General features: G+C 38.4%; 4 protein-coding genes across 4 annotated transcripts in view; 1 reads left to right on the plus strand and 3 right to left on the minus strand.

The window, feature by feature from the left end:
• Positions 1 to 134, plus strand: part of LOC149812276 (F-box protein FBW2-like) — a 2,722-nt gene extending 2,588 nt beyond the window's left edge. The window contains exon 4 of the transcript XR_016428521.1: positions 74 to 134. The gene's annotated coding sequence lies outside the window, so the exon portion shown is untranslated. The remainder of the gene's footprint in view (positions 1 to 73) is intronic.
• On the minus strand, positions 55 to 1,863 carry LOC149812277 (pentatricopeptide repeat-containing protein At3g57430, chloroplastic-like). Its single transcript, XM_089993017.1, has one exon. It carries the CDS (start codon positions 1,861 to 1,863, stop codon positions 55 to 57), a length of 1,809 nt encoding a protein of 602 aa, XP_089849143.1.
• A 5,873-nt stretch (positions 1,864 to 7,736) lies between these two features.
• LOC149812278 (ATP synthase subunit B) lies at positions 7,737 to 26,064 on the minus strand. The gene is made up of 14 exons (XM_089993018.1): positions 25,941 to 26,064; positions 25,730 to 25,846; positions 25,649 to 25,691; positions 25,426 to 25,556; positions 24,663 to 24,764; positions 24,520 to 24,576; positions 24,319 to 24,428; positions 24,150 to 24,231; positions 23,745 to 23,837; positions 16,824 to 16,888; positions 10,365 to 10,377; positions 10,143 to 10,223; positions 8,200 to 8,308; positions 7,737 to 8,090 (listed from the first exon to the last, which is right to left on the minus strand). The coding sequence occupies exons 1-14, from the start codon at positions 26,061 to 26,063 to the stop codon at positions 7,996 to 7,998; spliced, it is 1,221 nt and encodes a 406-aa protein (XP_089849144.1). The 5' UTR covers position 26,064; the 3' UTR covers positions 7,737 to 7,995.
• A 42,702-nt stretch (positions 26,065 to 68,766) lies between these two features.
• On the minus strand, positions 68,767 to 70,047 carry LOC149812279 (uncharacterized). Its single transcript, XM_089993648.1, has one exon. The coding sequence runs from the start codon at positions 69,953 to 69,955 to the stop codon at positions 68,978 to 68,980; it is 978 nt and encodes a 325-aa protein (XP_089849774.1). The 5' UTR covers positions 69,956 to 70,047; the 3' UTR covers positions 68,767 to 68,977.
• Between the last annotated feature and the right edge of the window lie 2,042 nt (positions 70,048 to 72,089).

Raw genomic sequence — 72,089 nt, forward strand, 5'->3', positions numbered from 1 at the left:
CATGATGGTTTCGGCTCACAAGTAATCAAAGTTCATTCTTTCAACTGCCACTTTTTACCAAATTCCTTCATAGGAGGACCTGTTCAAGATCTTCAACATTGAGTGGATCTCTTCTATGCTTGGATGAACCTTGTGGGCCGCTGTGAATTTGTGCATTTGACCATTGATCTCAATCCAACTACAACCAGGTTCTTTCCTTATGCCTCGATCATTCATCATTTCTCTTACTTCTGTTGAATCAGCCAAGTGGCCATCACTTGAAAGGATGGTGGCGAGAGCAATATATGAACCAGAGCTTTCTGGTTCCAACTCAAATAGCTTCTGAGCTGCAATTTCTCCAATTTCAGTATGTCCCCATATGCTACAAGCCCCCAACAGCGCCCCCCAAACGGAAGGTCCTGCTAAAAGTGGCATCTCAAGTATGAACTCGTATGCTCGCTCCACTAATCCTAAACGGCCCAAAAGATCAACCATGCAACTGTAGTGCTCATTCTCTGGTACCAATCCATAAGCCTCGACCATGGATTTGAACAACTCCCACCCTTCTCTTATCAAACCAGAGTGACTGCATGCTGAGAGTATGCAAACAAATGTAATACAATCTGGTTTCATCTGTTCTCTCATAGCATGAAAGGCATCAAGAGCTTCCTTACCCTGGCCATGCTTGCCATATCCATTGATCATAGAATTCCATGTGACTCTGGTTTTCTCAGTTGCTTGGTCAAAAGCATTACGAGCATCCAACAGACTCCCACATTTAGCATACATGTCAACGATGGCACCATTCATAACTGCATCTTGTCTGAACCCACTTACGAAAACATGGGCATGGAGCTGCCTGGCTAAACAGATTGATCCCAGGTTTGCACATCCACTAAGAGTAGCAACATACGTAGACCCATTGGGCTTCAAACCCAACAATCCCATCTCCAGAAATATGGCAACAGCACTCCTTCCACTACCATTTCTTCCATAACCTGATATCATGGTATTGAAGGAAACAACATCCTTTTCAGGCATTACGTCAAAGACCAACCTTGCACTTTCTGGATCTCCATTTTTCATGTACATATCCATAAGACAGCTACCAACATGAGTTTCTAAATCCCATTGCCCTTTAGCAATCATGCCATGTATCTGTTTTCCTAAATCTAGAGAGGCACATTTCAGAACAGTAGTAAAAGTGTGTTGGCTAGGCTCAATGCCACTATCGCACATTTCTATAAAGAGGCTTAGTGCTTCTTTTCCATGATTATGTTTCAAATAACCATTGATCATTATGGTCCACGATATCACATCCCATCTCCTCATCCTAACAAATACCTTCCTAGCTTCACGTAGAAACCCACACTTTACATAGAAATCAACCAGAGAACTCTCCAAACAAGCATCCTCCTCACCAATATTCCTGACTGCATATGCATGTATTTGTTTGCCATAGTCCACCTCTCCCAAAGCAGCACATGAATTCAAAACAGTTGCTAGAGAATAAGAATTGGGTCTCAAACCTGCACCCTGCATCTGTCTGAACAACTCCAGGGCCTCCAAGAAACAGCCATGGCGGCCGTAGGCTCCAACCAGAATGGTCCATGCCACTAAGTTTGTGTAAGACATTCCATCAAACAAGTAGCGTGCATGAGATAGGGAGCCAAATTTAGCATAAAAGAGGACCAATTTGGTGCTCAAATATGGATCTTCCCTGGGCAATGACTTGATTGCAAGGGCATGAATTGCCCTGCCCGTCAACCACAAACCTCTATCAATACAAGTTTGGAGAGGAGAAACTAGGCTTCCCACCACCCTCTTCTCCTCGGGAGAAGGCAAAATTGGTGAAATGAATCTAGTTGTTGAAGCTGCAGACATACTTTTGACTGGTTAAAGACTATCTGGTATACTATCCCAAATAAAGGACTTTAGCATGGACTTTTTATCATGATTGAATATGGGGCCCAAAATTCAGTAGGCTTGTTTGTGGGTTTTAACTTTTTGTTGCAAAGATGCTAAAAAGCAATGTTGTCAGTAGGGGGTGTCAACCTGTCGGGTTTACCTGAACCCGACCCGGACCAAACCCTATAGGGTCCGAGTATGGTGATAAAGACCCGGGTTCAAACCTGAAGGTCCGATTAATACATGAATCTGTGTATAGTTTGTGAAATTTTATACCAGACCTGGGTCCAACCCGAGTTCCAATTAAGACCCGAAAATTTCAATGTAAAAATGATAAAAAATATTATTTTACCGGTTTTGGTTCAGGTTTAGTTCTTATTGGTTCTGGGTATGGTTTCTCTTATAGTAAACCCAATTAGACCTGGGCCTGGACCCGATACCATACTCAAAAATTGGGTCCAAGTCTGGTTCTACCTAAGTCTGAACCAAACCCGACCAGTTGACACCCCTAGTTGTCAGCACGGGCATGTATCAGCCAATACGTATTGTATCGGCAGAAAATCGATATGATACTAACGTGAATTGGGTACTTTTAAATAAATATAAAAAATACTTAAAATTTAAAAAATTTAAATATTATTTTAATGGTTCTAACACGTGTCATGTTCTGTTTGATACAAAATATTTTTTAAATTATTTTTTAGCCGATTCAGAACACTTGAGAATCAGTATCGGCCGATTCACCTGAATCGTTGGCGAAACAGATACCGCTACTGACAACATTGCTAAAAAGAATAAATGGATTTGGTACAACCTTTTTCCTCACAAAATATGATGAATATAAAATGTGCATGTGCATGTGTGTGTGTGTGTGTGTGTGGGTGGGGGGGGGGAGTAGTGTTTTAACAGCCGTCGATATTTCTCAAGGACGGTTGGGACTCAGCACGTGGACGGCAGTTGGTGTAGGGTGGGGCCCAAAGCAAGGAATTTTGTTTGTAGTTTGCAAAAATTTTGAACCATTGATGTGGTACAGTATCTCTGAGTGAACTTCACAGTAGCAATATGTACTAGGGGTGACAACGGGTTGGACCCTGAATGTTGGGTTTGAGTCTGATTGGACCTACCAATGGAAAAACCATACCTGGGTCCCATAAAATTAATGTAAACCAGATCCGATAAACTAGAATTTTTTTCCTACATTTTTACATTGAAAAATGTGAATATTGATCTCGAGTTGGACCCAACTTGGGTATAAAATTTCATAAAACCATACCTGCTCCATATGCTAATTAGATCTCACAGGTCTAGGCATGATAGTTAGTCAGACCCTTTTTCTTTGTTATCAAACCTTCAACCTACCAGATCCAGTATGGGTCAGGATTGGGTCATACCCGAACCGTTGACACCCTACTTCAAGAACTACCCTTTCCCTTTGAAGTTTAAAAGGAGAACATATATGTTGGTTGGGAACTAATACAAGCCGCTAGTGACTTAGCTCATAAAAAGCTCCTTCGAACTCAAAAGTTCTGCACCTCAGCTTTGCTTGGTAGTAATAAATATTGGTAATAATAAGGTGCTCCCTGAGTACGTACTCCCACCAAATAGAAGCTTTAGATTTTCAAATTTCTTAATTTTTTCTTTTGTTGATCAGACCCTATAAACATGGTCCATAAGCATTATTTAGTAGAAAACAAGTTTGAATCATGTGATTATAGCATACATGTATGTTTTTTAAGATCTTTAAAAATCAACGGCTCATAATGTATAAAAATTTTATGACTTAAAAAAAACATATTTTTATGTCCAAAAAACATGATCCAAAGCATGATTCCTATCAAATAAACTATGTTGAGTGAATTCATAAGGTTTAATTGAGAAGATACAACCTACAATTATGATTTCTAGTATGTGGAAGTAGGTAGCATTACTCAATAAATATATCTTAGATATATTTTACAACACAGTGTAATATTTGGCTTGCAAGCAATAATAGGTTTAGAGTAAATTCCTATTGCTTTCAGCTTTGAAACCATGTTAACATTTTTTTTTTCGGTAGGGACGCTAAACAAACCAGCTCGAGCTCTGTTTAATAGGTTTAAAGTTCAAATTCTATAACTTTCAGTAAAAAAAAAAATCCTTGGTAAACAAGCAAGTTCAGGCTCAGCTCATCAACTCTGGTTCATCATGAGCTCAAGCTTGGCACAGGTTGCCACAAGCACGAGCCGAGCTTCAACACCACAAGCTCAGATTGTTGGGATTGTTTACTAACCCTACATATATGCAGCTCTGCCAACGATTCAGATCAATCAGCCTGTAAGCCTTATCCGGTAGATTCGGGTCAAGTCGATCCTGACCCTTAAAAACCAGTTACGACATCACAAAGAATGTGATCCTAAGGTTCTGATCCCCACAAGATTGGATCAAATCAAGGGTTTATCCTTTCAGTAGAGTGCATCACCCAATCAATGCATCCAATAAAGAGGTTTAAGAAAAGGTCATTCAATGGAAATTACAGCAAACATCTTAAGCTGTTTGCATCCATATAGTCTGATAAGCCTTACCCGCCTGCAAGGCCATGCAAACGGTTTGTATCCACAACAGCTAAATTCATAAAGATTTGGATCAAAATTGAATCAGGTCCGACCCATTTGCATCCCTAGAGCCAAGGCACTCATGAACTACGATCTGACCAAGGCAGACATGTATCTGGTCTGCATCACTGGTCTTGGTCATACAACTCTGCTGGCAATCTGATTATACTAAGATGTTCAAACAAGTTCCAATAAAACGCGCTGAATGATACTAATAGATACATTCTTACGTTAATTTGACTATTCTTTTCTGATTCTAGCAATCTTTCATATTTATTTCATATTTAGAGAGAGAGAGAGAGAGGATGTTGGTAGTTGGCCGAAGAATGAGAAAGGTGATACAGTAGAAACATGGAATCATAACATGGTATGAATTGTAATACTGACAGGACCATAATAATGACATCTTGAGCATTTATTAGGGCCAACTAGCATCTTACAAGTGGTTAAAGGCTTAGTTAAGTTTTTTAAAACCAAACCTCATGACATGGAATTCATTTTGCTGCACTCTTGCCTTGGGATCCTCCTGCAGTGGGAGAGCAGATCAAGGGATCTGACAAATCACTTTTAGACATGTGATTGGCATCCTCACCGTCCACAATGTACACAAGGACCATGAGGTCCTTTGTGGGATGAAGCAAGGGACAGTGAGGATGCGATTTGACAGATCACCTGATCTGCTCTCGGCAGTAGACTGCCCATAAGAGGTTGTCTTAAAGATTTTTAGTCATGGCATCAACAATTGAGCTTGAAGAACCATACCGACTTGACCAAAGCTCGCAGTTTAAAACCCCGATGCTTGGATCAAGTTTCAAGTTGGTCAAAGCCTTGGTGGGTGTGTCTTGGACTTTCAAACCAAGAAGGCCTAGGGATCAAAAGTAAGAGATGGGGATGGCTTCCTGACGCCCTTAGTGTATGTTTGGAATCTCGGCGCTGGGATGGGCGTTTATGTATTTGGTGGTGCCGAGGTAAAATCTTGATCAAACTACCTTGGTGGTCCTGTTTGGAATCTCGTCGCTGGGATGGGCGTTTATGCTTTTGGTGGTGCTGAGGTAAAATCTTGATCAAACTACCTTGGTGGTCCTGTTTGGAATCTCGACGCTGGGATGGGCGTTTATGCTTTTGGTGGTGCCGAGGTAAAATATTGATCAAACTACCTTGGTGGTCCTGTTTGGAATCTCGGCGCTAGGATGGGCGTTTATGCATTTGATGGTGCCGAGGTAAAATCTTGATCAAACTACCTTGGTGGTCCTGTTTGGAATCTCGGCGCTAGGATGGGCGTTTAAGCATTTGGGATGAGAAGTGAGGCCCTTTCTCCTTCGTATTTACACTAAATCATGGATTTGGCAGCCAGCTAGCTGCCAAATCTAGAATTTAGCAGCTGCCACTTCTTCAAATAAATAAACTCCATAAACGCCCATCCCAGCTACAGATTCCAAACAGGTCCTTAGATCAACACCCATCAAACCAGTGAATACCCTCACTGTCAGCCGTTCATTTTAAACCATTCTGATGCTGTCCATCCGAATTATGAACATCAGAAAAAAGAGTGGGGCCCATCCAAGTGATGGGCATCCCATTTGTACAGGTTTTGGATGCTGTTCATCTTGAGATCATCAGCATCCAGAGGTGCTCCCAAAGAATACCGTCATACCACTCTGACCTGATCCATCTCTTAAAACTTTCTATAGCCATTATGAGAATTTCAGCCGGCCAAACATTCCATTAGGTGTGGATATCGGATTCGGCCCAGCCCGATAGGCCCGACCCTGATCCTGGCTCAAGCACGACCCAAATCAATTATAATTGGGCTCATGTTGAACCCCTTAGACCCGGCCCATTTAATAGGACTAAGCCTGTTGGACCCATTTATTTTGTAAATGGGCCGGCCCTTTTCTAGCCCGATTATGCTATCTGACCGGGCCCGGCCCTAGTTTACTTGGGCCCAGGCTGCAAAATGCAGCCCGAGCCCAACTCATAATGGGCTGGGTACCCGAGAGCCCACGGGATGCCAGGCCTGGTGTCCACCTTTACAGTACACTTATCGTTGTTGGGTATTCCTTTTTAAATAACCACGATATACATAAATTTGTGTTAAAAATAAAAAAAACGTTCGAGGATTCCATTATTTACCTTCTTTTTTCCATTATTCTTCAATGCCTTGAATAATCTCAGGTTTAGCAAATCAATCGAGTCAATTTTCTTCTTAAAATATCATTTTTTTTCTTTTTTTTCAAGAATGGAGCTAAGGACAAGCAAATCCGTTTTTTTTTTCTAAGGCAAGCTGGGGTTAGGCAGACCCCTACCAGAACAACAGCCGCCCCATGTAGCAGAGGGATTCGACCCTGGGCCTTCGGCTTGACACAGGACCCCGCTTACCACATGGGATACCACCTCGGTGGTACAAGCAAATCCTTTTTCGTTTTTTTGAAAGGCAAGCTGGGTTTTAGGCAGACTCCTACCAGATATCTCTTAAGCCCCATCTGGCAGACGGACTCGAACCTGGGCGTTCAGCGTGGCACAGGATCCCACTTACCACGTGGGATACCACCTCGGTGGTTCAAGCAAATCTGTTTTAGTCTTATAAAAAATCAGTAAACATGCATGTTTTTAATCTTTAACAAGGAAAACCTGACGAACCATCTAGCAGGGCGACTTGTAAACATCACCAAGTTGAAGGAACGTCATCAGTTCAAAACCCATGGATGCACATCCCTTGCCACGAGGCTGAAATTGTGTGTATACTCACCAACGAGCAAAGAAGACAGGGTTATTACACCAATGAGCTAACGAGTGAAAGAATTGGTTTCCTTCGGTTATTGAAAAAAAAAGGGAAAATCCAGCTCAAGTGATTGGGCACGGGAGAGAATGACGTTCATCTATTAGGTAGTGCAAATTGGATCCAGTGTCTTGATCTTAAACAACAACAAAAAAACTATCAACCATCAAAGTCATTGTCCCGACTTTATCTGATGAATCTGACCCTTTTTTTCTGAGGAAAAATCTGACTCCAAAAATGTGTTTGGCACAGTTAGTTTATTAGGAACCACATATCAGATCAAGCGCTTGCAACACAAAAGCATGAACTTTTCGTGGTGACATTTTGGTGCAGTTAGGGCAATTGATTTTTTCCATTCTTAAAAATCCTGTCTACATAACATAAAATCGGAAGATAGAAAGCATCATTTTTTAATAAGCAAAGAAAACATGTTTTTGACTAAATAAATCACGTAAAAAACATTTCCACACAAAAAACTGAAGAAAGCAGTTTCAATTAGAGAGCATTACTTCTCTCAAAAAAGAAAATAGAGAGCATTACAGTCATATATTTATGTATTTTGATGTTTAGTTGAAGCCCCTGAGAATCCTCTCTTAAAACTGGGGACTCCAACATAATAGTAAATAGCTGAGCCTCAAAAGTGGATGGAGAAGCTTGTGACAAAAAGCAATGGCATCAACTGAAATGATTGAACTACAACACCAATCTGTCATAAACTCAAACATTCAATCGCCTTTTTCAGTCTTTCAAAAAGTTCAAGCGAAATGATTCTTCATCAGCAATTACTCTTGGTATGTTCCATGCTCCTAAAGCATGACCAGAAATTTTTCCACCTGCACAGTGAACAGTTTTTCACGTCACTCGGAGTGGAGGTCAGTAGGTACTGAGGCTGTAAGCCCAGAAGAAAAGAATCCCAATTGGGTATCTGTTGTAGGAAATAACCTTCTTTAGTTGCCTCCTCACATCGTCTCTGGTAATTTGAGGCCAAGTGAGGATCTAATTTCTTTAGCAGAATTTCATACTGCTCTTCCGCATCCCCTATGCACTTTGCCTGGTTATTACCATATCAACCAAATTTTGCACTTATTAGAAAAAATACTCATGTCACAACCACCAACATGCATGAAGTCACGCAGAAGTAATCATTTTGATATCTATAGGACTACTGGAATCATGTGAGGTCAACCACGGTTAAACCAAAGGAGTCTGAGTAGCCAAGCAAGTAGAATAATGACATTAGCTTATGACTAGGACTGTGGATGGAAGCATTCCTTTCCATGGTAGGTACAGCCATTTACCTTAAGCGGAGATGTTAGGAGCCTCTGCTTTCAATATAACTAAAATAGGCTTTGTTTATGCAAGATGGTACATCAAGCTGCTGAACATCGGGTAATGTTACTATTCATGAAGAAGAGCATTTCGACGATTTAGAATGTGGAAGAAAAGAACATACAGCTTGACATATGAAGATTTTGCCATTCTCAAGATGTTCAAGTGCGGATGTTATGTTTCTGTTTGTTTCTTTCATATTTTTGCATGGAAAACCTTATATTTCCTCGTACTTGGACAATTTTCCCATTTACTGTAAATTTGTGCACCACAGAAAAAGCTGCTGGTCCCACAGAGGCCAACACAAATGGCAGAGCATGTTGCACAAGGAAAGTGCCCCCTGCCTCATTTGTTTTCTTAGTTCTCCACTCTTTTTCAGTGGAAATAAAGTCCAATGGGAGTGGGTTCGGACTTTGTTTTTGCAGTAACACAGCGCAGCTTTCTGCATGGAAGTGTTACTGTGACATGCAAATGCCACCTTGACACCCAATTACCCACACAAGTTTCACACAGCAACAAGAAAGGAGATCGAAAGGGGTGGATATGAATGGCACAATTATGCCAACATTAAAGAAATACAACTTTTATCGGAAAAAAAAAGAACCATGTGAGACAAACCATACGAACCAACCACATCATTGAAAAAAATAAAGCAATATGATATAAGAAAATCTAGCCTGCAAAAGTTCATGTAAACCATCAAAAGTGTAAGAGGGATTAGTAAAAGCTATTCAATTTATGTACATGCCTAATTAGTCATTCTTAACTTCCAAGAGTATCTCAGCCTTGACCCATAAAGGCAAGCTCAACATGAAACCTCAGTTAACACTTGATATACTTCCTTGTATCTGGGAAGATTGCCAATACAATCTAGAGAGATGGTGCATTGAGAAAGTAAAGACATTTTATCTTTCATTCAATAGTCGTTACCAACCACTAAATCACAAAACCCAAGATGAAAATATTCAGGCAGGAAATATAAATGTTTCAGAAAAACAGTTGAAAAGGAAAATTTTAAAGCTAAAGAAAGTTGAATAGGTATAGGATATATAAAGATAACTAGCTGTAGTCCAGTTTCTATCACAACTTCAGAAAATAATGAATTGCCAGCCATGCCATGAATTTATATTATAGTACATGGAGAGAATAAGCTGAGGAAACTGCATCACAGTGCAACGAGCATCTTGTGTATCTTCTTGCCTTCTTTCCCAGTGGTTTGCTTATTGTCATATTCTTCTTGTTCTTTTGTTACATATTCATCTGCAAGAATGATTCATGTGAACACCCTAAAAGATGTTCCTTTCTCTCATATTTCGACTTATGCTTACATGGTTCCATAGAGAACTTTAAGTCTACAATTATGTGCCTTTGACAAAACATTTCATCTGATCTATTCTCTAGAAAATAAATTTGTTAAGTGATGTAATCACATACACCATGCAGTTCTTGATGCCACTGTTGATGTCATTCATCAAAAGGTTCCCAACATTAGAATGTCTAATGTAACATAATGGATTATGTTCAAATGATTGTTTGACAGGTTTAGGTTGACTCACCAACATGCTTGGGGCGAGTGCAGCTCCATATAATCTAGTGAACATACGCAATATATTGAAATTATTATGCACTATGTCATCCTGCAGGAGCGCAAAGATCGTATAGGAAAGATTATTCAAGCAAATTATACAGCAAATACAAATATGAAGCTAAACAACCAACAATGAATCTGCCACTCAGTAGGACAGTGAGGAGGCATATGAAAGATTTATTGAACCTACCTCATAATCAAACCTGAAGAATCAACCAGCCACTCTCTTAATGATGATCAATGCACTTGTCAAGAAAACATAATATAAGCTAACCATTAATAAATGAGGGATCAACTATAGATTCATAAACAATAGGATGAAAAACAAACAAGGAAAGGAGCAGAAAGAAACAGCTTCCTCTACTGAAGTAAAGCTGATTGACTCAAAGGGTTCATGGTCATCATTTATGTTACATGGGTGCAGGTGCGGGTGCGGGGATGCGGCACTTCCAAAAAACCCGGGTGCGGGGGTGCGGCAAAATATATATATATATATGACTTATAACCAGTTTTTTTTTGCTGGTGTGTTTGTTTGAAGACTTGTTACCCACGTTCTGCTTGTTGTGTACTTTGATGCAACGGGACAAAATTGATGAACCGAAAGGATTGGCGATCTGATCGACCCAGCCTGCTGTGTTCTGCTGACTGTAATGATTCAATCATGTCTGAAACTCCCTGGTCTTCACGAAAAAAAATATAAGCGAAAGGTTTGATGTGGTTTGTTGGAGAGAGAGTCTTCACGAGGCCTACGGCTCCACCGCCACTGCCTAGGGTTCTTCAAATTTCATTTTATATACAGTTGCACACAGATCTCCGGTCTGGACTCTGGATGACAGCTAAAAGAAATTTATTGGATTTGACATGTGGAAAAGAGAGGTCTACACAAGGCTACGGCTAGAGCACCCATCTCGTCAGGAGAAAAGTGAATACTAATAGCCACCAAGGCTACCACCACCATTATCATTTATTATGGAGAGAGAAAATCCTGACGAAGAAAGATCGGGATGCCAACAAAGCTTGTCAGATGTTGTGGACACAAGTGCCCCTTTATAAAACAAGAGCAGCAGCAGCAAGCAGGCATCCACGCTTCGGTTGTTCCGTCCTTTCATTCTCTGCAGGGATCCAGCAAGGGGTGGGGAGAGGTGAAGAATCTGGAAGTCCTCGTCAGGGAATAGGCAAACTCTAAAGAAACTGAAGCTATCAAGGCCAAAATCAAAATCCAGCAAGGGGCAGGTTCCGCTGCGTGGTCAGCTGTCAGCAGAATTTTTTTTAAAAATTCCGCAGCACATTTCACAGGACAAAATTTAAAAAAAAAAATCAAAAAATTGGACCAAAATGACCCTGGGACCGCACCCAGGGTCGGGTTGACCGCACGCGCACCCACATCGTGTCGCATCGACGCGGGTGCGGCACCTGTCTGGCCAAATCCCTGTGACATACATCAAGCATGGCTCAGAATGGAGGAATGCTTAGAAAAAGGGATTGTTTGAAAAATATGAATCTTTTTTGCTAACTACCATTTCCAGAAGAAAATCCATAACAAGAATCACATGGCAACCATAAATGTCTTTATTTTCTTGTATTTAATTCACTATTTCCTCCATAATGACTAGGTTAGTACATAATCTGGTTTCCTACAAAAAATCTACAGTTTTTAAGCATTATTTGTAATGAAATCAAGCAGAAAGGCAAACCACAATGTGCACAAGTACAATTCCTACAAGGGGTAATACAAATGCGGCAATACAAAAGCACATAAGTGCATACAATGGCTACAAAAAGCCTAAGTGTGCATAAGCACAAGTTCACAAAGGGACAAAACACAAGTCAATCAATGGCAAATACATAAGATTACAAGAAGCATCAATGTGCATACACAAAAGAACACAAAAGAAAAAAATAATAATCATTTTATTGAGGTAAAATGATTAGAAAAAGTATTAAGAACAAGAGACGGGAGAAGCCCCAATTTATACATAATAGAGAGGACTTGAGAAGCTCCCAAGAGACGTTGGGAGCATCCCAACAACTCTATGGTCATTTGATCATTGTGCCCTTACACAATATGCAAAAGACAAAAAATAAAAATAAATGCAGAAAGAATAAATATCCATATTGGACAGTCCCTATTATAATTGGTAAAATTACCAAAGTACCCCTGGTGGGCCAAAACAAGAAATATTAATAAATATAGTTATATATACATACATACATACATATATATATATGTATATATAACTATATATGCATACATTTTAATACTCCTCAAACTTACGGTGTGATATACCGAAAGTTTGAAAATACAAAAAGAAACAAAGGGAATGATCAAATTCTCTAATGATAATCTTCACCAAATGCTTGCATCGGCTACCTCCATCGTTATGATGTATCAACAATAGAATTTTTGTATCTATTGATAATCTTCACCGAATGCTTGCATTGGCTACCTCCATCTTCATGATATATTAACAATAGAATCTCTTTCTTAACCTTGCAGAGAGACCAAAACAAAGGTCCCAACTAGATAGGAGAAGGTATTCTAACTAAATAATTATGAAGTTTCAAAACAAATATATATATATATATATATATATATATATATATAGATATAGATATATATATATATATTGAACAAGAACAATACTAAAGTAAAAAATTTCAAACAAAGTGGCAATAATTTTTAGAAACATTAGACAATCATTAAGAAAGATAAGAGGGGCACACCTCAAAGAGAAATTTTTATGAAATCAAATTTAGACAATCATAAACCCCAAATCAACATATTTTTCAAGAAAACATAAATATTGATCATAAAGAAATTTAATCACTAAAAAACATATCAATTATCAAGAAGAGATAAACAATCATGTATTAATAATATCCTAAATTTTTAGAAAAAATCTTCAAATAAAACAAATCATCAATTTATAATAAAAACAACATAATATAAAGTATAACACTTAAAAAAGGAACCCTCAAGAAAAGAGTTAATTAAATTTATGCATACAACAATGTGAACAAGATAATCAATTTGAAATATATATATATATATATATATATATATATATATATGCAATATACTTAATTGACATAATAACGAATGAGAGCAATCTCATAAATCACAACCCATTAGAATTCACTTACACAACTTAGAATGAGTAAGTACAGAGGACCAAATAACAATTTTAAAACATATATATATATATACTATCAATGAAATGCATGAAATTTTATTAATAAACAATTTTCATTAAAAAAAAGTAGAAAAAGTTTAGAAATTTCATGGAGAGATTTTAAAAATCTCACATAACAAAAACAATGATATTTGCAAATCAACACCAATTTGCTAAAAATATTAAGAGATTCTCACAAATATCAAGAAGTGATATTTTGCAAATCTCAACAATATTTTGACCATCACAAGCAATCACCTCACTAGACCTTCAAGCCTCAAAATTCAAGTGTATCAGTTACTAGAACAAGAGTACAATCACAAAGCCACTAATGGGTTATAAAACACACACAAATAGTGTGAATAACCAACATCTCTTATCTACATAAAATGACACTTAAAAAACAAGTGTATCAACAACTAAAAGAAGAGCATAATCACAATGCTACTAATGAGTTAAAAAACACAAAAAGTATGAATAACCATCTCTTGTCTACATAAAATGACACTTAAAACAAATATATTAACAATTAAAACAATAGCATAATCACAATGCCATTAATGGGCTAAACAAAACACACAAAAAGTATGAATAACCAACATCTTTTGTCTACATAAAATGGCACTCAAATAAGAGGCATAATAGGAGAAAACACACGAGGTAAGAGAGCTTGTAATGAAATCAAACTAATGTCATCAAGAATAAAATGACATTTTTTACAAATTAAGGTAGAGATATATGACATTTTTTACAAATTAAGGCAGAGATATTTAAAATTTTAAAAGCTTTCAAAATACCATGGCTTCAAAAATAGATAGTCCAGATGAACATAATTATAAGCATCCATAATAACAATGGCCAAATATACAAATACTCACATAACCAGAGATCATACAACCGTCAGTTAGAGCCAAACTATAAGCATACAATCTAAACTGACAAAACCAAAGTGCACACAACTCACCCCAAAAAACAACTTTGGTTCAAAAAACAACAAAGCCTAAAAGAAATTATGCATCATATAAAATTTTGTGATGGACACAACAAATGCCATATCACTGAAATCATTTTCCAAATAAGTGAGTTCATATATACGAACTGATTTGAAATAACAAAGTTTCAAATCAAATCCAATAAAGGTAGATGAAAACTTAGAATGAATATAATGCAATCATATGCACAACAAGATGTCAATTGATGCAATCATATGCATGGTCAATACAAGCAAGCTATATAGAGATTCTCAAAGAACCATATAAGAAACCAAGAGCATATATAAGAATAACTAATCATGGATACTCACAAAGATATAAAAAAAATCATGTACATGCAATAATCTTAATAACTTAAAGTCACCAAAAAGTCAACAAACATCAACAAGAAACCCACTATGGGATTCACTCACAAAGGGAATATGCATAAAAAGGCACAATACAAAAGTAGTATTTCATTCAATATCACAAGTGTGCAAAATAATCTTAACACTTAAAAACTCATGTGAGGTATCATGGTGCAAATTCAATCATATGACAAGAGAAAATGTCTACCAATGAGAGTCTTCAATTATGAACAAGCATGTCCATCAATAGAAAAATTGGCATGTACTAAAGTGAACCATGGAGGAAACACTTATAACACCTATAAAGGGCATACATAAAAAATACCCTCATAATTCTCAAATTAATATTTTATTAATACCATGTATGCAAAAAACACAATCCTTAAACCCCATGCAAAAACATATAATATAATATTCATTAAAGAGCCATGAGACTAGGAAATAACATACAAGGGCCACAAAAAAACATCGACAAGATAAACTCACAATAACAGCTATTTTTAATCATTTTAAAATGTATTCATAAAAGTGAATAATTCCCATAAAAAGAAATCATGTTCAATATCTTATGCACGAATAGACAATCTCATTCATCAATGTGTATATAAGACAATCACAAGTGCACAAGGAACATATATCAAAAATAAAAATCATTTATTCAAATTTCAAAAATAACAAGGTGTCCATGATCACTAAGATCCTAACTACATATACTATTCAATGCTTCACAAAATATTTTGTGTTTCACATAAGAATACATCAAAAAAAATAAAAATCACACTTGTGAATGACACACAAAACCATTTAAAAATAAATATTTCAAATAATTTTAAGTATTTGACAATTTTTCAAAAATAAATATATGAACATGATTTGACATTTATAATCATGAAGTGTTCGAATAAAGCATCTACATGCCAAGCTCAAGAATACTACATTATATGCATACACATTAAATAAGTCAAGTTCAAAAATTTAAGATTCAAGCTAGATCTCACAAAAGCATACACATATATCATTTCACAAGGTTAAACAAATTTTGTCAACCTTATAAAACATTTTAATAAAAAAATAAACCCAACCATAATTTGAAAAGCTTTTAAAGATTTTATTTTTTAACAAAAATAACAAATAACTTTTTAAAAGATAAGAAAAATGAGTGTTTTCTCATACATAATACATGAGATAGCTAACTCAAGTAGCATTAAAGATTTAAAATACATACCGGGTCAAGATTTTCCTTGAATCCAAGCCACACAACGATCACGAAGTACGAACTTGAACCAAAGAATCTCAAGACCCAAAAAAGGCAAAAAAACAAAGATTTCTTAGCTCTAATACCATGTAATGAAATCAAGCAAAAAATAAACCACAATGTGCACAAGCACAAATACAATTCCTACAAGGGACAATACAAATGCCAAAGGCAATATAAAAGCACATAAGTGTATACAATGGCTACAAATAGCCTAAATGTGCATATGCACAAGTCCACAAAGGGACAAAACACAAGCCAAACAATGGCAAATACATAAGATTACAAGAGGCATCAATGTGCATACACAAAAGAACACAAAAGTAAAAAATAATAATCATTTTATTGAGGTAGAATGCTTAGGAAAACAAGAGAGGGGAGAAGCCCTAATTTATACACAAGAGAGATGTCTTGGGAAGCTCCCAAGAGACATTGGGAGCTCCCAACGGCTCTATGGTCATTTGACCATTGTGCCCTTACACAATATGCAAAAGACACAAAAAATAAAAATAAATACAGAAAATTAATAAAAACTATCCCTATCGGACAATCCCTATTATAATTGGTAAAATTACCAAAATGGACTTGTTGGGCCAAAACAAGAAATATTAATAAATATAGTTATATATACATATATATATATGTATATTAACAGTATTCCCCTCATTAAAGGATACAAATCTGATATATAGATAGATAGATAGATAGATAGATAGATAGATAGATAGATAGATAGATAGATAGATAGATAGATATAGAGAGAGAGAGAGATCACTCTTTTTCTTTTCAAGATTGTGATTTCATTACCTTAAAATGAACAACTCGTGAAATTTTATTCCAAATTGAACAAGGCTAAATTGTTATAAAATAGCAAAGTCTTACAAGTCATCTGCTACTTCAACCAAAAATTCTGAAACTGAAAGGAACTCCATATGGGTTTCATTGACCTTGAAATAAGACATTAAAAAACAAAAATAACAATGTTAAGATGGGCAAAAACCAAGGAAACAATGCATTTATGTCATGTATAGTTAAACTTAATTGCAGAAGCACACCCAAACAGATACGAGCACAAGAGTATGAATGCATGCACATACAATCTTATAGATACAAGCAAGTCACAATTGAACAAGGAGGAGAACCCAGGGTTATTTTGATTATATCTACAAAGAAAGTAAAACTGCAAGGGAAAGATAAAAATATCCTATGTGCCAAGAAATAAGGGAAAAACAAATATTTCTGTGTACCGAGAAATATTTTAGACAATAAGTGGCTCAACATACATGACAAACTGAGGGCAAACTGTGCTAGGATAAATATTAGAAAAACAAACAAATACTAAGAAAACTAAGAAAAACTAGTATTATATGACACAAAAGCTACTAAAAAACAAACTACAGGATAAGAAACAAAAAAGAATTGAAAAGATAGTCTGATCATTTCTGTGGAATAGGGAAGGCAGCCCTAAAGGAGGAGGCTTGGTGGCATAGAAGATAATTATTGGTTAATTTATGGGTCTGGGGATTAGAGGAAAGCATCAGATGGATAAACCGCTGCTTTTTAAGTGGCAATGGAGTCTTTCATTTTGATGAAGGAGAATGGGAGAAGATTAATAGATCCAAGCAAGGCTTGTTGAGCTGGCCTTTGGCAATAGAGAGAAACAGCTAGATGAAAAAGATGTTCAGGAATTTGGAAGGTTGGCTCAAATTCTTTAACTCATTGAAAGAGAGAACTGCTCCTATTTTGGGGAATGATCTAAGTCTTTCTTTTTGGCAAGACCCTTGGAGAGGACTGGAACCAACGTTTACACAAGTTTTTTCCAGATTTATATAGAATTGCTAGAGAATGGACTGTAAAGTGTGAAAGTGATGACACAATCAAGGAGCTAGAACATGGCATTTCGTAGACATATTTTGAATGATGATTTTAATCGAGGGAATCTTTTCTCAAATTACAAGTCCCATACCTAAAAAGGAAGATATAAGAGCGGCTGGTAAGCTCCACACAGGTACATTATTTCGTTAAATCTTGCAATCTTTCTTTTTTAGAACTTTTGGTCCTGCCTTGCCCTAAAAAGGTGATTTAGGGTGATGCTTTTATTATCGTGTTACTCCTTGTCACCTCTTACTTGTCAGTTGTTCTTAGTAAAGGTTCATTTTCTTTTCCACCAAAAAAGTATAAAAATACAACCACCAGGGTTTGGACTGAGTTGACAAGGCTGTACATGCATACACACATACACAGTCACCATGTTTATCTTATTATTACTTGGATTTGAGAGGAAGATGTTGGGTTAATCTTGTGGAATGCAAAGATTTGCAATTGTACATATTTCTTAGTTTTTTTTGTGTGATATTCCTGATTAGTTTGTGACTAAAACCTTCTATCCTTTAGAATGCTACTTTGAAAAATGATTTCTTTTTCATAAATGATATCTATTAGGCCCGCTTTACTATATGGTACGGAATGTTGGGCTGCCAAGAGACATCATATTCAAAAAATGAGTGTAGCTGAGATGCGTATGCTGAGATGGATGTGTGGAAATACAATAAAAGATAAGATTCGGAACGAGGAGATACGTAAGAAGGTAGGCGTTGCACCCATTGAAAATAAGGTGAGAGAGAATCGTTTACGGTGGTTTGGACATATTCGGCGAAGGCCTAATGATGCTCCAGTTAGAAGGATGGAGAAATGGGAAAATATATTAGTTAAAAGAGGTCGGGGTAGGCCTAGGAAGACATGGATGGAGGTGATAGGAAAGGATATGAATGCTTTGAACCTCACCGAGGACATGGCATTGGATAGAAATGATTGGAGGAGAAGGATTCACGTGGAAGACCCAGAATGATTTTCTTTTTGGGTTCATATTGTTAAAATGTAAAACTGTACATATATGTATATATAATAATATTATATTATTATATATATATATATAAATACATTTTTAATTTCTTTCTTTTCTGTATTTTTTTCCTTTATTTTTATTTTTTGTTTTTATGTCATCTAGTTCAGTTTGAACTAGAATGACTGTTGCTAGTCAAGTCCTGTCCAGACTTGACTAGCAATAGAGCTGTTGGACTGACACAGTCCAACAGCTCTTAATAGAGCTGTTGGACTGACACATTCCAACAGCTCTAAATAGAGCTGTTGGACTGTGCCCAACAGCTCTATTGAGTCCTCTTTCAGCTGTGTATATAAAGGGGTGCAGCCCCTCTTGTATTTTACTCCAATGCTTCTTAAGCAATTGGTTTTTCATATCAATAAAGAATACATTTTTTATTTTTATTTTGTTTCCAGTTATACCCTTTTTAAGGGTTATGCTTTAGTGTCATTTTTGACACTTGCTCTTGTTAATCAAAGCTCGTGTTTCGAAGATCCCCATTTCATTTCATGGTATCAGAGCCGCGGAAGTACTAAATCTTGAGGAAAAGCTGCCTCGGTTTCCGTGCCCGTTTGCAAAAGTGTTCGCCACTTGAAGAGAAGTGTTTTATCACTTCATTGGAGAAGATTTCACATCTTGTTGTATTGTTTTTTTTTTTTTTCTTTCTTTCTCATTTTTCTTCTTGTTTCTCTTCTATCCCTATTCTTTCTCTCCTTGTAATCGATGGATGACAATGATAAAGTCACCATCATGCCTATGAAACTAAGCGATACGAACTATGTAACATGGGCTTCAATCATGAAGCACCATATATGGGGAAAAGGCTTATGGGGGATTGTGGATGGTTCCGATTCGGAACCTAAGCTATCTCTTACTAAAAATGAGGGAGATAAAGAGGTCCCTCTATCGGAAGAAGAGAAAATCAAGGCTATTGCCTCATACGAGAAGAAATGGAAAGAATGGAGAATATCTCATGCGAAGATAATGTCATGGCTTATCAATAGCGTTGACATTAAAAAATGCTCAAGTCTTGCCAAATTTGATCATGCCGATAAGGCATGGGAATACCTTAAGAATATGTATTCCCTTAAAGATATTGCACACGTGTGCAACCTCCAAGAAAAAGTTCGAATGATGACACAAGGATACAAAACTATTCGTGAATATTACAATGGGTTGTCCGAACTTTGGGAAGAACTTTCCCTTTTAGAACCAAAGTGGCATTGTGCCGAAGACATCGAGCTTCGTCAGAAACAACTCGATGCTGAACATTTTTACCAGTTTATCACTGGATTAAGGCCGGAATTTGAAACCACTAAATCGGCCCTACTTCACAGGGGAAAAATTCCTTCTATTGTTGAAACTATTGAAGAGTTAACAATGGAAGAAAATCGTCTCCGGAAAGGTTCTTTAAAAATTGAAGATGATTCCGTTTTAGCCGTGTCTAGACCAGGGAATCATGTTCGATCATATAGGCCTCCTCACTTTAACCGACAAAATGGTGACTATGATAAGAAGAAAGTTATTTGTCATCACTGTCATGAACCGGGACACTACAGGCCACAATGTCCCAAACTTAAGGAACTGAGAGAAAAAAGAGCTGCAATTGCTGAATCGGAGCCTAAAGATCAGGATGCACCAGTTTCCCTGGCCCAACTAATGGAGATTCTTCAGCCTCTCATCAAAGGTGCCTCTTCCTCATCTGAAGCTTCAACCGGCGCAGCAGCCTCATCTTTTTCTGATTTAGGTAAAATTTCTTGGCTTCTTGACTCTGGTGCATCTTTTCATATGACCCCAAATAATCAAAGTCTATCCAAATGTGTTAAAAATAAAACAAGTGTGTCAAAGGTCTTTACTGCTGATGGGACTTCTCTTGAAATAGAAGGAATAGGAAATTTTGAAAAAATTTATAAAACAAAAATTTTTTTTATTCCAGAAATTAGACATGTTCCCAAATTAAATTTAAATCTTTTATCTGTATCTCAAATTTCTGATTATGGGTGTAATATTTCTTTTTCTTCTCATGGTTGTTGGGTACAGGATCGCCAGTCAGGCAAGCTGATTGGGGAAGGCCATAGAGAAGGAGGGCTCTATTACATGGATTTTTTGGAAATGCCGAAGAAAGCTTTTTGTTATAATATTCAAAAAATAGAGTTGGAACTGTGGCATAAGAGACTTGGTCACCCACATATAGCCAAAATCCAACATTTTCCAAATCTAGGGAAATTTTGTAACTCTGAATCATTTGATTGTAAAGATTGTATTCTCGGCAAAATGAAAAAATTACCATTTCAGAACAGAACCTTTTTCTCTTCAAGACCACTTGAATTAATACACTCGGATGTTTGAGGTCCTGCACCAGTAATTTCTAAAGGAGGATTTGTAACTATGTTATTTTTGTCGATGATTTCTCCCGACATACGTGGATGTACTTTCTCAAACATAAGTCTGAAGTATTTTCATACTTTCAAACTTTTCATAATATGGTTAAAAACAAGTTTCAAAATGATATTACTATTTTTCGCACAGATTCAGGGGGAGAGTTTTTATCCACAGATTTTCAAAATTATCTTAAATTGCATGGCATCACACATCAAAGATCTTGTCCTTATACACCTCAACAAAATGGACTGGCAGAACGAAAACATCGCCATATTATAGAAACCACTAGAACTTTATTAATAGCAAATCAAGTCCCTAAAGACTTTTGGGCAGAAGCTGCCTTAACTGCCACCTATCTCATTAATAGGATGCCATCTTCTTCGTTACAAAATATCACTCCCATTGAAAAACTTATGAACATTTCTCCAGACTACTCTAGATTAAGGATATTTGGGTGCAAATGTTTCATATTTACTGACAAAAATGATAAACTTTCCCCTCGTGCGATTCCCTGTGCCTTTTTAGGATATGCTGAAAACCAGAAAGGTTATAGATGTTTTGACTTCAAAAATAATAAACTATATGTGTCTAGAAATGTTTCCTTTCTTGAAAAGGAGAGCTTCTTTGATTTTAGAAAATTAAAAGACGTCACTGAGTACTCCTTTTTGCTAGATCTAACATCAACATCTGATGAATATGACCTTGATTGTAACTTTGATGATGATCACAGAATTATTGATCTTAATGTTGAAAATGAAGAAGTTCATAGAGATACTAGTATTCAATATTCCAGGCGACAAGAGTCTAATACTCCATGTGCACTTGAGAAATATTCTAACATTCCAACTAGACAATCATCCCGAATCTCGAGGCCTCCAGAAAAGTTTGTATCATACGAGTCTTTCTCACCCACATATAGGGCAGTTATTACATTAATTCACTCATATGAAGAACCATCCACATATTTTCAAGCAAAAAATGATATCAAATGGATAGAAGCCATGAAAGCTGAATTAGATGCACTTGAAAAGGCTTCTACATGGAATATTCAAGATATTCCTCCAGGGAAGAAAACTATAGGATGTCGATGGGTTTATAAAATTAAAACCAAGAGTGATGGTACTCTTGAAAGATATAAAGCCCGTTTAGTAGCCAAAGGTTATGCCCAAGAATATGGGATTGATTATGAAGAAACCTTTGCTCCGGTGGCTCGTATGACTACTGTCCGAACCTTAATTGCCTTAGCTTCTATCAAAAAATGGTCTATTTTTCAAATGGATGTCAAAAATGCTTTTTTAAATGGAAAGCTAGTTGAAGAAGTATATATGGAACCCCCTCCTGGTCTAAGTATTCCTAAGGGTAAAGTCCTTCGCTTAGAAAAAGCTCTTTATGGACTTAAACAAGCACCAAAAGCAAGCTCGTGTTTCGAAGATCCCCATTTCATTTCACATATCGCCGACCCCAATTGTTTTGGGATGAAGGCGTAGTTGTTGTTGTTGTTGTTGTTAAGATTTCACTCAATCTGGAATTTTGTGTGGATAAAAACTACAGGAGCAGCCACCATATCACTACATAGTACCAAAAGTTTGAAGTAAACCACCCCACGTAGTTTTCTGAAATAAAAGAAAATGCCCAATTCCATATTCATGTGTGATTCTAGTACTTTGCTTTCATTTCATTTCTTGTCACAAAATGACTTCAACAATGAGTTTGATGAGCGACACAGCATGATAATGTGATCCCCATGGATCACACTACCGTTAACAAGGTGTGTTTTTCAGTTTGATCCCTCATCTCTCCATGTATATGAATTCTCATAAGATTGTTCTGTGATGAAGGTGCACTATGTCAGGAGAGGCTTTCTTTCCCACTTTCTTATTATGCAAGCTGGAAGTGGCTTGTGCGCATATACTTCAACAGATTTAAGCAAAAACTTCTGCTTAAGTTGATTCACAGGGGTTGCAGAAAATAGTCAAAACAAGGAAAAGAGGAAATTGTGACCCAGAACTGACATTTATCTAAGGGGTATGGGTTCATTTCTAATAGCATGCACACATCAAGCATGCACATGGCCTTGAGCAACTTCCTTCACGTCTCAAGTAGCATGTTTTACTGCCTTGCTAGTTAAATTTAGTCATATAACAACAGTTTTTTCTGTTATCTTTAGCCTAAAACCAAATTGTCGAGAAGACCTAAATTTTTGAAAAAGAGGTACTTTTAATAATTCTAGAATTTTGTGGTACAAATACGCAATGTCGAGAAGTCTGTTGAAGATGTGCACTTGATAGCCTAGAGAAGATAAATAAAAACTCAAGGAGTCCAACGGCCTAGAGATGGAGAATGATTCAACAATAGTACCATGAACATGAGATTGCAATTATAATTTCAATGCTCTTTATTAAAGCAATGACTGTCTCAAAGAAATACATAAACAAGCTTAAAATTAAAAAGGACTTTGGAAGAGAAAATAAAGTATCCAACACTTTTTTATGAACCCAAAAGCTGGAAAGACTAAACTCTTGATTGATGAAAGTACATACCTCTTGCCCTCTTAATTTGTATAAAAGAAGGCTCATTATCCTGTAGTCAAAAGATTTCAGGTGAATAGCCCTCATCACATCTTCAAGGGATATCTGAGTAACAGAACGGGGTAGATAAATAAGATGCGAAATAGAATGTCACAACAGAAACAGGACATCAGAAGCAGGAATCAAATTCCAAATCAAAGGTGGCAAATATATGCAATAAAAGACAATAGTCAAAATTACAGAGAAGGAAATGTTGTCCTACATGGTTGGAGCCTAGTAAATACAAGGACCAGAAGAGGAATAATCTCTTAAAAAGTCATCTCCAGGTATCCAAGAGAAAATGATGATTTAATGCATAGGCAGAAATAAAAGTTCACATTTTAAGCAAATTAGCTCTCAAAATAAAGATCAGCATACATCTTTCTTTAATATCAGGGAGTTGCACAGTTGCCTCTCTAAAGCCCAATATTCAACACCAAATCCAAGTTCCCTTCTGATTCTGAATCCAAACAAGAAACACCATTATAAGAAATAATATTTTTTTTAACAAAGGACATATCATTTTTGAAGTTTAGATGTGCCACACCTCTCTGTCATTATCCCAAAATGCTCCAGAACACAACAAAGTGGTCTGAATGGATCTGTCTCAAAGATTTTCATAAGTTGATTTCCTTGCCGTTGAGAACTCAAGCACACCTTATCCCAAAAAAGACGAGATTGATGACAAAGAAATTAGCAATGACATGATCATAGGACACTGTTCTAGAGGCAAGTCTGTTGGACCTACTTCTTTAGAAGAAATTTCCTTTGATTGATTTGCAATGATCTCGTTGATATTATCAAGCTGCAGTCCAAACACAGTCCGGCATTGGATGACATCCACCTCATGGAAAATCAAGTGTGTTATGGCAAGAAAGTGGTGGAGCATACCTGGTAAATGTAGCTCTCAGTGAAGTATACCAAGGGGAGAAACCTGAATATGGATCCAGGATTATTTGCATCCATGCCATGGAACATAAAATAAGACCTGCACTGCTCACCACAAAAGCAAACATTTAATACAAGAATGAAAAACCATCAAGCGGGAGATTCCCTTTTTCTTTACTTTCCTTTTTTTATGCTGTTTTCAGGAGAAATGTTTTACATATTCACGAAAGGGAACTCCCACCACCATATCCCTACCTGTTGATGCATGTTTTCTCCTACTTACAATTATTCTTATTTGGATAATTTCTTCATGGATTCTACAATATCTTATTTTTTTTCCAAAATAAAACATAAAAATTCAATTTGAGTCTTTAGATTCAGTAACTGTCAAACTTCTTGCGACGCTATTTAATGACATTACATTTAATGACGGCATTACAAGTAAACAAAAAAAATATCTAATTATTTGGAACTAAAAGTACAATTACATTACGCTGCTTCAATCTATCACATAAATTAAAGCACCAAGACCGATAGATCCTTTCGAATCAAAGTCCCTTTACGCCACAAAATATTAACCAATTCCTATAATCAAAGCACGAATATTGGTATAAACACACAAGATAAACAACAAAAGTAAGTCTACACTATGTCATTTTTCACTTAATCCAGGAAAATTCAAGCCCCTAAGTAGACGAAAAGCCCTAAATTCCGATCGTTCTAACACCTGCTGAGAATCCGAAAACGGAAAACCTTAGAAACTTACGAAATCCTCCACCGTGGAATTCGCTCGCCGCATCGCGTCCAGTCCGATCACCGCCGTTTCCTCTTCCTCGTCATCCACCGCAGGCAATGCAGCATTCCGAACGCCTTCGATGTCGTTGTCCTCGGCAGATTCTGCAACGAATCCCGCAAATCACACCCCCGCAAAATCCAAACACCTAAAGGGAGACTCAGACTCAGATCAACTGCCCGACCCGCACTCTCACCGGCAAGGCACGAAGCCGCTTCATGAAGAAGCCCCGCGGATAGCTATCAAAACAGAACCACACGCGATCAGAACTCAGAACCATCGGCGTCGAGACGAAGAGGGGGGAAAAGGCGCGCTGTGAGCGTACCTTCGGGAGGCACTCGGAGATCAGATCCAGCTTCTCCCCCAGACCAATCCCCGTGCTTCGAGATCGAACCTACGGCATCAAAGAGCGGGTCAATAGAGAAAAAAAAAGGGAATCTCTTCCCGTTTCACGCTACCCTTTGTGAGGAAAATCGCCGAGAACTCACCATGAAGAGAAGGAAGGAAGCAAGGAAGCGATCGGAGGAAGCGTCGTGAGAAGAGATCCCTCGGGAACACATGAAGGAGAGGATCGTCTGGTCGCCCTCGAGACCTCGGAGTGCCTCCATCATCGCCGCGTTTCTCTGACGCTCAAATCGTTCCGCTTCCGCTTCTCAGTCTCAGGGGTGAGGGGAATCCAACGGTGACGTTTAGTAAAATGATGGAAATGACCTTACAGCCGTCGCCTAGTTTTGCCTGGCATTTGAGGCATCTTTTGGACTTTTTCGGAATTACGGATACAACAAAAGGTGGCCGGATTTTGCAACTTTTCCCGCCACCGCCAAAGAACGGAAAAGTTCATCATCTTACATCCGATAGCGTTTGTCTCGACTCGCATGGAAGGAAAAATTGCACGGAATTCCATGTGTGTGGCTCGTATCCCTGTGTGCGTCGGCATCACTTAGCATAAAGACTTAAAAGTACTTTTTTTTGTCATTTTTGCCACCAAACAATGTTTAAGAAAAAAACAAAAATATCTTTCATCTAAAAAAGTGAAACAAAAATATCTTTCATCTAAACGCCGATTCAAAAAAAAAGATAAAAATATCCTTCATCCAGAACAGAGAGAATGATATTGACTCTTCAAAGTCTAAACGTTATGTTTTCACCCTAAGCAATTAACGTTTGCACCATCTGTTGTAATAGGAGCTTTCTTTGACGATGCATCATTTATCATCGTCTGCCGTCGTCGAAACACCCTTTGATGGTAAAACAAACATGTCTATGAGAAATATGTTGCAGGACCCTACAGTAACGGCAGACATGCAGCTTCTTGTCAAAATGAGGGAAGTCCCCCCCCCCCCCCAAAGACGTAGGTGCATGTTCGGGGGTCTGAATGAGCACCACATATATAGGCATGTGTGGCTCGTATCCCTGTGTGTGTCGGCATCACTTAGCATCGGAGTCTGGTGCTGTTGCAAAGACTTAAAGTACCTTTTTCTGTCATTTTTGCCATGAAACGATGGTTTAAGAAAAAGATAAAAATACCCTTCATTTAAAAAAGTGAAACGTCGGTTCAAAAAAAAGATAAAAATGACTTTCATCCAGAACAGGGAGGATGATATTAACTCTTCAAAGTCCAAACATTATGTTTTCACCCTAAGCAGTTAACGTTTGCACCATCTGTTGTAACAGGAGCTCTCTTTGACAACGCACCATTTGCCATCGTCTGTTGTCGTCGAAATACCCTTTGTCATCGTATGTTACTGTCGAAGCACCCTTTGTCGTTGTCTGCACAGTGGGAGCATCATTGCCATCATCGGCTGCATCTACCTTCTGGATGTTTCTCTTCCACTGTCGGATTACCAAAACTCGTGGTGTTTCGGTGAGTTTCGTCTAAGGTTTGTTATGTAAACAAATCGATTTGTAAATCTGAATGCTAAATCTTACAACTGGTTGTACTATCCATGCTAAATAACACATATTTTTATACTGAAACAAATCGATTTGTACATATCCACCTTCTAGGCGTCGAAAAATAGTTATCACGATTTATTCTTATGAATGCCAAACATTACAACGATATATACTTATGAAGGTTAAATTTCTACAACGATTTGTACGTTGGAATGCAACAATGATTTATATATTTAATGCAGTAGCGATTTTTATGTTCGATGCAACAATGATTTATATATTTAAAGCAGTAGCGATGTGTATTTATGAAATTACCTCGATTTGTACTTAAGTTTGCTAAATCTTATAATGTTGTTTACTTATGAAGCCAAATATTGCAACAATTTGTGATGGTGATTGTTTAACGAATGTGATAATTTGTAATAATATATACTTAGGGAGGTGGTTGTAACATATAATGATGTGGTTCATTTTATGTGTTGTGCAGGTTAGCAATGACTAAAGTTTGTAAGACAAGAAAGCCTCTGTCATTCGATGGGATGACTATTAGAGAAATTATCCGTCAGTCCCATATATATGAGCATTATGAAAGGTACCAAAATATAATAAAGATTGGGAATGATAAAGAGAGGGACAAAGCGTTGAAATTGTATAATGTGGAGCATTATCCATTAGATGTTGAGGTTGAAGAGCAAAGAAAGAAGGATGGCGAAGAGAAGGAAAAGCAAAGGAAGGAGGAGGAAAATGAAAAGCAAATAAAGAAACGACAAATGAAGGAAGAGAGGGAAAGGCAAAAAAAGAAGGAGAATGAAAAGCAAAGGAAAAAAAGGCAAATGAAAGAGAAGAGGGAAAGGCAAAAGAAGAATAAGGAGGAGGAAGAGAAGGAAAGACAATTGAAGAAAAATGAGAAGAAAGAAGAGAGAAAAGGCAAATGATGAAGATGAAAGAGGAAAGGCAAAGGAAAAAGCATCAGGACAAGGAAGAAAATGAATGACAAATGAAGGAGAAAGAGGACGAGAAAGAGAAGGAAAGGCAAAGGAAGAAGGAGGAGGGCGAGAAAGATAAGGAAAGAGAAAGAAAGAAGCAGAAGGATAAAGAGAAGGAAAGGAAAAAGAAAAAACAGGAGGAGGAAGAGAAGAAAAGGAAAATGAAGGAAGAAGTAGAAAAGCAGAGGAGAGAGATGAAGGAGGGAAGGAAGGAAGAAGTAGAAAAGCAGATTAGGGAGGCGTCGTAGCGAAGGAGCAACAAGAAATACATAGGAGGAGAGAATGAATGAGGAACAAGAAAGGCAGAGGAGAGAAGAGGAGGAGTGAATGATGGAGCAACAAGAAAGGCAGATGATGGAGGGAGGGGATGAAGAGGAGAAAAGTGTGACCAAGGTACGTAAATCGCCCGTGTCTGTCACGATTTACTATTATAGGTATTATTATGTATAGTGATTATTGTGATAGTGATTACTATGTATAGTGATTAATATGATATTGATTACTATATATAGAGATTAATGTGATAGTGATTACTATATATAGCGATTATTGTGACCTATATATAGCAATTAGTACATATAGTGATTACATAACAATTTACTGTGATAGGTATTATTATGTATAGCGATTACTGTGATAGTGATTATTATGTATAACGATTACTGTTATAACGATTATTATGTATAGCGATTATGGTGATCTATGTATAGCGATTAGTACGTATAGCGATTACTTTGATATCAATTATTTTGTGTACGATTACAGTGATAGCGAGTGTGCAATAATGATTATATATAGCAATTATTGTGTATAATGACGTGTAGAAGTATAAATGGGACTAATTTTGATTTGATACGAATAATATGTTATTTTGTGTTACAGGAATGTTAAAAGAGAAGTAGAGCATCAGGTGAAAAGCTCAGAGGGCGGTGTCAGTGGCCTGTAGTTCTGTCATGGTATGGACAACTGAGTGAATATCAGAAGGGCCGATTACAAAATATGCACTGTGATGACCTTCTGGACAAGCATTATTTTGAAACGTGCTGGAACAACATGACCCACCTGGTCAATAAGTGGAATCATAAGACAAACACATTCCAATTTGATTCTTTTGAGATCACCATGACCCTAGAAGATATGGCACAGATTATGGGTTTCAAGTGCCATGAAATTATTGTCCTAGCATGAGATTCAAACTATAATGCAAGGGACATGTGCACGACCCTTCTAGGAATATCGATGGAGGACTGGGGTCAATATATTTCTGGTGGAAGCAATTTCACATCGATAAAAGTTTCTTTTGCGTAATAAATGGGAAGGTTGGTCCGCTATATCTGCATCTAAAAGAGCTGACCAAGAGTTGTGTGACTTCTTTATTTTTTTAGACTTATTTTATTTTTGGATTTGTCTAGTTCGAGATTAAGTTACCTGTGACTGCAGTTCTTGGAAGACTTAGATGAAGTCGATAATTATTCATGGAGTGTTGCTATGCTCGCATACTTGTACAGTCAACTTTATCGTACGAGTAAGGGTACAAAAACCGTTGGAGGGTTTTAGCCATTTGTCTAGGTAATTGTTTATTACATATTTGGTAGTTATAGATTAAGATCGTTGAATGTTATAGTCTTACTAATATATTATTTTTGTAGGCCTGGGCATGGGAGCATATTGTCGCCTTGCATCCTCAGTGTGGGGCTGCGATTTGTGGTTTTCCAAAGATCGACCGGTGGGCTACAATAAATGTCAAGGAAGATAATGCTAAGTTCATTTTAAATGGTATGTAATTAAATGAGGTAAATGATTTAAAATTGTTTACAATCGTTTCAACATTTATCATTCATTAGTATAAATCGTTGAAATGTTTAGCATTATTAAGTAATCAATGCTGCAGGATTTTGTCTTCATTAGTATAAATCGTTATCGCATTAGCATTTAGTATTCATTAGTATAAATCGTTCTAATGTTTAACATTCTAAAGTAATGATCGTTGCAGGATTTTGTATTCTTATAAATCATTATCGCTTTAGCATTTAACTTTCATTAGTATAAATCTTTGAAATGTTTAGCATTCTTAAGTAATCATTGTTGCAGGATTTTGTTTTCGTTAGTACAAATCATTATCGCATTAGCATTTAACATTCATCAGTATAAATCATTCTAATGTTTAGAATTCTTAAGTAATGATCATTGCGGGATTTTGTATTTCTTAGTATAAATCGTTATCGCTTTAGCATTTAACTTTCATTAGTATAAATCGTTATCGCTTTAGCATTTAACTTTCATTAGTATAAATCGTTGTAATCTTTAGCATTCTTAAGTAATGATCGTTGCAGGATTTTATCTTCGTTAGTACAAAGTGTTAGAATTCATTATTGTAAATCGTTATAATATGTAACATTCATTAGTGTAAATCATTTTAATACAAAGCACTCATTAGTAACAATCGTTATAATATATTTAGCACCTGTTATTATAAATCATTTTAATATTTAGCATTCATTAGCATGAATAATTATGTATATACCTAAACCATAATCTCTAATATACAGGTTGTGTGGAGACCGTATGAAGATGAGGAGGATGAGGATTAAGAGGTTGTTGCTGAGGTTGTGAGACTGTCTGGCTGCGATATTTGGTTGTTTAGCAAATCTGAAGCCAAGTTGCAGCATGGTAGTCGAGTTCTCCTACAAGCTGGCTTGGGACAGTCTACCCCAAAGCAGCCCGTGCAAGTGAAAAAAAAGATGAATAGTGATGGGGCCAAAAATGTGAATTGACACAAACGCTTTAGGAAATAATTAGATAGATAGAATAAAGGAGGTATTCGTGTCATAGCATATGATTATAAAGAACGACAATATGACCCCAACTATTTCAAAAAATATTGGAAACTCATGCCTCGAAATCTAAAGATTGAGAAGAAGCAACGTGGAAATATTAAGAACCCATGCATCCCTACCATCCCTCAGCATGTCGTCTCTCAGCATAGAAAAAATGTATATCGTGTCCCTCCGACTACAACAATGATTCTCTTAGTTGTAGTACACGATGAGAAGCAAGCATAGCTCACAAAAAAGAAGGTAGTCTCCGTCATAAGGTTAGAGATGTTGGAGAGGGAGAATAAGGAGTTACGAAAGCATGTATAGAATTTGGGGAGACAAATGCGGTCACAATATGGTACACTGGTAGAGATGATTACCGGTGATTTTAATAAGATCGAGAGAACCAAGAGGCCATTGATGAAAGAGAGTCCACTAAGAAAAAGAAAGAGACAATTTGTATGTCAAAGTTCATCTGAGTCAAGTGTCACTGAATAAACATTATGTGATTTTTGTATCCCAATAATTATTTATTGTAATTCTATAATTCTTTTTTGTAATGTGACATTCTATAAATGTATATATATATTTTTAACAAGTGTAACACACCAATGTCACTGAATAAATCGTTGTAATGTTCAGCCTTCATAAAAAAATTTGAAGAAGCGTTTAGCATTGTGTACTGCAAAAATTATAATTTGCTTTTACGAGTTGTCTTCCTATCATGATTTATACAAAAATTGATAAAAGGCTGAAATAATTTGTACGTATAAAGGCTACATGCTATCGCGATTTGCTTGATATCGATTGGCTTGCAACCAATTCTATAAGAGATCGCGATTTGTTTTTTATAGAAGAATTATTCTATCATAATTTGTATAGCCACAGACATAAAGCAAAAAATATTTGTCCTATAACGATTTGCATTTATGAGCTTTATCTATGTGAATGATATGTCATATCGCAATTAGGGTTTAGGGTTTAGAGTTTAGGTTTAGGGTTTATGGTTTTAGGGTTTTAAGGTTTAGGTTATAGGGTTTAGGGTTTGGTGTTTAGGGTTTTAGGGGTTTAGGCTTTAGGGTTTAAGGTTTAGGGTTTGGGGTTTGGGATTTGAGGTTTATGGTTTAAGTTTTGGATCTATAAATACAAATCAATTTTGTTCAGAAAGACAAACAAAGACATATCATTGCTTGATATTGATTGGCTTGCAACCAGTTATAATTCTTTTTTGTAAAAGGCAAATGAAATGATATTTTTTAATTAATGTGCAATACAATTTATTTGTGCATGCTTTTTTAAAACGAGCGGTATGTGAAACGTTGCTTCTTTTATAAATGAATGATACGTCACACAAGTTCAAGAGGGTGTCGCTTCGCTTTGTCAGTAAGGAATAGACGAACCAACATTTCTTTTATAAATGATGTGTTCGTGGGTCGAACATATAATAGGCAAATTATGTAAATCTCTCTGGGTTGAAATAAAAATTCAATTTTACTAAACACGTCAATAAGTTGAACTTTTATTTGTGCTAAAGGAAAATCGTTCTCCGACATAGATGTCATTGTGTAAATCGCTCAAGGACACTATCTGGTATAACGATTCAAATACAGTATATATACAACAATTTGAGTTTCATAATATAACAATATTTATCCTATCGTGATTTGCTTTTACGTGCTTTGTCTATGTTAATGATATGTCCTATCATGATTTACACAATGACTGATTCATAAAAGGCGAAAAAAAAATAATAAACAAATCGACATGATGTTTAGACTTAGTAAACTACAAATCGAAATAACTTCATAAATACAAATTGGCATCGTTCATAACGACAAACAAAGACATCATTGTTGCGGTAACTTCATAACTACAAATCAACATGATTTACAACCATATTCATTTATAAAAAATGAGTATTTGAATGCAATCTAGGTTCAAATAGTGATGTGCTTCGAATGCAATCCAGGTGCACATGAAATTCAACTTGTTAAGGCAGAAAGCTTTGAGGTAGAGCTGACAAAGTTGCACAAGATATGGACCCCAACAGGCAGAAAAGATGAAGCCCGCACGACTGTAGCATATTTGTCATGAAGTATATTGAAGATTAGGCAGATATGTTTTCCACTGCGAAGGATGATTTGTGAATGATTGAGGGTTCGACAGTAGGAATTGGACAAATAGATGGTCATCAGCATCACTCCCTGTCTATCATGCAGAATATTTATGCTTGCTCTAGTATATATGAAAGAAGAAGAAGGAAGATGAAGGCGGAGGAGAAAAAAGAAGAAGAAGAAGTTGCGCTGTCGTAGAAAAGAGGAAGAGAAGTTAAATAGATTAGGGTTTTAGACCTGGACAATAGATCAGGTCGGGTCGGGTAGAGTTTTACATAGAATAGGGTTTTACACATATCTATATTAGGGTTTTACATATAATAGAGTTTTATGCACGTGTTTAAACATCAACATAATGTTTAGACTAGGTAAAGTACAAATCGAGGTAGCTTCATAAATACAAATCAATTTATAACTTGATACTGATTTAAGTAACAATTGCAATTCGATTTCACGATTTCATTTACAATATTTTACTAACAATTGCAAACCGATATGAGTAAATTACGATATTACATATCGATATTGTTCACAAAGACAAGCAAAGACATATCATTATTACAGTAATTTCATAAATACAAATCGACATCCCAATAATTATTTATTGTAATTCTATAATTCTTTGTTGTAATTCTATAATTCTTTTTTGTAACGTGATAATCTATAAGTGTATATATCCTATTTTAATAAGTGTACCACACAATTGCCACTGAACAAATCATTGTAATGTTAGACCTTTGTAAATAAAAATGGAAAAAGCGTTTAACGTTGTGTACTATGAAAATTATGATTTGCTTTTATGAGCTATCTTTCTATCGTAATTTACACAAATATTGATAAAAGGCTGAAATGATTTATACATATAAAGGCTACGTGCTATCGCGATTTACAACCATGTGAATTTATCAACCATCAAAGTCATGGCCATGGCTGATCAATCTGTTTCCAAAAGGTTTTTAGGAAAAAAATGGATACGAGAAGCTATGAGTGAAGTGAAAGTGGGAAAGTGAGTGTTAAAAAGTAGTACGAGACGGGATACAATTGTGAAGCAATTATGTAAGTGCATGAGAAATGAAAAGAAAACACATATAAAGCAGTATGAACATAAGCAACTAAGAAATGGCATGAAAACAAAAAATGATATAAAATCAAAACATGCAAACTTGCTATAAAAAATGTAGGATGTGAGGGAAAAGCAAGTGAAAAATGACAAAAAGTGATAAGAAAATATTAAGGAAGCTAGGCAGAATCGATTGAGGAAACAAGGAAGCGAGCTGCCTACTAAAGAGAAATGAGTTTTTCATATTTTGGAAGCAAGTTTCCCAAAGTTTCCTCTTCTTTCAGGAAAACGAGGAGTTTCCCACTTCTTGAAGTGTGCTTTTGGAGAAGCAAGTTTTTCCATGTAGCAAAAAGCTTATGGTAACATGCACATATTGCTATAACTGTTTTCCACATAAAATCATGAATGATCAGCTCTCCTGGAGGTGAAATAAACTGCAACCGCTTGACCATGCACTTGAGAGCTTTCCTTCCTGCGAGGAATGCAAATGGGTCAAATTCAGAATGGAGGTTTTGCAATTTTTGGCTGTTCTAGGTCTGACCAGATCCAACTACCCCATGTATTTCACTGTTCTGAATCCTTGTTTGCATCCTTACTTTCTTCTACACTGCTAGACCAGAAAAATACATCCCCAAAGGGTATCATCCTCTTGTGGAGGGATGCACCAGATTTTAAAAGCTCAACACAATTCATGAATTTATGTGTTCATGATTAACCTAACCATTTAATTTCAAGGAAAATCTTCACACTTTTACATGTTCCCTTTTCTTGAGAGTCATCCTATTCCAACCTCAAACCTACCACTCATAGTCTCAAAATCACCCAAAAGTGTGCCATCATTTCACTCAACCAATCTTAAAAAACAAACAATCAAACAGTGCAACCAATTTCTCAAGTTAAACAAAGCAGCCATTTTTTTTGAAAGGTTTGATGGTGCTCTTCGTTATGATGTTTAATCTTCAATTGGTCTTGGAAATGGAGGCTGCAAGGTCTTGTTCCTTTAATGACAAGGTTTTGTTGTAGCGTGCGCATGGAGTCGCAATACGTTCCATGACACGCAAGACTAAGGCAAGTTTGTATTCTTTTCGAAAGTGATAACTGTTATGAAACGGTTATGCACGAAGTGACATGACCAGATAAGATACGTATTTGGAGATACGCTCGATCAACTTCCGCTATATAGCTACACACGAGGTGGTATGAAGGGTCAATTAACTGATTCAGCACATAAAAAGGTGTTGGTATGCATCTTTTGGCCGTTAGGCTGGCTAGACTGAGCATTCTAGCACATCATAGGTTTGCAAAAAATTCTATGCCCTGCAGACCCACACCCATTATTATTCAACATACCATTGTGTTTTGAACCTACAACGTCCAACCACAAAGAGACCAACATTGACAACACCTACCAACCACACGGAGCCCCCCATGGTTACAAAGCAGCCATTTAGAAAGGTATATTATGAACTAAATCAATTGTGCATGTTACTAGAGTGCCCGAATAGTTGTGCATTGTAACACTTCCCAATAATAATCAGTTCATTCTAACGTTATTGAGACGATTCAATCAAATCTCATTTGGATTGATACCTTCTCCTCATATTTAAATCTATACATGAGTTTTGAGTGAGTCTTTAAGTTCAGAAATATAACGGATAACATTTTCTCAAATTTGGGCATGTATAAGATTCAAATATTTGTTCCAGTCATGCACAACCCATCCACAGCCCCCTAATGTTTGGCGTACATTGTCTAAATATATAATAATTGAGCTTAACTTTAGGAAGCCCTATTTAGACTGGATGAGACATGGGTTTAGTCAAGCTTGACCTGAAACCTAGGGATGCAAATGGGTTGGATCCAGGATGAAGGTTTTGCAACTTTTTGGCTGTTCTGATTCTGATCCAAATCTCTATGTATTTAGCTGTTCCGATCTGAATTGTTTGCACCCTAATGAAACCTTTTTTTCTCTGAGTTGGTTTCATATCTGGATCCAGCTTAGTTTTGTTACTGAAGTCTGAAATCTCTGGTCCAATTCTGGTTTGGCATCTTCAATAAAAATCTGCTGAGAATGACAAATCTATTCTATTTTTGTATAGAAGATGGAGAATTGTGCCAAATTAAACACGTTTTCAATATAAATCCTGTCATACGTGTTTTATCTGGACCAGCTCTCACCGTGTATGTTCTGAATCAGGCCTGGACTCTGATATTTATCAGCCAATTCGGGCAATATGGTTGGCCCCACTTCAAGTGAAATAGGAACTCCATTTCGTTTGCAAAGCTATCTCTGAGGTCTTGTTTGGATGTATTTTTATCACGCTTTATAAAGAAAAGCCTGGTCTTTATTGATAATGAAATGAATGTTTTGGATCACAAACTATATAAACTAGAAAAAAAAAGGATAATTAGTAAGTAGGAGGATAAGTAGCAGTAGTGGTGGTGGTGTTAGTGACAGTGTTAATAGTGGTGGTGGTGGCGAACAAGTGGTTGTGGTGGTAATGTTGGTGATGTTGTTGTGATGGTGGTAGTGGTGGTGGTGGTAATGGTGGAGAAGGTACTGGATAGTGGTAGTAGTGGTGGTAAATAAGCAGGGGTGTCAATGGATCAGGTTTGACCCAGACCTGACCCATACCAAACCCTATAGGGTTAGGGTTGTGTGATAAATAAGGTCAGAATCTGGGTCGGCTATATGAAGCCGGGTATGGTTTGCGAAATTTCATACAGCCCAACCAGAGATATAACTAAGATCCATAAATTTTCAATGTAGAAAAGATAAAAATTTATTATTTTACTGTGTATGGTCTAGGTCTGGTTCATGTAATCCTTATAGGATCTGAGTATGGTTTCTGTTATGGTGGGTTCAATTGGACCTGAGTCCGAATTTGGTACCATAATCTCAAATCAAGTTTGGGTCTAGTTTCACCTGAGTTCAAACCAAACCCGACCCGTTGACACCTATAAATAAGTGGTGATATGGGTGATAGTGATGACATTAGTAATGATAGTGAAGAAGTAGTGGTGGTGGGGAAGAAGTGGCGATGGTCATGACAATCCTAGTTGTGATCATGACAATGGTAGTTGCGGTGGTAAAAAAGTGATGGCAGTGGTGGTGATGGTTGTATAGAACCTACAATTCGAGCCTGTGCAGCTTATCTTCATTAACAAAACAAGGTCCGTTGGCAACTAATGAAAAAAACAGTAAAACCACAACCTTTACACATGGCAGTGACGGGCTGACTTACCTTTTTTTTTATAGGCAAGCTAGGGTTAAGCAGACTCCTATCAGATATCTCTTAAGTCCCATGTGGCAGAGGGATTCGAACCTGGGCCTTCAGCTTGGCACAAGACCCCGCTTAGCACATGAGATACCACCTCGGTGGTTAACTTACCTTACTTTTTTGAGTTCAACACGTTGGTCACAAAATAACTTATTTGGCCATATATTAACATATTCACAGTGCAGGTTATATGTCCCCCCCCCCCCCAAACAGGGGAGTTAGCTACATCTCATGTTCGGGGGTCCCAAAGAGCACCACGTATGTAAGCATGTGTGTCTCGTATCCCCATGTTTGTCAGCATTAATTAGCGTTGGAGTTTGATGTGATTGCAAAGACTTAAGTACCCTCTCCTCCATTGGTGCAAAAAAAAATGACGATTCTTGAAAATGAGTGGTTGTAAAGACTTAAGTGCCCCGAAGATGATTATTTAAGACCCAGTCTCTGCAATGCAGGATTATCCGAGAAAGAAATCTCCTCTAGAGGAGGCCATGAACATCAACCCTCTCACTTTCTCTCTTCCTTCTATTTCTGCTTTTGTGCACATCCAGCAGAAGATCTTACATTGCTCCATCAAGCACCAACTGACCTGCACATTGACTATTGTGGAGCCTGATTCAGAGTTTTTACCCTTACAGGAGAAGGGTTTGGGGGCTCATCCCAGCGTGGGTAGCATCATTCAACTAAATGAGTTGTAGATCCTGATTCAGAGTTTTTACCCTTACAGGAGAGGGGTCTGGGGGCTCCTCCCAGCGTGGGTAGCATCATTCAACTTGAAGAGTTGTGGAGTCTGATTCAGAGTTTTTACCCTTACAGAAAGGGGGGTCTGAGGGCTCCTCCCAGCGTGGGTAACATCATTCAACTTGAAGAGTTGTGGAGTCTGATTCAGAGTTTTTACCCTTACAAAAGGGGGGTCTGAGGGCTCCTCCCAGCGTGGGTAGCATCATTCAACTTGATGAGTTGTGAAGCTTGATTTAGAGTTTTTGCCCTTATAGGAGGAGGGTTTGGGGGCTCCTCCCAGCGTGGATAGCATCGTTCAACTTGATTCGTTGTGGAGCCTGATTCAGAGTTTTTGCCCTTACAGGAGGGGGGTTTGGGGCTCCTCCCAGCATGGGTAGCATCGTTCAACTTGATTCGTTGTAGAGCCTGATTTAGAATTTTTGCCCTTACAAGAGGGGGGTCCGGGGGCTCCCCCCGGCACGGGTCCCGGGTGTCATGGTCAAAAAATGCAGAGAGTGTCGTGGTGAGAAAGACATATGTTTGTTCCAAACAAGGTTGGAAGAAATCAATGGAAAATCCAACAAGGAGCATGCCAGAATCAAGATGTGGATGTCAAGCGAGAATGGTGTTGTGCAACTCAAATAACACAGAATAATAGGGGTCTGGTTTTTAGTTAAAATGGAGAATGAAATGACAATAGAAATTGCTGAAAATTTACAAGAACAAACTAGACTCAATAACGAAAACACCACTTTTTTATGGATTTGGAATATGACCTCCGGTTAGGGAGATATGACTCTGACAAGTTGATCCTAATTCGGGTAGCGACAAATCGCTATAGTGATTTGCGAAAGACACTACAAATCGCTATAGTGAGATCCAACAACACTATAAATCGTTGTGGGGCTCGCTGGAGACCCAAAAACACTATAAATCGCTATAGTGATTTGCGGAAGACACTACAAATCGCTGTTGAAAAGCCGGATAACACTATAAATCGTTGTGGGGGCTCGTTGGAGACCCAAAAATACTATAAATCGCTATAGTGATTTGCGGAAGACACTACAAATCATTGTTGAAAAGTCGGATAACACTATAAATCATTGTGGGGCTCGTTGAAGACCCAAAAACACTATAAATCGCTATAGTGATTTGCGGAAGACACTACAAATCGTTGTTGAAAAGCTGGATAACACTATAAATCATTATGGGGCTCATTGGAGACCCAAAAACACTATAAATCGCTATAGTGATTTATGGAAGACACTACAAATCACTGTTGAAAAGCCGAATAACACTATAAATTGTTGTGGGGCTCGTTGAAGACCCGAAAATACTACAAATCGCTGTAGGAAAGCCCGATAACACTACAAATCGTTGTTGGAAGGCCCCAAAAAAATTTGGTCCGGAGGGCGTTGCCCCCCGAGCCCCCCGCCAGGGGCGGCCTCCCCTGGACCCCCGCCCGCTGACCACGCAGCAGGATCCGTGCCGAGGGGAGCCCCCGAACCCCCCTCCTGTAAGGGCAAAAACTCTAAATCAGGCTCCACAACTCATCAAGTTGAATGATGTTACCCACGCTGGGAGGAGCCCCCAAACCCCCTCCTGTAAGGGCAAAAACTATGAATCAAGCTCCACAACTCATCAAGTTGAATGATGCTACAGTTAGTGTGCAGGTCAATCGGTGTTTGATGGAGCAATATAGGATCGTCTGTTGGATGTGCACAGAAGTAGAGAGAGAAGAGAGAGAGAGTGAGAGGGTTGATGTTCATGGCCTTCTCTAGGGAGAACTCTTTGCCTCCCTTGATTTCTTCTCTAGAAAGATAGAGAGAGGGTTTTAGTGTGTTTTACGGAGAAAGAAGAAGAAGACTTTGAAGAGTCAACATCATCCTCGACTTTCTGGATGGAAGACATGTTTGTCCTTTTTTTGAACTGTTTGTTTTTTCTTTTTTGAATGAAGAGCATTTTTATCATTTTCTCAAACCATCACTTTATGAGAAGAATAACAAGAAAGGGTACTGAAGTCTTTGCAACCACACCAGACTCCAATGCTTAGTAATGTCAACATCCATGGGAATACGAGCCCCATGTGCTTGTATACGTGGTGCTCATTCAAAGCCCCGAACACAGACGTGGGATTCAGTGATTCAGTGAATCATCGGGGGGGGGGGGGGGGGGGGGACATACACCACCCTCCCCACAGTGAGCAATACCATGCTTCGATTGCACACTTGGTCTGTTTAAACTTCACATTTTATCCCATAATGTCTGTAGTCAGCACTGATATTTGACTGGGTTAGCTACTTTATCAAGACCAGCCAAATCAAAGTTAACCCTGAATCAAGATTAGTGCAGAATTGACTCGGGTAAGATGTTTGACCGAGACTACCCAGATACCAAGTTAACCCTCAATCAGGATTAGGTCCTTGAAAAATCCATATTCATAAAGGGTGACCTTTGTAAGATTTCCAGGAAAAAAAAAAAAACTTCATGAATGCTCAGACTGTACGTCTATACCCAAGTGCCTAGGTTTTGGGCTGAGGTGAATAACTTACTATATTTTAATGAAATTCAAACACTGCAATCGTTGATAAACATGGAATCTAATCCCGCATAAAAACTACTCTTGGTTCAAGTCTCTGTCAACATTACTGCTGGGTCTCAATTTCCTCAATCACCATCCTCCCCTTAACAGACTTGGGTATGTCTGTGGTACGTCCCTTTACAACAGTCACTGGGTTGCTTTCTCTTAATCTACCAGCCTTTGCAATAGCAAGGATAAGTTCAAGCTGCTTCTGCTGCTCCTCATCAGTGCTCAGCAACAAGGCATGGCAGTCAGGCAACAAATTAGAGAATCATCAAACAGAAGAATCAGTCGGCATATAAGTAAGCGTAAACCTACTTCATCTGTTTGATCAATACTGAACAATTCCTAAATAATACTGCTATTCACAGAGTGGAGGTTTATTTTGCTGCATAAATGAAATAAACAAAGAACTTGGACTTTTATTCTAGAAGGTTACATAACCACCCAGCTCTCTCTCTCTCTCTCACGCGCGCACACACACACACACACACACATGGTCCCTGACTCCCTACAAATATTAACCATGGATATACCCACCTCTTCCTTAATCGTTGCAGGAGTGCAGTAGAGTATGCAGGCTCATATAGTGACATGCATACAGTCACATCCAGGATCCAGGTTACAGGTTCTGCAATTTATCAAATATAAACAATTACTTTGCTAGGGACTCGTGATCCAGGTTCCTAAGTTATGGCTAAAAGGAGGAAACCTGTCCCTAGTAGGCAAACATCCATGATTTGCTAGAAAGGAAGTTCTCATTAGTTTTCAGCATTATTCTGAAACCTGGGGCCAAGTGGTCCAAAAAAATGAAGAATACATCTTTCTTCCACCCTGTCATTAAAAATGAATCTAGGTGAGCTAGGTGAGGAGCACTTAGAGAAAACATATTAAATTTTTTACTTGTAATGTAAAAAAATTTAGAATCATTGTTTTACGATTTTTTTTTTGCAGCTTTTAAATTTTAAGTATAAATATTTTTTATTTTCATTTAAAAATAATGTATTTATTTTGGTTTTCTAGGCATGAAGATCTTGCCTAGCACTTTTGACTACACAGTTCTGAAACTACCAAAGCAGCCACATTAAATCATTTTGAGATTGGGAAAATTCGTACGTGGCTTATTGTGAATACAATCCCAACATGAAATATCCAATGTCTTGAAATTGGACAGCTCGCTGATTTCTTTTACATACTCATACATTTTTCATCCAATACAAGATGAAGTTTCCCTCAGATTGGTACTCAGACGTGCTTTAGGACCTTCCATTAGAGGCACTGACCTCCACTCATCCAATAAATAACCACCAGAGTTTGAAGACCACTGATATTAGGTAACCATGTGGATAAGGAGAATTCAGGGCATGCTTTGGGGGATCATATTTTGAGATGGTGTTCACATCATTATCTGGTAGCTACAGAAATGGTCTAAGTGTGAGTTTGAGAAGTTGAAAAACAGAGAGTTAACAACAAGCATAGGGCAATTTAATATTTAATTTTCTCACTGCTGATTGAGATGGTGCTTGAGGACCATTAATGAGGAAAATCCCAACAGTTTTTTAATGCCACCTCCTTGTTCACTGTCAAGTACTCCAGTCAGGCAATTGTCAGGACATTCAAAGTTCAGACTCTTCATTTGTGCAGTTAAATATGTGGAGATGCTTAAGAAGGTAGTATTAGGGGTGTTTTCCAGTACAAAGAAAAATGTTCTAGACAATCAATTTAAAATTGACAACTCAGTACAATGTTACAAGCTGGTAGTGCATGGAAACCAAAATCATGCAAAGTGAGTGTGATATCGGAAACACTAATAGTAGATAAAGAGGGTCAAGTCAGATATATTCTCTGGTTAGAGGTACAATATATTAACCAAGGGTTCTTATGTTCACATTTCACCTAGGGTTGCCCTTCAGCTTGTCCATCACAAGGCAATAAGAGAAGAAAAAACAAAAGAGTAGAGGAGTGGGACAGATCATGAAGCTCAAGAACTTGACAATCTGAGAAAAATAGCTCTAATTGCAACCAGAACCATGTGAAGGAATTCTGATATCACTATATTCACTGTCATAATGAACCGATAGTTTTACAAGAAAGTCAAAATCATTACCCTGAGGGAACCTGCAATGTCAAGGGCCATAGCCACACTCAAGCATGACATTTCTCCAGTTCCACACGGCAGCCAGGTTTTATGTTTCAGTAGCCAGATGTGCCTTTTTCCCAATGATTTTGCTCCAACAGATGTTTGTAGACTAAAGAAATGCCTTAAAATGGTCTAAAATAATCTCATGAACCTTGGTCTGAGAAATTTAATAAATGCTGCACAAAAGGTAACTGCCTGCTTCATAAAACATTTATATATGACCTCAAATTAGACATTAGCAAGTCTGAAGTGATTCTATAGTTATCAGAACTATAAGCCAGACAGAGAAGTTCAAATTCTAAGAAGCTTGCTTCAGAAGCAGGAAGCAACGTGTTTCCCTAAAACTGGGAAACTTCATGGAAGTGCAACTCCCATTCACAGTAAGCATAATCTTGATTGGTGGGGAGCACAACTCCCCATAGTTCGGCTTCATAAATCCTTTCAGTGGAATCATTTTTTCCATTAGTAGAAGTATAGTACCCATCTAATTTCTGTGTCTGCTGTTGTTTATTGAATTCATATACACTTTTGTAGATGATAGTACGTCTTAATAGAATGATTTTCTTAACGTAATATGTACAGTTTCCACCCACTTACATGAATTGTCCTTTTTTTTAAATTAAAATCCATTCTTCTGGGCCCTGCAAGGTTGCCCAGTTGGTTAGGGTGAGTGTTGGGATGTCCAGTGGCCTCGGACATCATGAGTTCAACTCTCCACAGGATCAAACCAGACAGGCATGGAGCAGTATTATGGGACCAGTACACTCTCCTGGTATTTACTACTATAGATTGGGGCCAATTAAAGGGTTTGACCCTGGCGGATTCCTTATGCTTAAAGAAAAAAAAAATCCATGATTCTGCTGCTTCCCGAATCCAATGATATGTTATCTTCAATTGTTTCTTGGATCTCATTCCTGAATAGGTTCTAGCTTTTTCTCCCTTCAAGCAACTAGACATTAAGAGGCAGACAGTGATTGTTCTCAACACTTTAACAAAGAACACACTTGCTCATCCACATAAACTACTCTACTCTATTGGTGATCCATTAGCTGCCAATCATGCATATGCTTGGTTCAATTTATCAGCCCAACTTCCCAGCTCTACAAACAAGGAAGAAGGCCATACCTAACTCAAACAGAGCATTATAGCACATCCAAACCAAGAACTCATCATTTATCATCACTACCATTATCATCAAAATAAGATGCAGTCATAACATATCAATTGTGCCACCATCATTGGCATCCTCATCATCAACATCATTGCATGCAGCTATATAATCATCATCAGGTTATATCCATAACAAGATCATTATCACATTATAGTAGCTCATACCATGAACAGATTCTGTAATGAAATGGTGGTCTTCCACAAACGCACTTGAATCCACCAAAAGAGTGTCTATAAAGACACTTCAAGCAAACCCATAAAAGAGTATAAAAGGAAGAACACAAATAAAATAATAAATCTTTATTAATAATAAAAACACTTAAGAAGCATTGAATACATTTGTTGAAGGGGATAACCCATATTTATAAAGAATGGAAGAGAGGAGGGAGATTTTGAGCTCTCCCATAGAGTCATTGGACCCTAGTCCAACGGCTCTAATTATAGCCATTAGACTAGGGTCCAACGACTATAACTTGGTCAAGTTTCAACTAGGAACTTGACAAGTTTATTAATCTAGTTCAAAATGAACTAGATACGAAAAATAAGAAATAAAGAAAAAAATATTATATATAATAATATATTATATTATTATTATATATATGTTACATTTTAACACTCCTCCTCAAACTTACAGTACAATGAGCAAAAGTTTGTCTAAAAGGAAGTGAAATTTGAGAGCAGCGAGATGCTTGGTAAAGAAATCTGCTTATTGATATCCTAACGTAACATAGGGCAGATCAATGGTTCCATGTAAATATTCCTCTCTAAGATAGTGACAATTCATCTCAATATGTTTGGTGCGCTCATAAAATGTCCGGTTACTTGCAATGTAGATCGCACTCTTGTTGTCACAGTACATACGTGAAGCTTGTGTTGCTTCAACTCCCATGTCAGCAAGCATACATCTGAGCCAAATTACTTCTGTGATCGTAGTTGCCATGACTCGATATTCAGCTTCTTTAGACGAGAGAGAGACTTTCTGTTGCTTTTTGCATCTCCACGAGATTAACGATTCACCTAAAAACACACAAAAACCAGTGGTTGAGTGTATGTTATTGGGATCACCTCCCCAATCAACATCAGTATATGCAATTAAATCTAGTGAGAAGGTAGAAGACAAGAAAAGTCCTCGTGAAAGAGAGGACTTAATATATCTAATAATACGCAGAACGGCTCCTATGTGGACAGTGGTGGAAACATGTTGGAATTGGCTAGCTGTGTGTACAACGTGTACTATGTCTAGTCTGGTAATAAAAAGATAGGAAAGTGCTCCTATAAGTTGTCTGTAAGGAGTTGGATCTTCAAGAGGTTCTCCATCGTCAATTCTCATCTTAACGTTGACAACTTATAGAGTGTCCACTTTCTTATCATCTGTAATTCCAGATCTAAAAACAATATCAAAAGCAAATTTAGATTGCGACATTAACTACCTATGAGGGAAATAAGCAACTTCAATTCCTAAAAAATAGCTTAATAAACCTAAATCAGTCATTTCAAAATGAGTTTTAAGTTCTTTGATGTTTCTAACTCCCTCTTTATCGCCTCTGGTGATGATCGTGTCATCCACATAAAGAAGAAGCACTATAATCCCTACATCAGAATTATTAATAAACAAAGCAATGCCAGTTAAACACCATAGCGAAGGAACAAAACCTTGCGCCCAGTCCGAAGACCAATTGATAATTGAACACCATAGCGAAGAGTATCACCTAGACTCATTCGTCGGTGCCTAGGCATTCACTCGCCTAGCCCTGAGTCACCATACTCGATTGGAATCACCTAATGTGATCCCTGAGGGAATTAGCCCTAACCCACACGCACTCTCGTGCGTCAAACTGCTACGCATGAAAAATCTTACAAGCCGAAAGGTCCTTAACCAAATCTCCAAAGACAACATCCTCTGATCCACTGGCACTGTTTAACCAAACAATGCTCCACGTCTGTGCCACCACACAACGATGCACTAACGACGATACGGATGCCTATCGTGTGTCGTGCTACCACCGCACGTCACCGATCAAGCGAACGCATACCGCGCGTTCCTACACTCAATGCATTTTCCACTCAGTAGAGCTCCGCACTGCACATGTCCTATTCCAAAAGATCGGCCTGAGACAGTAATTGCCATTGTGAAAATGCAAGTTGTGATTGTAATTCTCACATGAGAATGCTTCTTCCTTTTATCCTATGAAAGTTGGTCACAAAACTGACCATGTGTGACCAACAATCACAACTTCCGGATTCTCTGATTGTTCATCCCACCTGTGATCAAAGCAAAGGAATTAGGTTTGGCATGAGAATCAAACACTTAGAACATATACACAGGTCTGAGATACACAATTCATTAATCCTCTTAACAGAGACAATCAAACACACCAACATTATCAAGTCCAAGAAATCTTATTTGACAATGACGGATTACAGATCCACATGTTTCTGGCCCGACCTTTAGGTGTGAATCTACAAAAGGCTCTGTTTGAGAGCCTTGAATTGGACGTGCATTGCAGCTTTCCCCAGTGCTCTCAAGCTCTCTGTTGTCTGGGAGCAGTAGTGTTGCCAAAACGTACCACTGGGTTTTGAACCTGCAACGTCCCACCACACGGAGACGTGCACTGACAGCTCCTACCAACCACAGGGAGCCAAAATACTATACTGGGAATTCCTCTAAAAAAGGAACATTGTACCGAGAAGGGAGTGGTCAGCTGGAACACCACATTTCAATACCATTTAGATGTTTTTGGAAACTGCATCCCAAACACCACATTTTAGCAAAAACCATATTTTGGCAACACACGAAAATAGTATTTCCATCTCAATGCAAGACCCAAAAAGAGCCTAAAGCATGAAAGCTAAAATCCTCAAATAAAAAAAGAAAAAAGAGAATATGAGATTCAATGTTACCTCAGATGGCAAATTCATCATCATCAAGCCTTATCCCAACTACAAGGGGTCCCTAAAGAGTATTTTAGCATTTTACTAACGGTGATCGAGGACGGGGTGGAGCGGGGCAGGGGAAAGCAAAAGTCCATCCCCGCCTCCATCCACGCACGGGTTTTGATTTTAACTTTCATCCCCGCCTTCATCCTCGTTTCATGTCCTCCATCTCTGATTCAAACGGGGCGAGGCAGGGTGGGGCCCCGTTTTACCCAATCCACTGCCATCCCTAAATCCAAGGGATTCAAATGCTACCCAAGGGCGTCTTTGATTGCCTCGAGGACCTCCAATCGCTTGGCTGGAGGTTGGATCTAGCATGGGGCACACACTAGATCCGAACCTCAAGCAAACGAGATCCCTAAAACCACACAAATATGAGGGTTTTTTTGGTCTGGTTACAAGGGGGTACATAATGTATTGTATCGTACATTCAACCGAAGAGGTAGAGGCAAATCTGATCAGCCACATAGTCAATCAATAAATTGGTTTCAAGATACAAAAAAAGGGATGAGATAGACGTGTCCCAGCTACTCTGTGTTGCCTGAAATCAAACACGCCAAATTGGCTTGCACATGCTACTGCCACAAAATCCGGTAGGTTCATTTTCAAAATTAAGCTCAACAAGCACCATGATCCCAAAACTTGTAAAATGCAGGACAAGAAAGATAAGGCAGTCATCTTCAAGTACCTCCAATCTCAAAAATTTAACTCAGCAAGCTATGCAATTGAGCTGCACCATGATCCCACAACTGGCGATGTAAAATGCTGGACAAGAAAGATGAAGCAGTTCATTTCAAGTATTTCAACTGTGTGTGTGCTTGTTGGTTTGTGACCAGAGTTGCTGGAAGCTTCTTAGATAGGTGGAAAGCTCACTTCCGAAACTTGATGAGAACCTCAATTCCCCCATGCTTTTCTTATATTTTCCACACGCTTCATCTATTCTTATATGTTCTCTTACTCAATATTTCATGTTTTTTATGTGTTTTCTCTCTCTTCTCACTCACTTCCATGTGCTTTCTCTAAATTGATAGTCATCATTTTTAGATTTTGTTAAAAATTTAATTCTTACACTAAAAAATCGTGAAATTTAATGTTAGTCAATTTTATTTTACTTTTTATTTGTGTTTCATTTTGATTCCCATTCAATTCTTATATTTCTTTTTTTTATTCCTCACTTCCCGCTTCCTATACATTTTAAAATACATCGCTTCTCGCTTCCGCTTCTCGAATTGTTTCCCGCTTCACTTCCTAGTTTGGCAACCTTATTTGTGACACTGCTTCACACCCTCTGTGTGTGATCGCTGTTCAGGAAATGCCAAATGCTGGCCTGATTGAAAGAAAAAGCATAGAACACCTATGAAGCAGCATCAGGATACCCCCAGAGGCAGAATTTCTAAATATGCAGCTCTAAGAAACAATCTTAAAATAATAACCTAGTTGTCACAATGTGCACTCCAAAGTCCAAATTGAATTATCTCGAGCCTCCTTAGAGTATTTTGTGCATAGATGTTGTGCCTTGAAGTCTGGAAATGAAATGTCAAAAACCAGGATTGACACAATAATCTATCTCCACCACACATGACTACAAGGCTACAACAATCAAAGAAAACCACAGTTTCAAAGATGTAGGGCATGAATATCAAAGAAACAACAGAGTACAGTGACACTAGAGAATTCAAATTTTTAGACGCCCTTGCCCAAGATTCTCTGATAATAAGGACCGGAGCCAACGATCATGAACCATGTATTGATGATCAAGGAAGTGACCATAAATCTTAAAATATCCTTAATCTCCTTGTTATTTGTAATTTGATGTTCTTGCATCACTAATTTTACACTTGTGAATTTGTACAGTGACATTAGCCTCGTGCTTTTTAATACATCTTGGTTCTTGCATTAGCTTTTAGTGAGAACCAATCTCTCAAAGCCTCGACCAACTTACAAGGATAAAGCATCTTTGTCCAGCACGGTTCCTATTCACTTGCTGAAGACCACCTGCAAGAGCTCTCTTTCTCTAGTTTGAAGTTTGAACATGTTTCCGTTTACTTTTTTTTAATATATATTGTTTCCTGAATGAAGGAGACATAATTGTTGGATTTTGTAAAAATGTTACAACACGCATGTTCCCTTTTCTGTTAATTACTTGTATTTTCTGTTATTAGTTATCAGTTCACCTACTCTGTCGCTTTAGTAGCATTATGGCAGTTACATCCACTACTGGAATATCATAACCTCATTTTCTACTGAATTAGAATCACCTATTTCTTAGAAGCTCAAGGTCAGCGTCTACCTTTGCATGACAGTATCCTTTTCTGGGCTACCTTCTACAACCAAAAGTCCATTGATTAACAAAACCTATTGACTTTTTTTTTTCAGGAAGGACGGGGAAACCACCCTTTGGATCATAGACCAAGTCACGCTGGCTAAGCCTGCCGTACTTAGGGTCATTTCCCCGATGGTGTAAACCTGTGGCGCACCCCTTTCCCCCAGGGAGTTGCCCGGATTCTGCTTAACAAAACCTATTGATAGTTCACTTTGATTTGGTTTCTATTTCCAATGTCCTAAACTAGCTACTTGTGTGTGCTAATTTTCCATCCTTCAGTTAACTTTGGTCTCATATGTCATGACAGCAGAACCCAACTCTTTCAAATAGCTACAGCTCTCAGCCATATGCCTAACTACAGGCATTCTCTTTAAGATCCATATGAACTTGCTTCCCAGGCTCTCTTTATTTTGCACCTTGTTCAGAATTATCAGTGTAATGCCCATGATCTTTATCAGATAAATAAATGTAGATTTTAAGTCATTAAGGTAATACACGAATATTTTAAGGTTTTAATTATTTATTCGTAATTGGATCTTAGATAACCTATTTGGATCCTTGAAGTAAATCGGATTTTTATGAGACAATTCCTATAACACTTTAGTGAGAATTGAGGCGATGTTCGGATCCACAATAATGCATTTGGATCTTCGATATCAGAATTTCAAATATAAATCTGGATCCTTGAATTGAAATCATAAAGATCAATGTACATTTAGCTGGATCCGTAATAATTCATTTGGATCCGTAGTTCTAAATCAGAGTATGATCAAAACTTCAGATTTTTGGATCCAAATTTATTAAAAGGACTGACGAAGCACAATGGATGTTGGATCCATATTAATTTATGTTAATTTTTGGATAACGTAAATGGATCTATATTAAACTATGAAAGACCCACAAGATCGTATTGAAGAATAAACCAAATGTATTAAGAATATAATACTTTACCGCCTAAGAAAGAGATCCAGATCCACGAACGGAACCGGATAAGTCGAATAAGGATCCATAAAGGAACCATATATATATGTATAATAGTATATATACATATATATATATATATAAATAAACATATCGCGTGGATCCATAGTTGGATCTATTTGGATCCGACCTTCGGATCCACTTCGTAAAGTTGTCACGGATCCACATCGCTTAAGGGACACGGATCCAACACGAGGTTGGATCCCGGGTTTCGGATTTGGACCCCGGCCCGCACCCTGCATAATGAAAAATAAAAAAGAGGCAACCCGATATGGGTTGCCCGATAAAACAAAAAGAAAAAAAGAAAGTTAGGGTTCAGTGTGAACCCTAACTGATATCGCTTGGGGAGGGGGTGGGCCGGAGAGCAGCCGCCGGGGGCGAGAGTACCGGCCTCCTCCATTTTCGGGAGGCCACCCTCCTACTAAAGAGGGATCATCGACTCCTCTTCCATCCCTCTCTCGCTCCTCTCTACCTCCCGCACTCTTCCTCTCCCATTTAGCCGAACCCTCCCACTCTCGGTCTTCCTCAACTCTCTCACGTTTCCTTTCCAGCCGCCAGCAATGCCGTTGCCGATTCCCCTTCCCTCGCATACTTCCTCGACTCTCGATTTCTCGTTGCAGCAGCCACCCTCACCGGAGCCGGCGACCCTCCTTCTGCGGCAGCAACCACTAAGCGCCGAAACAGGTAGGGATTCTGTGATTTTTCGTGCTAGGTCATGGATTGATTTTAGTGGCGTGGTGGTTTGTCAAGAAAAAGGGGGGGGGGGGAATCTCTGATAACCCTAAACTGAAGATCCCCAAATTTCTTGGGTTTGGGGGTTTCAGGTTTTTAAGAGATTGGGATTTCAGATTTTCAATAGCAGGGTCTCTGTATACCCTTCACAATTGCTGCAGAGGTCGATAGAAAATGTTAAGACTTTGTTTATCAAATACATGGTTTCACTATGTTCTACGGGTATAATCCCAAAGTGGAGAACACCGTCCGTGAGATTAGTAGTTTACACGCAGGCTGGGTAACACCGAGTAACCCATTCGGACATCCCCGTCCCCCACTCGATGATTAGATTAATAGTGAGTTTATTTCTCTATGCTTTTAACTCTTACTTTCATATATGGTAGCCTGAGTAATAGTTTTCCGGACAGAAGATTTATGGCAAGACAACCTAATACGGGTTATGGTTTTGAATCAGGATGGGTGTGCTTACATTGCCTAACTTCTATGTGAAGCTTCGATGATAATAGAGAATGTAGTTTATTTCTTATCCTTTCTTTGTATCAAGTCCCCTGTCAAAGAAATTGGTTGATGCGTTTATTACAATAGTCGTTTCCTTCGGTGTTAAGTTCAATAAGATGTATATATCGATATCAGAACTCCTGTGTGAGAGAAACTAGAACTAGTATTTCCTGGGTATAATTAATAAACTAACAAATTTATTTTTAGTTTGCTTGTTACCTTAATTGGTATTTTTGTATGCAGGTGCAACCACAACATGGTGATCTGTGTGGGTTGCCTCTAAGAGTCTCCATAAGCTAGGCAAAATAGGATCTATTCTTACTACAAATTAGAATATGTGGCTGTTAGAAGGTTTTTGTTTGGTAATTCGGTAATATCTGAATACATGCTAAAGTTTCTTGGTTCAAACCATGTTACAGTTAAGATTATGATTCACATCTGCATTGGATAAATAGTAGGTAGTGCGAAAATTTCATGTACGGTTTAGGGAAATCCATCTAGAATAAGTTGTTCATCGTTTTGCTGAAGTATGGGTAATACTTCACGTACCAGAAGACTGTATGTACTGTTTCATATCAAAATCTAGGTTTAGAAATACTGCAACAGGTTTGGATGAATCCGTTTCATTAATTAGATGGCAATGTGGTCCATATTTTATCTATGTCGTTGTTAAATTGATTTACAGTAATATGTGAAACTTGACATTTCATTTTAACGTATATCTAAACAGAAGCAGTTAACTGTACTGGGTGTGTTATACATATAGTGGTTTTGAATACATTACCCTTTTAAACGCATGATAAATAAGTCACATAACTGAATACAACACCGTCACTACAGGCAGATGCTTGTCAGTGTCGTTAGATGTTTATAGAAGACCACGTTGTGTTTTGATAAAGAAAATCGTTCTACTACCTTACTTGAATAAGCTTTGTTTCATCGATTGTACAACTGTATCCTTAAGTCCCAAGGAGACAGAGTTTCAAGTCTGTAGGATGAACAAACCACCCAATGGCTTGCCTGTTAGGTACATAGCATAGGTCAACCATTGTTTGTACTTAAAGGACATTGAAATAGTAGAAATTATGTTTTAAAGGTTTTGCAAATACATTCTGTAGTTGTCAAATGCTATATAATGAAAGTCTGGATCTTATTTGAACAACCATGGGAGTGTTCAGGATATAAGTGTTTATTAGATGGAATCAACCTTTTTAGTTACCATGTGGTGATTGGTGATGTCCAGTTCAGGATATTAAGCTGCATACAAATTTGGTGTTCAATTGCATATTAACTTGTATATTAAGTAGATCTTTAGTTGCATATTAAGCTGCATAAGTTATGATGTTCAAATGCATATTTCTTAAAATGTTCCAATGCCTTAAGTGTATATCATCTAAAAGGTTCAAATGGCCATTAAGATGCTTATCCCCCAATGTTCATATGCATGCTAAACTGTATATTTTTCTGAAGTACTATTGCCTAACACTACATATTTGCTGAAAGTATCAAATGCCAACTAAGCTGTATATCTTGTGGAATGTTTAAATGAGAAGGTGATTGGAAAAAAAAAGTGTATAGTTGTATTATCAAATCTCTAAGATTACCCTGCTTGCTCAATAAAAGACACCAATAGTGTCTTTGCTTGTTGGCAGAGCTTTTAATACATGCCACCCTTTTTATATATGAAGGCGTTGTGGCAATTTGCTATTAAAGAATAAATAAATCATAATAATGATGATGAATGATGATTCGATAACCGAACCTATGGGTCGGTTTGTTATGGACATATGAATGTCAGGACAGTGTATTGAGAGTCATGCATAAACCATCGAAGTTATGATATGAATCCACATGAAAAAGAAAACATAATATTGTTGCCCGACTGGTTTAAAGGCACCGGGGCATTCATGCTTGACTGGTTTAAAGGCACCGGAGCACTTTGGGTGGGTTATGCAATCAATATGACAAAAGATTGGGACTGGTTTATACACCTTGGTAAAATGACTAAGGTTGGGAATTCTACTGCTATGATAGTAGAAGGAAGTTGGGGAAATGCCCCATATTTCGGGAACATAATTAAATGAAAAGATTAAACCACTCAGATTCGGGCTTACCTTGGAGAGGGTAGGTGGTACAAAACTCCGAGGACATGTGTTTTACTGTTTCGAGCTAAAGTGACTCGATGGTCCCCAGTCCTCGGAGTTGGGGGACCCAGACTACCAATATGTCCTAGGTGGTAGCTCTTTGTTCTTCTGCAGAAGTTAGGGATGCATCCTGTTTTGGTTTTGGCCTTTGGGAGTTTCTCTCGGTCACTGGCCGCTCCCTTGGGATTTCAGTCACAGTTAGAATGTTCGGGTTAATAAAACAACCCTGAATAATATACCCCCGGACATTCTCTTCTGTGATGGTTGCCTTGGCCCGTGAGTACCCGCGGGATAAGAAAAGATAAACATCAATTAGAATAGTTAGGTATCACTGTGATGGAGTCATTAAAGAGACATTTGCATATTTTTCAGTATGCTCTATATTGTGAAATTGTAATGATCTGAAATCCTGAAATGGGTAAATACGAGGTGATTGAACTATTACATGAAAGTTATGCATGTTATTGTTATTGCTGTGCATCTCCTACCTCACTTGCTTATTAATGTTGCATACTATGCCTTACCTGCTCAGTTATTGTTATTGCATAATTGTTTACCTGCTCCTGTATATGACTGTTGATTTCTGTTGTTGCTTACTTGCTTATGTATATGTTAAAAATCACCTATGACACCCACATCGCATACTGGACTCATGATATACCTGCATTAAGAGTTACAGTTTTCCTACTTAGACGTGGTAGTCTAATTCCAATCAATTTACTATTTTTCAGGTAAAGAATAGGGTTTATGAGCGGTTGCGGGATGAGGTATCGGATCGAGATTTTTGGATTTATTGTTCCAGGGATCGTTTGGGTTTCCTTTTATGATTTTAACTCTGATGATTTTCATTGACATTGAAATGAAATAAATGTGTTGGGTTTTCTCTCCGCCGTAATGTCTCGAAATGTTTAGCCCTATTTTATTTTCTTGTTTCCGCTGTTATAAAAAAAAAAAAAAAATTCTTCAAATTTTGGGTTAAAATTTTTGGGATGTTACAAATGGTATCAGAGCTTGGGAACAATAAATCAAAGATCACGGTCGTGCCACACCCTGCAAGCGCTCTGTGAGTATAATTTATTTTGTTTTGTTATTGGTTATATTACTTGTTCTTTTATTGTGATTCTAATATCAGCATATAGGTGAATTCACGCCTACAATTGATTAATTTTGACCTATTAGATGAATGACATATCACGCCTATAAATCATTAGTATCCACCCACTAGGTGAATGATGTATCACGCCTACATAGTTACATAGCTTGATTGATGTGTGTATTATGGAGGTTTGACTAAATTTCTTAGTAGATATGTGCGTGCGTTTCACGTCAAAATAATCGAATGTGATATGATGTAAGAATTATCAATGCACGTAAAATGATCTGAATGTCTCATATACATATATGATTGAAATCCTATTTGCATAACTCGAACTACGTAGAAGTTACGTATCTTGAGGTTTAGTTGATTCTCGATATATAGATGAGCACATGGTATAGAACTCATGCTTCGAGGCTAGATTTGGAAAATGAAATGCTCTGAGTGGTAATGATATGGGGTATAGGATAATATGCTTTTATATCATATAATTGAAAGGCCACGTGATCTGAAATTTTGAAATCATGCGATATATGCTTTAGTTCAATAGTGAACTATGATTCATGGAACCATAATGGTGAAAGGTGTAATTTTATGATTTATGTGCCAAATGAAGTAATGATGCATATAGATAGTATATATATGCTGGTGCCCATATTGGTGGCTACCGATCTTGAGAGCGGTAATTTGTAGTATCACTATTTTGGCACCTATTGAGGACCTTTTCCATTAAGGATTAACTGTGAGGGTATGTCTGACCAAGATCAGGTAATCCGTCTAGAGCGATAGATCTCCGTGAGATAGTACATTGTCCAAGACCGGGCAGCTGCAAAGACGGTAAATTCCTGTGAGAAAGTGTATTGTCCAAGACCGGGTATACCATCTAGGACGGTAATTCCTTGGGAGGTCGTGCATTCTCCAGACCGGGTGATCCAACGTGGGTCTTGTTAATCTTTAATTGATAAAGAGTCATGTCAAATTAGGAGAATCTGCTGAGATTAATTGATATAGCCTATTAGACATCAATAGATTTGACTTTAGTTATAGCAGAATTGGATCAATATTGATTTTAAATCTTGATATAATGACATGGTTGTATCTTTTGAGAATAGAAGAGCCACTCTTTGAGAGATTCTAGACCTTGATTTGAGAATATGTTTGGGTCTTGTGTGAAAAGATGGTACCATTTTGAGAATAACATCTTGAGCAAGGTTATGACAGGTGACAACTGGCCACACAAAACCTTGAGAATTAAGAATAAGTGAAGGTTAGTCAGGACAAAATGTCTGTTAGAAATAGCGAGGACAACAAACAATGTTGTAATAGAGAAAACTCTACCCAATAATCAAGAACAAGCAAAAGGAATAGCACGTCGTGTCTATCAGTTGTGACTAAACAAGTATGAAGTAGTGAACTTACACTCTAATTGTCTTAGGTTAAGACTTTCCTGATATTTAGTACGTTTTCGCCATCAAAAGAATCATGTATGAATTTTGACGAGACCAACTTTTAGCTTCAAACGTCTCTTAGAAACTCAAGGTGCGTTGTCCTGCTCCTTGTATGTTGGGATATATGTTGGGAGTTTGCACATATATGTGCATCCTTGTCGATACCAACTCCCTCAGACAACGATATCTACGGGAATACTGTAATGAAATTTCGAGGACGAAATTCTTTTTAGGGGGAAAGGATGTAATGCCCATGATCTTTATCAGATAAATAAATGTAGATTTTAAGTCATTAAGGTAATACACGAATATTTTAAGGTTTTAATTATTTATTCGTAATTGGATCTTAGATAACCTATTTGGATCCTTGAAGTAAATCGGATTTTTATGAGACAATTCCTATAACACTTTAGTGAGAATTGAGGCGATGTTCGGATCCACAATAATGCATTTGGATCTTCGATATCAGAATTTCAAATATAAATCTGGATCCTTGAATTGAAATCATAAAGATCAATGTACATTTAGCTGGATCCGTAATAATTCATTTGGATCCGTAGTTCTAAATCAGAGTATGATCAAAACTTCAGATTTTTGGATCCAAATTTATTAAAAGGACTGACGAAGCACAATGGATGTTGGATCCATATTAATTTATGTTAATTTTTGGATAACGTAAATGGATCTATATTAAACTATGAAAGACCCACAAGATCGTATTGAAGAATAAACCAAATGTATTAAGAATATAATACTTTACCGCCTAAGAAAGAGATCCAGATCCACGAACGGAACCGGATAAGTCGAATAAGGATCCATAAAGGAACCATATATATATGTATAATAGTATATATACATATATATATATATATAAATAAACATATCGCGTGGATCCATAGTTGGATCTATTTGGATCCGACCTTCGGATCCACTTCGTAAAGTTGTCACGGATCCACATCGCTTAAGGGACACGGATCCAACACGAGGTTGGATCCCGGGTTTCGGATTTGGACCCCGGCCCGCACCCTGCATAATGAAAAAAAAAAAAGAGGCAACCCGATATGGGTTGCCCGATAAAACAAAAAGAAAAAAAGAAAGTTAGGGTTCAGTGTGAACCCTAACTGATATCGCTTGGGGAGGGGGTGGGCCGGAGAGCAGCCGCCGGGGGCGAGAGTACCGGCCTCCTCCATTTTCGGGAGGCCACCCTCCTACTAAAGAGGGATCATCGACTCCTCTTCCATCCCTCTCTCGCTCCTCTCTACCTCCCGCACTCTTCCTCTCCCATTTAGCCGAACCCTCCCACTCTCGGTCTTCCTCAACTCTCTCACGTTTCCTTTCCAGCCGCCAGCAATGCCGTTGCCGATTCCCCTTCCCTCGCATACTTCCTCGACTCTCGATTTCTCGTTGCAGCAGCCACCCTCACCGGAGCCGGCGACCCTCCTTCTGCGGCAGCAACCACTAAGCGCCGAAACAGGTAGGGATTCTGTGATTTTTCGTGCTAGGTCATGGATTGATTTTAGTGGCGTGGTGGTTTGTCAAGAAAAAGGGGGGGGGGGAATCTCTGATAACCCTAAACTGAAGATCCCCAAATTTCTTGGGTTTGGGGGTTTCAGGTTTTTAAGAGATTGGGATTTCAGATTTTCAATAGCAGGGTCTCTGTATACCCTTCACAATTGCTGCAGAGGTCGATAGAAAATGTTAAGACTTTGTTTATCAAATACATGGTTTCACTATGTTCTACGGGTATAATCCCAAAGTGGAGAACACCGTCCGTGAGATTAGTAGTTTACACGCAGGCTGGGTAACACCGAGTAACCCATTCGGACATCCCCGTCCCCCACTCGATGATTAGATTAATAGTGAGTTTATTTCTCTATGCTTTTAACTCTTACTTTCATATATGGTAGCCTGAGTAATAGTTTTCCGGACAGAAGATTTATGGCAAGACAACCTAATACGGGTTATGGTTTTGAATCAGGATGGGTGTGCTTACATTGCCTAACTTCTATGTGAAGCTTCGATGATAATAGAGAATGTAGTTTATTTCTTATCCTTTCTTTGTATCAAGTCCCCTGTCAAAGAAATTGGTTGATGCGTTTATTACAATAGTCGTTTCCTTCGGTGTTAAGTTCAATAAGATGTATATATCGATATCAGAACTCCTGTGTGAGAGAAACTAGAACTAGTATTTCCTGGGTATAATTAATAAACTAACAAATTTATTTTTAGTTTGCTTGTTACCTTAATTGGTATTTTTGTATGCAGGTGCAACCACAACATGGTGATCTGTGTGGGTTGCCTCTAAGAGTCTCCATAAGCTAGGCAAAATAGGATCTATTCTTACTACAAATTAGAATATGTGGCTGTTAGAAGGTTTTTGTTTGGTAATTCGGTAATATCTGAATACATGCTAAAGTTTCTTGGTTCAAACCATGTTACAGTTAAGATTATGATTCACATCTGCATTGGATAAATAGTAGGTAGTGCGAAAATTTCATGTACGGTTTAGGGAAATCCATCTAGAATAAGTTGTTCATCGTTTTGCTGAAGTATGGGTAATACTTCACGTACCAGAAGACTGTATGTACTGTTTCATATCAAAATCTAGGTTTAGAAATACTGCAACAGGTTTGGATGAATCCGTTTCATTAATTAGATGGCAATGTGGTCCATATTTTATCTGTCGCTGTTAAATTGATTTACAGTAATATGTGAAACTTGACATTTCATTTTAACGTATATCTAAACAGAAGCAGTTAACTGTACTGGGTGTGTTATACAAATAGTGGTTTTGAATACATTACCCTTTTAAACGCATGATAAATAAGTCACATAACTGAATACAACACTGTCACTACAGGCAGATGCTTGTCAGTGTTCGTTAGATGTTTATAGAAGACCACGTTGTGTTTTGATAAAGAAAATCGTTCTACTACCTTACTTGAATAAGCTTTGTTTCATCGATTGTACAACTGTATCCTTAAGTCCCAAGGAGACAGAGTTTCAAGTCTGTAGGATGAACAAACCACCCAATGGCTTGCCTGTTAGGTACATAGCATAGGTCAACCATTGTTTGTACTTAAAGGACATTGAAATAGTAGAAATTATGTTTTAAAGGTTTTGCAAATACATTCTGTAGTTGTCAAATGCTATATAATGAAAGTCTGGATCTTATTTGAACAACCATGGGAGTGTTTGATATAAGTGTTTATTAGATGGAATCAACCTTTTTAGTTACCATGTGGTGATTGGTGATGTCCAGTTCAGGATATTAAGCTGCATACAAATTTGGTGTTCAATTGCATATTAACTTGTATATTAAGTAGATCTTTAGTTGCATATTAAGCTGCATAAGTTATGATGTTCAAATGCATATTTCTTAAAATGTTCCAATGCCTTAAGTGTATATCATCTAAAAGGTTCAAATGGCCATTAAGATGCTTATCCCCCAATGTTCATATGCATGCTAAACTGTATATTTTTCTGAAGTACTATTGCCTAACACTACATATTTGCTGAAAGTATCAAATGCCAACTGCTGTATATCTTGTGGAATGTTTAAATGAGAAGGTGATTGGAAAAAAAAAGTGTATAGTTGTATTACCAAATCTCTAAGATTACCCTGCTTGCTCAATAAAAGACACCAATAGTGTCTTTGCTTGTTGGCAGAGCTTTTAATACATGCCACCCTTTTTATATATGAAGGCGTTGTGGCAATTTGCTATTAAAGAATAAATAAATCATAATAATGATGATGAATGATGATTCGATAACCGAACCTATGGGTCGGTTTGTTATGGACATATGAATGTCAGGACAGTGTATTGAGAGTCATGCATAAACCATCGAAGTTATGATATGAATCCACATGAAAAAGAAAACATAATATTGTTGCCCGACTGGTTTAAAGGCACCGGGGCATTCGTGCTTGACTGGTTTAAAGGCACCGGAGCACTTTGGGTGGGTTATGCAATCAATATGACAAAAGATTGGGACTGGTTTATACACCTTGGTAAAATGACTAAGGTTGGGAATTCTACTGCTATGATAGTAGAAGGAAGTTGGGGAAATGCCCCATATTTCGGGAACATAATTAAATGAAAAGATTAAACCACTCAGATTCGGGCTTACCTTGGAGAGGGTAGGTGGTACAAAACTCCGGGGACATGTGTTTTACTGTTTCGAGCTAAAGTGACTCGATGGTCCCCAGTCCTCGGAGTTGGGGGACCCAGACTACCAATATGTCCTAGGTGGTAGCTCTTTGTTCTTCTGCAGAAGTTAGGGATGCATCCTGTTTTGGTTTTGGCCTTTGGGAGTTTCTCTCGGTCACTGACCGCTCCCTTGGGATTTCAGTCACAGTTAGAATGTTCGGGTTAATAAAACAACCCTGAATAATATACCCCCGGACATTCTCTTCTGTGATGGTTGCCTTGGCCCGTGAGTACCCGCGGGATAAGAAAAGATAAACATCAATTAGAATAGTTAGGTATCACTGTGATGGAGTCATTAAAGAGACATTTGCATATTTTTCAGTATGCTCTATATTGTGAAATTGTAATGATCTGAAATCCTGAAATGGGTAAATACGAGGTGATTGAACTATTACATGAAAGTTATGCATGTTATTGTTATTGCTGTGCATCTCCTACCTCACTTGCTTATTAATGTTGCATACTATGCCTTACCTGCTCAGTTATTGTTATTGCATAATTGTTTACCTGCTCCTGTATATGACTGTTGATTTCTGTTGTTGCTTACTTGCTTATGTATATGTTAAAAATCACCTATGACACCCACATCGCATACTGGACTCATGATATACCTGCATTAAGAGTTACAGTTTTCCTACTTAGACGTGGTAGTCTAATTCCAATCAATTTACTATTTTTCAGGTAAAGAATAGGGTTTATGAGCGGTTGCGGGATGAGGTATCGGATCGAGATTTTTGGATTTATTGTTCCAGGGATCGTTTGGGTTTCCTTTTATGATTTTAACTCTGATGATTTTCATTGACATTGAAATGAAATAAATGTGTTGGGTTTTCTCTCCGCCGTAATGTCTCGAAATGTTTAGCCCTATTTTATTTTCTTGTTTCCGCTGTTATAAAAAAAAAAAAAAAATTCTTCAAATTTTGGGTTAAAATTTTTGGGATGTTACAATCAGTCATGTTTTCTGTTGCATTTTATAGCTATCCTAGCTTCCAAGAATAACATATGCAGTGCATCACACCGACCTGCTTCATATTAGCACCAGTATCACATGCATACTCCATTTTTACTCCCATGTCATATCCCCTTATATACAAGTCATACCAAACAACTATAAAACTAGATGTATCTACAACAGTATCTATGTGACATAGATTACCACCTAAAAACTGGACACTTGACAAAATCAACTGTTAGTTTAGCCGAGTCATCATGCCCCATCTAATAAACAAAGTCAAGTCACAAACTGCACATACACACTAGGCAAGAGGATGCAGACAGAGAAGAACATGCACAGACGCAAGCATAAAAGACAAGTTTACTTGGATAATTTAGCAGACAACGATAATAGTAAATAAATTTTCTGCATAAGGACAGATTGCCTGCATTTTCATTTGACTCATTTTCAATGAAACTTCAGCATTTAGTACGCTTCCAATATCAACCAGAAATAAGGTGTTAATTACTTATTTTTCATAATAAGGATAGATTCCATGCCACAGATACAAATGAGTAAACGAGGTCTGATTTTAATTGAAACTCTTGGTCAGTGCAATGCTGATCTGTGATTTACCTTCCAATGAAACTGACAATATTTTAGTGATTCTAATATTTCATTTCAGCAAGAGAACTAATAGGAACCTAAACTATTCATCAAAAGGCAGGAAAGATCTGAACTAACAAAAGACTGGAGAAGTGGATAACCTCAGACTTAAATTAATAGAACAAACTAAAACATTTTTGTTGGTTAAAAATTCAATTATAAGGTGTATCCATGACAATGTTCCAAGATTAGAAAAAAAGGAAATTCAATTAGACACAATAATCAAGAATGATTTTTCACAACTTTTCATTATCTCCAGTTGCTGGGGTAGTGATGTTTGCATATGACCTTAACAGATAGTTCACCATGCAACTCTAGCATTTAGACCACAATTTGTTAAAAGCATGCACAGTATCATCCTAAAAATTCTTGCCAATTCGATAGATTTTGTGTCCTTCAGATGACAGCTGATGTTCCATTGGTTGTCAGTATCCAAGTGATGGCAATTAAAACCTAAATAGGAAGAGCTGCATCTTACAATGACAGGCTTAGATACTCTAATTGCGCATATTGTATCTAAGCATGTTATGGTAGCACAAACTCATATTCATGAGCCTATAGAAGGTGTTGTCTGGCTTGATGAACCATGCATTGGTGCTATGAAGTTTTTTTCCCATTAAGATAGCATCTTGTTACCTCATTTAATAAGCAAATTCTAATTTGTGATTTCCAAAAAACTAAATAGCAAAATACAACAACAAAACAACAACAACAACAACAATATACACTGCCGGTCCCAAGCCCGGATAAAGGAGGAGGGTTGCGGTAGGCCTGTGACAGCCAGCATAAAAACTTAGTCATACCCTATGAATATGAACCAATATGAGAATTTCGTTGGGGCGTTCCCTACTGAGCGACGCGCTGTACTCTATAGGCCCGGAGGCAGTGATAAATGGGCAAGGGTTGCTAGGTCGTCGCCCGGAAGCGACGCGTCACACCGGCGCCCAGGTGTGGTGTCAAATAGGCAAGGGTTCCCTCACTTTGTTGGACGGGTGGGGGTAAAGAAGTTAGTCCAAGACCATAAAATTAGGTTAGTCACTTGGAACATAGGGTCTTTAACTGGTAAGTTGGTAGAGTTAGTAGATGTTATGTGTAGGAGAACGATTGATATTTTATGTCTACAAGAGATCAAATGGGTAGGTGAGAAAGCAAAAGTGATAGAACCTTGGGGATATAAGATTTGGTATACAGGAATAAATATGAATAAGAATGGAGTAGGGATTGTTATGAGTCGTGAGTTTATAGATAATGTAGTTGAGGTCCGCAGGAAGGGTGATAGGATTTTACTTATTAAATTAGTATTAAGTACGGATATTATTAATATTATTAGTGTTTATGCACCTCAAGTAGGTTTAGATGATTCCACTAAGCGTCAATTTTGGGAAGATTTAGATGGAGTAGTACAAGGGATATCTTATGGAGAAAGGCTTTTCATCGGCGATGACCTTAATGGGCATGTAGGCATTAGTAGGGATGGATTTGAGAGTATCCATGGAGGCTATGGTATAGGAGAAAGAAACGATAGTGGAGAAAGGATTTTAGATTTTGGTTTGTCCTATGATATGATCTTAGCAAACACTTGGTTTAGGAAGAGGGAGTCTCACCTAGTAACATTTAAAAGTGGGGTTAATATGAGTCAGATAGATTTTTTCCTACTTAGAAAGAGAGATAGGGGTTGTTGCATCGATTGTAAGGTTATACCGGGAGAAAGTGTAGCTACACAACATAGAGTCTTAATTTTAGATCTTAGAATTAGACAATGCCGCAAAAGGGATAGACATATGATAGATCCTAGAATTAAGTGGTGGGCACTGAAAGGAGCTAAACAATGAATGTTTGTAGAGCGGGTAGTTAAGGAAGTTGATTGGTGTCTCGAGGAGGATTCAGAATCTATGTGGAATAAGATAGCGGGTGGCATGAGAAAGGTGGCTAAGGAGGTATTGGGTGAGTCTAAAGGCGGTGCACCGCTAGGTAAGGATACATCGTGGTGGAACGAGGATGTCAAATTAGCTATTAAGGTTAAAAGAGAGTGTTATAGAAATCTAAGTAAAAGTCGTGATTATGAGAATTTGGAGAAGTATATGATAGCAAAGAAGGAAGCTAAAAAAGTAGTTCGGAACGCGAGGGATAAGGTATATAAGGAGGTTTATGACAAGTTGGATACCAAAGAGGGTGAGAAGGATATTTATATGATTGCAAAAATGAGAGATAGGAAATCGAGGGATCTGGGTATGGTTAGATGTATCAAAGATGAAACACAAAGGGTTTTAGTCAAAGATGAGGAGATTAAGGAGAGATGGGAAGATTATTTTGATAAGCTATTTAATGAAAGTCATGCTCAGGATCTTGGAGACTTTTCCATTCCTTTTCATGAGATGAATCGTGACTTCATGCGCAAGATTCAAAAGAAAGAAATTGTAGAGGCTTTGAAGAAAATGAAATCAAAAAGGGCAGTTGGCCCAGATGGTATACCTATCGAGGCTTGGAAATGCTTGGGAGAGAAAGGTTTAGAATGGTTGACAAATCTTTTTAACAAGATTTGGCGGACAAATAAGATGCCTAATGAGTGGAGGAAGAGTACTTTGGTGCCTCTATATAAGAATAAGGGTGATATACAAGATTGCACAAACTATCGTGGTATAAAACTCATGAGTCATACTATGAAACTTTGGGAGAGGGTGATTGAGTCTAGGTTGAGGAAGATTGTCATGATATCGGAGAATCAATTTGGTTTTATGCCTGGAAGATCTACTATGGAAGCTATACATCTTCTTAGACAACTTATTGAGAGAAATAGAGAGAGGAACAAAGATTTGCATATGGTTTTTATTGATTTGGAGAAGGCTTACGATAGAGTACCTAGGGACGTTCTCTGGTGGACAATGATGAAGAAAGGTGTTTCTCTCAAGTAAATTAGTATAATTAAAGATATGTATGAAGGAGTAGTAACCAATGTCCGCACTTGTGGAGGGGTGACAACCAATTTTCCTATAACGGTTGGGTTACATCAAGGATCTGCTTTAAGCCCTTTCCTATTTGCTATAGTGATGGATGAGCTTACGAGATCAATTCAAGAAAATATGCCGTGGTGTATGTTGTTTGTTGATGATATTGTTTTGATTGATGAGTCTAGAGCTGGGGTTAATGCTAAGTTAGAATTATGGAGACAGACATTGGAAGCAAGAGGTTTTAAGTTGAGTAAGAGTAAGACAGAATACATGGAATGTCGATTTAGTAAGCAACGAAATAGAGATGGGAGTGTAGTGAAGCTTGGTGAGCAAGATATACCGGTGGATGATTGTTTCAAATATTTGGGATCTATCATTCAAAAGTATGGAGAAATTGATGGAGATGTAAATCATAGGATAAAGGTTGGGTGGATGAAATGGAAGAGTGCAACTGGAGTGTTGTGCGATCGTAGAATGCCATTGCGGTTGAAGGGAAAGTTTTATAGGACGACTATTAGGCCCGCTTTACTATATGGTACGGAATGTTGGGCTGCCAAGAGACATCATATTCAAAAAATGAGTGTAGCTGAGATGCGTATGCTGAGATGGATGTGTGGAAATACAATAAAAGATAAGATTCGGAACGAGGAGATACGTAAGAAGGTAGGCGTTGCACCCATTGAAAATAAGATGAGAGAGAATCGTTTACGGTGGTTTGGACATATTCGACGAAGGCCTAATGATGCTCCAGTTAGAAGGATGGAGAAATGGGAAAATATATTAGTTAAAAGAGGTCGGGGTAGGCCTAGGAAGACATGGATGGAGGTGATAGGAAAGGATATGAATGCTTTGAACCTCACCGAGGACATGGCATTGGATAGAAATGAATGGAGGAGAAGGATTCATGTGGAAGACCCAGAATGATTTTCTTTGTTGGTTCATATCGCCGACCCCAATTGTTTTGGGATGAAGGCGTAGTTGTTGTTGTTGTTGTAAATAGCAAAATACATTTTGGGTAAAATCACTTCTAAGCTTTCACAATCCCAATTAAGTGTTTCATGTTTGCCTTGCATAAACATCTTGATCCTATCATTACACCACCCAAAGGAAATCTCGAATGAAATTCAGTAAATATGACAAAAAGCAACACTTTTCCAATATCCAAGAATTTATAGCCTCCCATTTCACCATGATGTCACCCATAACAATCAAACTTCATCCAAGCATACTCTACGGGCTAGCCTCAATGGTGCCTCTACCTAAGATTCTTTGATCTGTCCAACATCCAATCCTGACTACTTTATCTTGTGTGGATAGGTGCCCTATATCAGAGCTGTAACTACCAGATTCTCCATTCTGGAGAACTTAAATGAAACATATGAAACAGCCTTCTCTAGTACACTGATGTCTCTATATTTTGGGTGATCCTACCCTAGCATACTGGGTTGTCCAGGCACCTAGCAACCTGAGACCTGCAACCGATGATCATGCAGCCAACACAGAATATCTAGACATACATTCAAAAACATTGTATATTACATCTTTCAGTTACAAAAAATGGCATAGCAATCTCTGGGTTAAACACAGCGCTGGAGATGACACAAAGGCTGTTGTAGCTATGAGGTGTGCTTGGAGACCCCTGGTCGATTATGGTATTCAATCAAACCTAATAAAAATTCGAAATTCGCACATTTGCCAGCAGTGATTTTACTTACCATTGATGAAGATTTTGCAATATCTGTTCCATTACTACTTCAACTTGGAAAAGGATAAATAGGCACAGTATCACATGGAATGTGATGGATCACACCTCCAACTAGAGGATCACATTCTCATTGAAATCAATTCAAACGATACAAAACCTCCACCTAAGCACTCTTTTATCTAGTTGAGATGTTTACAGTGCTTCCAATCACAATGAGAGGTAAACACTTAGTCAACTACATTCAGGTGAAGCTAGTCAACTATATTCAGGTGAAGCACTGCCATCACATATACTAATATGAAAGAAAGGTCCGAGCTTTATCTACATCAACAATCCAATAACTAGTTCTCACACTTCATACTCCTTTATCTATGCAGAACTAGTCAAGTGTTCACTCTAGAGTTTTGCTAAAGGAGAAAAATATAGGTATTTGATGCTCCCATTTCCAAAGCAGTCTGGAATGCAGCAAACAGAGAAACGATTGGTTTATGGGTCTATGTTAAGAAAGGAACACTCAGCAAACTGAATGCACTAACCTAACATCAAGGTGCAGACTAATGATCTAAACAATCACTAACCTTGGTCAGTGGTTAATCCATAAACCAGACATTTACAGTCCCTTCAAAACCAAGAGTGAGACATGCTCTTTTTTTTTCCAGAAAAGCTGAGGTTAGGCAGATCCCTACCTGCAAATTGAAATATAAACAAAAGACTATACAGGTATTTACATATTACAGGGCTGGATGCCAATTAGGTTTGTTCTCTCAATGACATTCTTAAGTAGCCGCTGCCAATCTGGCTAGGTGACAGACCAAAGTGTTACAGCTGCTTGGTGTCAGTTGCACCTGGAAATGAGAAGAACTGAAGCAGCAAATCAGTAACTAGACCAGGCCTGCCTCACTGACCACTGGAGTGAAGCATACTAGAGGAAACCATGATACGTGCTTCTGTATCACATATGTTACTACATTGTCAAGATATAAGTCCTGAACTATCTTATACAACCTGTTACATGATGTATCGAGGCAAAAACTCGTGTTCAAGAAACAAAGAAGAAAAAAACCCTTTGGGTTACCAAGCATCCTACAAGCTTTCGTCATGCTTGAAAATGAATATCTAACGCTGGCAACTTAGCTCACTTCCAGAAATCTCAATGGAAACTACTTCCAGGCCCAGAATACCACAATTCACCAACCAACTCAAGAACTTAAAGTTTCTCTCTTCAGCAAACAAACAGAAGTGGCAACTTCTTCAAATAAGAAAGAACATATGGAAGCAAGAGCACGTGGAATTTATTACAAAGAATCACATGAATGGCTCTACTCATGAGGAGTTATCCTCCAAACTGCCATCAGATGCAAACTACCAATGCATGAAATGCACGCTTGGACTCGCACAGGACCAAACCAGTGAAAAATTGGAAAAATCATCAAAAGACAAGCAACAAGCTCCAGCTCCAGTGAAACTTGTGCAGCCTTCCAGCAACAGCCAACCAATGCGGGATCGGCAGTGTTCACAATCATGATCACCCAGGTTGTCTGCAATTTGCCTTTCTCAATGACAACTATTCGGCAAGCCAATGGTAATCCCAACCCACCTCAAATCCAACAAGGTAATACCTACATAGTCATCTATCGTTACACCACCAGAACAACAATTCCCATCACTATCTTCGGTTGCATATTCCAACATTGAAACTCGAATCAAGAATTACAATTCTATAGCCCTTCATGAAACATCATTATGCCCAAATTGGAGGAAGGATTGAAGATTTCAGTCCAGAAAAAAATAAGAAAAAGAAGGAATGTTACAGCTCTCCATGAAACACTGCAGAGATGTTGTCTTCGTTTCGATTTACCAAGTAATAAGAAAACAGAACGAACAAACCCGAAAAATGCAGTAAGAAAAAGAAAAAAAATGACGATTCATCTTAAGGAAACTTGAATTCACCTTACATTGATCAAAATCACCATACTGATCAACCAAAAACTCAACAATTCCTGAAGTGGTTCCAATCAGAACTAGCACAAAAGGAAGGAAACTCTCGAATTAAAGAAACAAAAAAGCTAAAAAGAAGGAAAAATAGAAACTCTGTTGAAGACGAGCAATTCAATACCACAGACCGGAGCGCCCCCGATCCCTCACGAGTCCGGCGAGCTCAGCCTCTTGTACTTCTTATTGGAGCAGTAGGCCTTGGTGACGGCCTGCGCGATCTCCCGCTGCGACTCGAGGATCATCTCCGTGCGCTTCATCTCCATCTCCATCCTCGACCGCTCCATCTCCCTCGCCATCTCCACCTTCAGGTTCTCGACCCGCATCAACCCGTCGCCGATAGACCTCACCGTGGAGGCGAGCTCCAGGAGCGCCTCCTGCTCCTCCGTCACCGCGGAGGCCGCTGGGCTCGCGGTCCGCTTCCGCTTCGGGAAGCTAGGATTAGGGTTAGAGTTAGGGTTAAGGCTAGACCCGGGGCTGGAAGGACCACGGACGCCGACACCAAAGCCACCACCGGAGCTAGGGTTCCGGCCGAAGGAAGCGAACCTCCGCGGGGGATCGTGGTCGGCGTGGCGGTAGGAGGGGGGAGAGGGGGAGTCCGCCGGGGGAGCTTGGCGGAGAGGGTGGATGGCGTGGAGGATGGAGGAGGGACCCTTCTCGAGGAGGTCCATGCGGGGGAAGAGGACCCAGCGGGAGTCGCCGGAGCCAGCGGCCTCCTTCTGGGACTCAGCGCGGTAGCGCTTGCGGAGCTTCTCGATCTTGTGGCGGCACTGGGTGGGGGTCTTCGCGGGGCGGGGGAAGCCGCAGCGGCCGGCGAGGGAGACGGCGACCTCATCCCAGTGGCGGGCACGAAGCTGGCCGCGGCCGAGGGAGTACCACCGCTCCTGGTAGGCGTCGATCAGGTGGAGAGACTCGTGGTGGGACCAGGGCCCCGGCGGCGGCTTCTTTGCCGGGGAAGAGGAGGAGGGAGGATCGGGCGAAGGAGGGGAAGGGGAGGAGGCCATCGTTTGGTAGGGTGGTGGTGGTGGTGGTGGAGGCGGTGGTGGGCGCGGGGTTTTGAGGCTTATGGTGGTGGTGGTGGCGGTTGACGCGGACACAAGGGCGGTCCCCCGCCCGGCGCCGGTCATCGTCGTGTTGGAGATCGGGTGTCCGGTGGGGTCCGGTGGGCGGGTCGAAGGGCGGTCTTGACCGGGTCCGGTCGAGGGTCCGCCACCCACCACCCTCCATGGGTGGCGGTTTGGTGCGGAACCCTCTCTCTTCCTTTTCGGTGGGCGTTTTTTTTCTTTAATTTTACAAAAAACCTGTTTTGCATTTTGACTAAAACGCCCTCCTTATGGTTCTGTTGGATAGGAGTACCTAACTTTACATACGATGAGTTCTATAAATAGACAGGGATGAAAACGTTATTTTGTATCTTAGGCAGTATTATTTTAAATGAATTCAGATAAAAATTAAAATAGGTGGTTGCAAGTGTCCTGGGTTGATCTTTTGGAACGAGGCATGTAAAGTGCGGAGCTCTACTGAGTGAAAAATACATCGAGTATAAAAATATGCGGTATGTGTTCGCTTGATCAGTGATGTGCAGTGATAGCACGACATGTGATATGCATCGGTATCGTCGTTAGTGCATCGTTGTATGGTGGCACAGACGTAGAGTGTTATTCAGTTAAGCAATGTCAGTGAATCAGAGGATATTGCTTTTGGAGATTTGGTTAAGGATCTCTCAACTTACAAGAGGGTTCCATGCGTAGCGGTTGGATGCACGGGGTACGTGTGGGTTAGGGCTAATTCTCTAAAGAATCGCTTTAGGTGATTCCAACCGAATATGGTGACTCAGAGCTAGGCGATTGAATGCCTAAGTGCAGGCGAATAAGTCTGGGTGGTGCTCTTCGCTATGGCGTTCAATCATCAACTGGTCTTCGGACTGGGGGTCGTAAGGTCTTGTTTATTCAGTAGCGAGGTTTTGCTATATTGTGTGCATGGAGCTGCAATACGCTTCATGGCACGCAAAGCTAAGTCAAAGTATGTGCCTCTTTCAGAAGTGATAGCTAGTATGAGACGCTTATGCACTAAGCGGCATGGACTACATGGAATGTGCATTTAGAAATGCTCTTGATCAGCTTTCGCTAGGCAGCTCCACACAAGGTGGTATGTAGGGCCAATGAAAATGATTCAGCACATGGAAACGTGTTGGTACGCGACCTTTAGTCGTTAGGATGGGTAACTTGACGCGTTGCAGGTTTGTGAAGCATTTTATGCCTGTGACATAGCGATAGAAATGATTAAGACGGTAAGAAAGGTTTGTCGCACCGCATTGACTTATTAAAAAAAGTAAGCTCATGATAAATTGACATCATAGCAGAAAGATTCACGAAGACCTTGTTCTTTATTGTGTGTGACACTGAAGAGGACAATGATGGTTTATCTTAGTTACGTAATTTTGCGCAGCTAAAGTATGGTTGACCGAGCACATAAGCAAGATGTTGGCAGGATGATATAGGATATTTTGTCGATGATAAGCAAAAGTGTAAGGTTGTTATTCAGTTGGCTAAAGGAACGTAGACAAGATAAAGATTCCTACCAATTATGTGTTAGGCTCACAGGTGGAGCGTGACATTTGCCTTGTGCATGCAGAGAATGCACGTTGGATTCGGCTGGATGGATTTGCACCTTTGGGTATGGGAGACCCAATCAAACTTTTAGATTCTCTCCCAAGATTGTGGGTTAGCAGAGTGCTCATGTTGAGCAGAATGCTCATTATTTTGGTCTTTTGAGTTGACAGATCTTCAATAGGTTGCACGTGTAAAAAAAGTTATTGTCGGTGGCTCGTTGGTTCCTGCGAGAACGTTTTGCTGAATCTGAGAGAGAGTATAGTGTGTTGATTTCAGGAGGGAAGTGCAGCATTGGGGCAAAGTGCCATTGTGAGGATGAGTGCCTATGAAGACACTTTGAAGGATTACATTGGGATGGTACGTAAGCAGACGTCCCCTACTTGAGGACTAGTTTGAACTATTGGAAAACCGTAAGTTAGTGCTTAAGGGAGTTGATATGTCTATGGCACACATTGGTGGTCGTCATTCTTTGTGAAAACCACGAAGGGCATGGACTGAACCTTGTTGGGGTTGGAAGGCACCCTAGCCACAAGCATCAAGACGACAAGTTTATCATGCAGGTGAAGATGACCTGTTTGTGTTTGAAACTGCACTAGGGTCTCACGAGCAGAGAATGCTCGATATTGATAAAGTAGAAGACTGTTGTCTA

The sequence above is a fragment of the Nuphar pumila genome, chromosome 17 (genome assembly GCF_984573655.1).
Source record: "Nuphar pumila chromosome 17, dmNupPumi1.hap1.1, whole genome shotgun sequence".
NCBI classification, from domain to species: Eukaryota; Viridiplantae; Streptophyta; class Magnoliopsida; order Nymphaeales; family Nymphaeaceae; genus Nuphar; species Nuphar pumila.

What these genes read in the sequence shown, in the direction of transcription:
- LOC149812277 (XM_089993017.1), bottom strand. Translation starts at nt 1,863, where the DNA reads ATGTCTGCAGCTTCAACAACTAGATTCATTTCACCAATTTTGCCTTCT.
- LOC149812278 (XM_089993018.1), bottom strand. Translation starts at nt 26,063, where the DNA reads ATGATGGAGGCACTCCGAGGTCTCGAGGGCGACCAGACGATCCTCTCC. An exon ending in CTTCCTTCCTTCTCTTCATG is followed by an intron (nt 25,847 to 25,940) that starts GTGAGTTCTCGG and finishes TTGATGCCGTAG; the next exon opens with GTTCGATCTCGAAGCACGGG. An exon ending in TTTGGGATAATGACAGAGAG is followed by an intron (nt 24,232 to 24,318) that starts GTGTGGCACATC and finishes GTTTGGATTCAG; the next exon opens with AATCAGAAGGGAACTTGGAT.
- LOC149812279 (XM_089993648.1), bottom strand. Translation starts at nt 69,955, where the DNA reads ATGACCGGCGCCGGGCGGGGGACCGCCCTTGTGTCCGCGTCAACCGCC.